The following is a 65,558-nucleotide window of genomic DNA, read 5'->3' on the forward strand; positions in this document are numbered from 1 at the left end:
CCCTTGCTATACTTAACTAGAAAATTAAATAGGAAAAAATAAGATATTTCTCAATATCTCAATAATAATATCTAAAAGTTTCTAGGACATACCCTAACACAGAAACACAAAAATTTACAGAGAATATTTTAAAACTTTTAAAAAATATAAAGGAGATTTTGACTAAATGAAGATATATCAAATCTATATTTGGTGTCGCCTCCTCTGAAATTTACCTGTATTAGAGACTTTGGTTTTTTGGGAAAATGCCATTAATGCAGGGGGCGTAAAGCGCCTTGCCAACTGTACCAGGCTTTTGTCCCTTGACCTGAGCCAAAGCAGTGATCTTGTTCACCTCAATGACAGTGAGTTTGATGCTATGCCCAGCCTCCAAAGGCTGAATCTAAACACGTGTCAACTTTCCTTTGTCAGCAACAGGACCTGGAGTGCCCTCCAGAACTTGAGAGCCCTAGACCTGAGCACAATAAGTTTAAAAGATTTCCAGATTTTGCATTTTCACCCTTGAGGTACCTACAATCTCTCTTTCTCTCTAGAAATCCCATCATAGTACTCAGTAATATGGCCTTCTATGGGCTGTATTCATTGAAGGAGCTCAACTTGGCTGGGTGCTGTATAGTAAAAATTGACAAATACTCCTTTCTTCAATTTCCAAATTTAGAGAGTTTAGACCTTGGATACAACAATATTCGGACACTGAAACACAGAACATTTCAGTTTCTGAAGAAGCTCCAAGTTCTCATTCTCTCCCAGAACCGCCTGAAAGACATAGAGGAGAATGCATTTTCTGACCTAAATTACTTCTATAAACTTGACTTGGCATACAATATCTTGTCAAGTTTTCAAGCAGGCCTTTTCTTGGGCCTGGAAAATCTAGAAGTTTTGAATCTCAGTTTTAATAAAATTAGTTATGAAACCAGTAGGACTTTGCCATTTCCTCCATTTATGAACCTCAAGTCTTTGAAACAACTCAACCTAGAAGGACAAATACATGGAATTCAGGTTGTTCCAACCAACTTCTTCCAAGGGCTGAATGGCCTGCAGGAGCTACTCCTAGGGAAAAATCCCATGGTATTCCTAGACCACCTTCAGTTTGACTCCCTGATTAATCTCACAAAGTTGGATATCTCAGGAACAAAATCTGGAGACTGAAGTCTCAGTTTAAATATTTTCTTATTCCAAAAGCTCAAAAGACTAAAAATGCTGCACCTGGAAAACAACAACTTAGAGTCATTGACTCCTGGCATGTTCTCTGGATTAGAAAGCCTTCAGGACTTCTCTTTAAGATTCAACAACATAAGAGTCATTAATCAAAGTCATCTGGAGAATCTGAAGTCTCTGAAGTACTTTGATCTCTATGGGAACAAACTTCAGTGCAGCTGTGACAATGCATGTTTCAAGAATTGGTCAATAAACACAGCAAATGTCCATATCCCCTACCTCTGGAGCTATACTTGTCAGCAGCCAAATATCCAGAGTTTGTTGATAGATTTTGATGATTCTATGTGTAATTTTGACCTAGGAAATGTTTGCTTCTTCTGCTCCTTCAGTCTGGTCCTCACAACCATGGTCTCCTCTTGGTTCATTGCCAAGATGACTCCATCTCTATGGTATGAGCTCTACATATTTTAAGCCTGGTACCTGGCCAAGTGGCAAAGGACAGAGAAGGAGTTCATCTATGATGCCTTTGTCTCTTTCACTGCCACTGATGAGCAGTGGGTATATGAAGAGCTTGTTCCAGCCCTAGAAGAAGGTGGCCAGCCCACTTTTAAGCTCTGTCTTCACCACTGGGACTTTGATCCAGGCATAGACATCTTTGAGAACATCCAGAATGACATCAACACCAGCCGGAAAACTTTGTGTGTGGTCAGTAACCACTACCTGCACAGTGAATGGTGCCAGCTTGAAGTACAGCTGGCCAGCATCAAGATGTTCTGTGAGCACGAGGATGTCATCATCTTGATCTTCCTGGAAGAGATCCCAAACTATAAGTTATCCAGCTACCACTGACTCAGGAAACTTGTGAATAGGCAGACATTTATCACCTGGCCAGACAGTGCCCAAGAGTGGCCACTCTTCTGGGCTCATATTAGAAATGCATTGGGCAACAAATCTGTGGAGAAAGACAACACATAGCTGATTGTGGCCCAGTGACTGAAAGTCTTTGTGACCTCAAATCCAATGTTGCCCAAGGTGTGTATCGACTAAGAGTGTGAGTGAATGTACCTGCTCTGCAGGGAGAAGGTTGCTTATGACCATTATTTGGTTAATGTCCATCAGGCAACTGGAAGAGTGAAGGGAGCTGCCTGAGGAAGCTTCAGGAACAGTGTTAGGGGATGTAATCCCGCTATTAGGGGATTAGATATCCAGAAAGTAGGGCCCTCATATGTGCTTGAGAACATTGCTCAGCTAGTTTATCCAAATCAGTTCCTGTCAAGATAGATTGAACTATACTCCTTCTAAGAACCTATAACAACATAAACACCACACACAGGGTTTAATAAAAGCAAAAAACCAAAAGTTAGGATTCTGGTGTATTCTCCTTTAGGGCATGAAATTCCAAAGGCCAGCTTCTGTTTAAGTCAGAGCCCAAGCATTAGGAGAGTCCTAGTTTGGATCCATTGATTTACTCAATGGGAAGTAGCCTTGATGATCTAGCAGTGCAATGATGACTGCAGGAGCTATCACCTAGCTGTGATAAAAAAGACTTCATAGAGCAGTTTCTGGCAGCTATTCATAGGGTTGTAGCCCCAATGGCTTCATGCTTCAAGCACCAGATACAGACCAGTGTCCTGTAGCAGGCAATATCTGTAGGGAGCAACACCCAGCCTAGGGGCCATGGCTCTGGTAGTAGGCAAAAGTGCTACAGATTCCTGTAGGAAGGAATTTCTTACAGCAAAAGTGCTATAAATTCCTGGAGCAAGAGGGGCCATAGGGATCTAGAGGAGATCAGCCTATAGTCGGATTAGTAGGGTACCAACACTGTCCTTTTCTGATTGTCTCTCCATGAGGACTTGGTCTTTGCCCTTTATCCCTAAGACTCTGAGAGGAGTTTGTTGAGGAAGAAAGACCCTGATGGGCAGAATCTTTAGCAGCTGAGGTAGTCAAATGTCTACCTCAGTGGGCCCTTGCCAGGTCTCTCTGTACTACACATGACTCCCCTGTGTGAAGAGAGGTCGGCATGTTTGGGACAGGACTTTTGTTAAATTGTTAGGGAAAAATCCAAGGGCATTTGTGTGGGAAATTGTGAGTCATCAGCTGGATGTTTGTGGGTTAAATATTACATTGTTGCAGGAAAGGTTTACAACTGCCTCATGGGAGATGAAAGAAATATGACATTACTTAATTTTCTTTAAATCAAATGATATCTGATTTTGAGGCCCTGTTCTGCTAGATTGTTAAAAATTCTATCTTAGTTATTATGGGCTCCTCACCCTCACCCACTAACCCCTCATGTTCTTGCATAAAGCAAAAAAAGAAAAAGTTGGTGGAGGACTTTTGTAGAAAGGAAGTGCTCAGGAGTGAAAAACAGCTCTTTTTTTTTTTGCATCCTGATAAAAATGGGGGGCAATTTCTCCAGTCTTTGGTCCACAATACCACTTGTATGCCCATCATCCAAGCTGGATCCCTGGAGTCTGAGGACTCTGCTGCCTCTGGGCTATGCTTGGCACTGCATTTTTTGCTGAAATTGGAGATAGCCATTCACCTCCCTGGAGATGAAATGTGTCTTGGATCCCACCACTCAAGGAAACAGCAAGTAGACCTCTGTTCTTTTCCTGGTCTTACGTAAACTTCACCTCTCTGGGTGCTTCAGTCACCATTCTGTGCCCTGTTCTCCTCCCATCACACACACACACACACACACACACACACACACACACACACACACAAACTGGCATGATTAAATAAACTAAGACAGGAAGACAACTTCCTGTCTTCAGACAACTTCAACAGGCATAGGAGTATGTTCCCTTTGGATGGGGGGAGCTATATTTCTCTTATTCTTCCTGATTCTTCCACAGCAGGAAAAATAAAACAAAAACATCTCTATACATTATTCTGCCATGAAATTAATAAGTGAAAATGACTAGCAGACTAAGATCATTGGGCAGCATGCCAATCAATGGCTGTATAGGATTCTTTGAAATTACAGTGTGTGATATGAGGGGCACAATACCATGAAGAGGGTGATGGCTGTAGCCTAGTAGGAAAGTACACATTGGTGCATGTGTGTGTAGTCCTTCTTGGAAGGAAAGGTGGATAATTAATAACTTGAACTCATTTCATTTTCGAAACGATGAGGCAATCATGCTGGAACAGAGACTAAATTTTATACACATATTCCAGGAAACCAGATGAACAGCAGTGTTCACCCATGTACTTGGGACCAGCTACATAATTGCAGGGCCTAATGTAAAATGAAAATGCGGGGCCACTTGTCCAAAAGTTATTCGGAATTTCAAGACAGTGATGGCAGAGCACTAAACCAAGTACAGGGACCTTCTGAGTGTGGAGCCCTGTGTGACTGCACTGGTCACATGCCCATGAAGCTGGTCCTGCTTGTGACTATCAGCCAGGTGAATAGGATTTTCTCCTCACAACTTAAATCTTCAAATAGGAAAACAGTGTGTATTTTCCCACAGAACATATTATTTAATCCAGTAAAGGGATGATTATTTCCTTGAACGAAACTGTCTCGCCAGTCTTTGAGGTCATCTTAAAAAAGAAATGGAATTGTCTTTTGTATTAAAAAAAATGCCATCACACCACCACAGATAAAATGGTGCCATTGTCATTCCTGTTGTTTTAGTCTTGGAAGGGATTGGGGCACTAACTCAAGGCATACCCATTATACAAAGGTTTGCATTATGTTTTTACATGTATCAAATATTTACTTAGCTGGGATACAGGGAAATTCATTTCCTAGACCAAATTACTAAAACTATAGGCACTTTAAAATGAAGCCATTGGAGCTGTAATTATATAAAAAAGATATTTGGAAATGATTATGTAGTTAATTTCTCTATCATCAATCAATCTGCAGTAACAAGTGGTTTAAATTGGAACAGAAAAAAATTTAGATGAGAAAAAGAGAAATGTTCCTGCCAGTAAAGCTAAAAATATATTAAGCTTAATTTGTTAGAAAGATCTGAATTTTTTTCCCTACAGATACTGAAAAAAGGGATAGAAATCTTTCTGTTTAGAATTATTTATATGGGCCTACCTGGATGATTTTGCAAAATTTATTTAATTAATTAATTTTATTTTTGGCTGTGTTGGGTCTTCGTTGCTGCCTGCGGGCTTTCTCTAGTTGCAGAGAGCCGGGGCTAGTGGGCTTCTCATTGCGGTGGCTTCTCTTGTTGCGGAGCATGGGCTCTAGGTGCACAGGCTTCAGTAGTTGTGGCGCACAGGCTTAGTTGCTCTGCGGCATGTGGGATCTTCCCGGACCAGGGCTCGAACTCATGCCTCCTGCATCGGCAGGTGGATTCTTAACCACTGTGCCACCAGGGAAGCCCCTACCTGGATGATTTTTAAGCTCATCTTCCAAACCAGAGTTTCAGTGCCAGCTCTGTATTTATGAGAAAGGGATGTCTCCACCTATTTAATATGTTTCCTTGCAACCACACATTTGCCTTTAATAATAGGATTAGTGATTGAGTTTAAGAGGTAGAGCCAAAATTATTCCTTGGCACACACAGTGTGGTCCAGAAATCAGAAGCATGAGCATCACCTGGGAGCTTGTCAGAAATGCATACTCTCAGGCCCAGCCCAGAGTCTGCATGTTAACTGAACCAGAATCTGGATGTTAACAAGATCTCCAGAGGATTCTTATACACATTATAGCTTGAAAGGCACTGGGTTAAGCAATTATTTACATTGAGAAATCTCTGGAAAGGTTCTCCTATCTTCAAATATTAACTCCACTTAGGTTACACAGTGATCAAAATGTAATCATTAAATATTCTTTGGATTTCTCTTCTTGTAATATTTCTCGAAAGAGTAACAGTAACAATACCATAATTTTACATGTGTGTTGTTAATTACCATTTCCAAAGCACTTTCATACCTGTGATCTCACTTGATAACTTTGTAATGGGTAGCCCATTAAACTAATGCACCCCTATCATTCTACCAGTAAATATGAAGGTAGGTCAATATTGTATTGCTTTTGCCTAAGACGATTAAAAAAATCAAAGAATACTTTGATGGTAATCATTTTGAAATATATAAATGTATCAAATCAACACATTGTACACCCTAAACTTATACAATATTATGTCAGTTATATATCAATAAAGCTGGGAAAAAACTGCAAGAATAATATATAGGTACAGTGAAATCCAACTAAATGAGTGCAAAATTGACATAAGAGTTTTGAGATAAAAGATAATATAGTGAGGATATATTTCTAAGCGTGAAAATATAGAAGGGTTCATAGAATCCCAGAAAGAATCTTCATCATTGGGTAGATTTAATTATTATGTCTAAAATAACATTCATTTTAATTGTCGAAGTGAAAAGAAGTGGCTCTGGAAGCTACATATGTGTTCATTTAAATCAGGTAACAACTTGAGTTAGAATTAGCCTAAGAAAATGCAGATATACAATGCAAAAATGAGAATAGAGGATCTATTAACTTGGGAACTATAAAAACAGGTTTGTAGATATATCTGGACACTGCTGTAAAGTTTTGTCTGCAGATTAAGAAGGTGACGTTGACCCAATAATGTCACTTACTATAATCATCTTTGATTTTATTATACTGTACCTCTAGGAGGAATTTAAGCCTGTAATAGGTGGCCTATTGCATCCTAAAACATTTAGGAGGAACTGAGATAAAGCTATTGTGGATTATGGTGGCTCTAAGTCCAGTCCTAACAATTTTGTAGTTTCCAAACAAAGTTCTCAATGGAATCTTTCTAAATTGAAAATCATTAAATAAAGTGACATAGACAGGGGTTCTAACTGGGGGGAACTGTTTCCCAAGATGAGAAATGTTAAGCATCTAGTGAAAAGCTAAAACTTTTAGGCTCACTGTCACAGGTGATAACATGGCTGCAAACACAGCTTAAGGTGTAGTCCCTGGCTTAATGGAGTTTGCGATCTAATTAGGAGATAACATATATTTGTGTAACAGATAATTAAAATGCTAGTCAAATGAGTGATACAGACAGTAAATGTTAAATTAGAGAAAGATGGCCAGAAGCCGAGTTGCACTAAGATATGGCAATTAATATCAGATGACCAAGGTTTGAGGCGTGACTCAACCACTTAAGAACTGTAACCCTGTTAGTTGACCGCTCTAAACTCCAGTATTTCTACTCTGTAAAATCAGGATAATTACAACAGCTTTCTCTAGGCTGTGTTAAAGACTAAGTGGTCTTGGGAGGATGCCTGGCCCATATGTTAGCTAAGAAATTCACCTTCCTCATGACTGAAGGACCTGGGGCAGAAAGAGCATTGGGTGTCTGAGGATGGGCTTACTGAAAAGGAGTAGCTAGAAACATAGAGGTCACCAGCTTTGTCCACTTCACCATTTGCTAAAGGTCATCCCTAAAGGGAGACCTGGGTTGTTTCGCTCAAAGGATACAGCTCAGATTTGATGGTATTTCAAGCTTTGTAGAGTACTAAAAGACAGATCTCATTTCATTGCTTACCATCCCCTGACATGCCCAACCTAATCTCTATAATCTAAAGTACATGTGGATGCCCAAGGCCCAAGCCAGCAGCTTTTTAGGATTAGAAAGAAGATTGGCATCAGTGAGTTGCAGTGATGAAAGGAAAGGGGACCGGAGAGAACGTGAAGTAGCAGAACCGGTTTCCTTGCTAGCCTCTGCACAGTACTGCCACCTGGTGGTTATTTAATAAACCACAATATCTCTTCCTCCCATAGTCTTGTCCTAAAGTACAGCCTTAGAGTTAACGGAGAGAACGTGGTGATGCACTGTATTCGTTTCTGGTGACTACTGTAACAAATTACTACAAAGATGGTGACAACAGAAGTTTATTCTCTCATAGTTCTGGAGGCTAGAAGTCCAAAGTCAAGGTGTGGGCGAGGCCATGATCCCTCTAGAAGTTCTAGGGGAGAATCTGTTCTTTGCCTTTTCCAGCTTCTGTTGGTTGCTGGCCGCTGTTCCTGAGCTTGTGGCTGCATCACTCGAATCTCTGCCTGCCTCTTCACATGGTCTTCTCCTGTTCTGTGTGCCTGATCTTCCTTTGCCTCGCTCTTAAAGGGACACTTGTAATGGCATTTAGGGCCCACTTGGAAAATCAAGGATTTTCTCTTCATTTTAAGATGCCTAATTCAATGGACATCTGCAAAGACTCTTTTCCAAATAGGGCAACATACACAAGTTCCAGGCATTTGATGTGAATATCTTTTGGGGACCATTTTTTGGCCTAACACATTTATTCTTTATTATCATTTATTATACATTGTTGGTAATGAATATATAAAATCGATTGGGACTTCCCTGGTGGCGCAGCAGTTAAGATTCCACCTGCCAATGCAGGGGACACAGGTTCAAGCCCTGGTCCGGGAAGATCCCACATGCCGCAGAGCAACTAAGCCCGTGTGCCACAACTACTGAGCCTGCGATCTAGGGCCCGCGAGCCACAACTACTAAGCCCGCGTGCCACAGCTACTGAAGCCCATGTGCCTAGAGCTCATGCTCTGCAACAAGAGAAGCCCCCGCTCGACACAACTAGAGAAAGCCCACGCGCAGCAAGGAAGACCCAACGTTTCTTTGGTTTAATAAAAACAAAATTATTAAAAAAAAATAAAGATTGATCTGCTGGCCAGGGCAGGCCAAGAGGATAGGATGCAGGATATAAAGTTTTGAATTTGGGTGTGGGGATGAGATAAGGAGGGAAAAATCTAGAGTGTCAACTTTTCTAGGGAAGGCCAGCTTGGGTGGGACAGCTCAGTGAGAGACCCTGGGTGGCTGGGAAGCAGCACAGAGGACTCTGGGCACATGGTGTGGAGGAGAGAGTATAGAAAGGGCAAGAAAGGGGTGGTGAGCTAATATTTAACTTTTGTTTGTTTTTAATAAACTGAATGTGAGTGGTCCTAACCCTTAAAATCCTCTATATGTATAAGGAAATGGGCACTCTCAAACACTGCTGGTGAGACTGGTGGAGTTGGTAAAATCCTTTTGGAGAACAATTCTACATATGTATCATGTACCTTCATCCAGTAATTCTAAGAAGTCTAGAACTCTATTTTAAGGAAATGATCAGAATACAGGAAGATTTATGCACAAAGACATTCCTTATGTCCTTTTTTTATGGTGCTCTTGAGTGTTTGTAAACAACTCAAATGTCTACCTTTAGAAAGTAATAGTTGAGTGAATTATGGTTCATCTATATGATGAAATATTTTATAGTCATAAAAGTATGTTTCTGAAAAGTGTACCATAACATGAAAAATGCTTTTATGTGAGATGTTAAGCAAAATAAGTAGGAATTATGAATACATACTTTACACAAATATTAATGCTAAATTGACTCAATATTTAAAAATATATGTATATGTCACCTCTTTATATGTATATATACATATTGAACTCTCAGAAATTGTGCATAAATATTTAGGTGACATAACCACCTCTTAAAAAGCACAAACAGGGACTTCCCTGGTGGTACAGTGGTTGAGAATCCACCTGCCAATGCAGGGGACATGGGTTTAAGCCCTGGTCCAGGAAGATCCCACATGACGTGGAGCAACTAAGTCTGTGTGCCATGACCACTGAGCCTGCGCTCTAGAGCCCGCGAGCCACTACTGAAGCCAGCACGCCTAGAGCCCATGCTCCGCAACGAGAAGCCACCGCAGTGAGAAGCATGCACAATGCAACGAAGAGTAGCCCCCACTTGCTGCAACTAGAGAAAGCCCGCGTGCAGTAACAAAGACCCGATGCAGCCAAAAGTAAATAAATAAAATAAATTTATTTATAAAAAAGCACAAACATCATATCGTTTATTTTTGTATTCATCTAGCTCAGTAAAATCTTGCCTCCTGAAACTAAATATTTTCCCTCTATGTTTATTTCAACTTTTGTTCTCAAGCAGTTAGGCTTAAAAATTTGTAGATATATACAGTGTGTCTGTGATACATGCTGAATTACTACAGGAACTGCAGCTATAAATTGAACAAATATGGGTGAATGGGCTTGGTCCTAAAGGATGTAAGGGACTTTGACAGAACCAAATAGAGTGCCAGCACTGCCACTGGTCTTGGAGCTCATGGTACTTGGATTTTAGCACTGATACAGAAGAGACTTCTTAACAGAACTTTTTTGTTCATCAGTCTAAAGTATTTAAAGTCAATTCATGGTGGAAATCTAATTAAAGGTCAATATAGAAAAATGTTCTTATACTGATATTTTAAAATATGGAGATACCTCAGAATAAGCAATAGTGATAGAGTTAACCAAGTACTTCCTGACATTAAACAAATACAAATATATATATATATTTTTTCCTTAATAAAGAAACTTATTAAGCTGCCCTCTCAGCACAGCCAGCAGCACATCCATCTCCTATCTGAAGAAATTTATTGATATGAGAAAATGTTTACATAATAAGAGGGGTAAAAAATTGTATGTGCCAGATAACCTTAACCATACAAAAATAAATAGAAAAAAAGACTGGAAAAAATATACCACAATGTTAAGAGGGGTTATCCATAGCTACTGAGTCTTTTTAAAAGTTTTTTCTTATATTTCTAATCATTCTACGATGACATGTACTAATTTTAAAACCCAAAAGAAATTCTTTCAGAAGTGAAAGAATGGCCGATAGCAGGAAATGCTGCAGAGGGGCTAAGCATAGTGTGAATTGAAAAGGAGTCACAGAATTTGGGAACCAGAGGTGGTGTTTCAATAAGTGGGGTATCAGACCCCAGGTATTGGGCTTGGATTACTGAGGCAGGCTTGGGTTGAACTGTAGCCCTGCTACTTCACATTTCGGTGACACTGGACACGTAAGTTCTCTAGGCGTCAGTTCCTTTGCTGCAAGCCCTGCTACTCCAGTGGGAAATGCTACCAGGCGTTCTAGTGGAGTTATCCATCTACTCGGCACCACGGTCACAGGGACAGAGTAGTATGTCCAGAATAGTGTGACCATCAGGGCAGCTTGCAATATGTAGAAAGCAACACTTATAACCCATTTTATCTTAGGCAACTGAACTGTCCGTGCTTTCAAGTGAGTTTTGAGCTTATCAGTCATCTTGTTGATCTTTCTCTCCAGCCTGGCGTATCTGGCAAACTCGTCCATCACGTTGACGGTGGAGAGCTCCTGCTTCATACCCTGAATCTCTGCTCGCATCTGAGACTCCTGCTCCACGTCCTTCTGCAGCACCCTGGACGTGAAGGAGGAGAAGGACGGGAGGAGGATCCTGAGTACATTGCACCCAAACACGAAGCTGAGCACCAGCAGCCAAGCCCAGCGGTCAGCCTCTGCCGCGCTCATCTCGGAGGCTCACGGCGGCGCCAGCTCGGCTAAAACAGCTCCACCTGGGACCAAGCTGATGGCCGCGCGTGCGCAGTGAGCCCAGCGCCCCGCAGAGGCGCGCCGCCGTGCCTGCGCACTGCCTATTAATACTTAATAGTAATAATTATTACTTACATAATACTTAGATTTAGAACTCCCATACCCATTCCTGTCCCCATCTACCCCACTCTTTCCATTCTCATAGCTAACCATTTTATTAGTTTCTGATATATCCTTTCAGTGTTTCTTTATACAGATACAAGCAAAAATAAATATATATTTTCATTTCTCCCCTTTCTTATACAAAAGGTAGCATAGTACTATACACTATTTTGCATCTGGCTTTCTTCACCTAAGTACATCCTGAAAATACAGAGCTTTCTCATTCTTTCTTACAACTTCGTATAGTATAACATTCAATTATATACTATAGTTTTAAAAATCTAATCCCTTATTGGTAGACACAAGTTTTTTTCCTGTCTTTTGCTATTACAAACAATGAGAAAATGTACATACATTATCCATAAAGTGCAGCTATGTCCTTATCGTGAATAAATTTGCAGAAATGAAACTGTTGGCTCAAAGGGTAAATTCATTAAATCTTCATTCTACTTAGAGTTTTAACCTGCTGTATGGTGTGAGGAAGAGATGGAACTTTATCTTTTTCTATAGTATAGATACCTGGTTGTGTCAACACTATTCATGTAAAAAATAAAGTCCGTCTTTACCCCACTGATTTGATTTTGTACTAATTTTCTGTATGTATTTGGTTCTATGATGGACTTTCTCTTTTGTCCCATTGGTCTGTCTACTCATGTTCCAGTGACTCGGTGTGTACTTTTAAAATTTTGCAAGTTTAGCTCAGCATGGTTTTATTAAGGAGGGTGCAGGTACTATAAGAAAAAGACCCAAGATTGTACACAAGTAGTTTAACAAGATAGAAGTTGGTTTCTCTTTTAGGTTAACAGAGTAGAGGTAAGTGGTCCAGGGCTGGTAAGGAAGCTCTGCCATGTCTGGGTCCAAGGTGGCTGCTTCATCTTTTGGCAGCTCTTAGCCAGCAGATGGGGAAAAGGGCCAAAGGAAAGCATGAACTTTCCCTTTCAGTGTCACAATGTGGAAATGGCTCACAATGATTTCCAGAACTTGGTCACTTGGCCACTCCAAGCCACAAGGGAGATGGGGAAATGTAGTCTCTTGCTGGATAGCCATCTACCTGGCTACAACTTAGGAGTTCTATTAGATAATAGGGGGAAATGGTCTTTACTACAATGGTGGCCTGATGCAAAGGACTCCAATGTTGAAGGTACTGGTGTTAGGGGAAGCACTGAAAGAAACTGGCCAGCACCACACTAATCATTTGCATGAGTTATTTTATGACAGGAGGTCCTGATAAGGAACACGGAACTAACAAGCCACCACCAACCGGAAGAATTCAGGAAAGGTCAAAAGGAGACGCCAGTCCATATGTCCTACCAACCTCCCAGAATCCTCCTTGCTGGAATCCATCTTGGCTGAGTGATGCGCGCACTACCAGGAAGGACCCTGAGTCAGAACAATTGGCCAGAGACAATCCAGAAACTAATCCCATTACCATAAAACCTGAGACTGTGAGCCACATGGCAGAGCAGTCCTCCTGGGTTCCCTTACCCTGCAGCTCTCCGCCCGGGCGCCCCTACCCAATAAAGTCTCTTGCACTGTCAGCACGTGCCGCCTTGGACAATTCATTTCCAAGTGTTAGACAAGAGTTCACTCTTGGGCCCTGGAAGGGGTCCCCCTCCCTGCAACAGTGAGGCACTGTAACCTGAAGAATGGCATAAACTCTTCTCTCCAGGGGACTAATGCAAAGGTGTCTAGGGTTCATATAGGCTTTACCTTCCTGCCCTCACAATTTTGGTGTTTTTTCCCCTCAGAATCATATTTATTGTTTGTTAGAGCTTCTCTCTCTCTCTCTCTCTCTCTCTCTGTATGTGTTCTCATATGTGTGTGGGTTTTTTTTTTCCTTTTACTTGTTCTTTTCTCATTGCTTTACTCACATGTCCTTGGAGATATCAATCTTTTTCTGAGGCAACTCTTGGGGCTTGTTAATGAATTAATTGGCAAAAAGAGGCCTCCCAGAGAACAAAAACAAGAACCTGTTTATACCTCTGAACTTCCTGCATCCCTTTCCTTGTTATCCCACTTGAATGTGATAAAGAATGGATAGCTTAAGCGGCCCAAATAAGTGACCTTTTACATTTGCAGAAGATGAAGTTTGCATATGAAATGAGATCTGGGTTATAGAGACTGCTAACCTAAAGGATAGGGATAAAGCCAAAAAGAAAAGATCCTAAAGCCTTAGGGAGACCATATTAACTAAACTGGAATACTTTAGAGAGTGAAAGGAGGCACTAAAGCAATTCAGTATATATGAAATATTTACCTACTGATCAACAAGTTAGCTTTATTATATTGGTAGGCTATAAAACAGTTCTGTTAAAAACTAATTTCAAAAATAAAATTCTTTCTAAAAATAAAAACAACATATATCACTGTACATTAAAGCAAAAAACACATATTGATTATCTGAACATTAAAAAATAACACAAGCAGAATTTTTTTGGTATATATTCACATACCTTAATCAGTTTCTTAGCCACACCTGTCTCTAAGAGCACGTTACCAATATTTTTCTGAAAACGTATTTTTTTCCAATATGGTCATAATGTTTTAAATCTTTTCATAAAATTGCCCGCAATTTCTTTCACAGTTGCATTTTATGGTTAATAAATTTGAAATTGCAAACATCTTCAATTGATTCTCATCACAATGTTTTTAACTGAGAAAACACCCTCTACAGGAGAAGAAGAAAATTCTACTAAATGGAAAACATTCTCAATACTAATATTTTTATTAGAAAGTATATATACTTCAGCTCAAATATATTCATAGGTTCTGTCTTTTTGCCTCCATTCAGAGTACCTCTCCTTGACTAATATTTTTATAAGACAAAATGTTGTCCATTAAGTTATCTCTACTTTTTTTTTTTTTTTTTTTTTGCGGTACACGGGCGTCTCACTGCTGTGGCCTCTCCCGTTGTGGAGCACAGGCTCCGGACGCACAGGCCCAGCGGCCATGGCTCACGGGCCCAGCCGCTCCATGGCATGTGGGACCTTCCCAGACCGGGGCATGAGCCCGTGTCCCCTGCATCAGCAGGCGGACTCTCAACCACTGCGCCACCAGGGAAGCCCTATCTCTACTTTTAATTCCTTTGACTGTTTTGACAAATTTAGATACTGAAAAATTTTAGGATGTGTCAACTTCATTCCATTCTGGAGCAGAATGTCAAGTTACCTAATTAAAAATAGAATCCCCATCAAAAGATTTTCTCTACAACTTGAGATATCTCTAAGAACAGTTTGATATAATTTCAAAATCAAATGTTGTACACCATGAAGGCTTCTCATTCTCCAGTCTTCCTTGACTCTTTCTACAAGTGTATGTATTAGCTCTTGGTGTCATAGGTTGGTATATTAGTTTTCTATTGCTGTGTAACAAATTCAACAGTTTAAAGCAACACCCATTTATTATCTCACAGTTTCTGTAAGTCAGGAGCCTGGGCTCATCTTGGCTGGGTAATCTGCTCAAAGTCTCACCAGACTACAATCTAGGTGTTGGCCAGGGTGACAGTCTCATCAGAGGTTCAGCTAAGGAAAGATCCACTTTTCTCAGAATGTTGGCAGACTTCATCTCCTTACAGTTGTAGGACTGAGGTTCTTGTTTTCTTGCTAGCTATTTACCAACGGCTGCTCTCAGCTCCTAGAGGCCACCCATTGTTCCTTTCCATGTGGCCCTCTCCATAGTCCCTTTCACAATATGACAGTTTACTTCAAAGCCAGCAAGGGAGTCTCTCTAGTGCATGCCAGCAAGAGGGAGTCTTATATCTACATTGTAATCTAATCATAGGAGTGACATGCCATCATCTTCATCATATTCCATCAGTTAGAAGCAAGTTGCAGGCCCCACTCACTCAAGGGGAGAGGGTAATACAAAGATGTGAATACCAGAAGGTGAAGATCATGGGAGTCATCTTTGAATTTTTCCCAAGGTTCCCTGGGAAACAGACTCTGAGTTTGAGATTTGTGTGTAGGTGGATTATTGGGGGCTGCTTTTGGGAACAACACCTGTAAAGGAGTAAGGAAATCAGGATTGGATAGAGAGGGAGAAGCTGCAAAGAGGTCGCAACCAATCTCACAGACTGAGATGGTCCTTCAGAAATGTCCTGAAATGAAGAAAAGAAACTAGGCCTTTGTCACCTTCATTGAGCAATCACTGCATGTAGGCTGCCCCTGAGAAGGGGGCATGACCTTAGGCAAGGCAGCTCCCTTCAACACAGGACAATTTCTGAGGAGGTACTCAGTGTGAGCAGTCGGCAACCAATATTCCCAGCAGCTAGAAATGAGTGCCTTAGTTCTGAAGAGGGGGTTCTGAGTGAAATGTCACATCGCCATTACACTTGGTTAACCATAAAATCTCCTTAATTAGTACATATATTTCCCAACTACTATGAATAAAATTTAGTTGAATTTATAACAACAAAAGTGTTCTAAGGGCTTGGAACTGTATTGGCAGGTGAGTCAATGAGGGAGGGGCTACTCAGAAAAAAGTGGTGGTTTTGATATATAATGTCAAGGGTGGGTGAAGGGGATAGAATTTGGTGGATGAGAGCTCTTTCATGCCTTTAAATAGAATGCAAAATATCATGTGGGGCCAGGCTAACACATTAAATCCCCAAAGCCAAACATATATTTCAGTAAAATATAATAGAATAAGAGCAAAAGCAGGTTGAACTTTATTTTTTTTCGACAATTTAATTCCACTGCTGCTTTCGAATTTTTTTTTTTTTTAAACATCTTTATTGGGGTATAATTGCTTTACAATGGTGTGTTAGTTTCTGCTTTATAACAAAGTGAATCAGCTATACATATACATATGTTCCCATATGTCTTCCCTCTTGCGTCTCCCTCCCTCCCACTCTCCCCATCCCACCCTTCCAGGCTGTCACAAAGCACCGAGCTAATATCCCTGTGCCTTGCGGCTGCTTCCCCCCAGCTATCTACCTTACTACGTTTGTTAGTGTGTATATGTCCATGACTCTCTCTCGCCCTGTCGAAACTCACCCTTCCCCCTCCCCATATCCTCAAGTCCGTTCTCCAGTAGGTCTGCGTCTTTATTCCTATCTTACCCCTAGGTTCTTCATGACATTTTTTTCCCTTAAATTCCATATATATGTGTTAGCATACGGTATTTGTCTTTTTCTTTCTGACTTACTTCACTCTGTATGACAGACTCTAGGTCTATCCATCTCATTACAAATAGCTCAATTTCATTTCTTTTTAAGGCTGAGTAATATTCCATTGTGTATATGTGCCACATCTTCTTTACCCATTCATCCAATGATGGGCGCTTAGGTTGTTTCCATCTCCGGGCTATTGTAAATAGAGCTGCAATGAACATTTTGGTACATGACTCTTTTTGAATTTTGGTTTTCTCAGGGTATATGCCCAGTAGTGGGATTGCTGGGTCATATGGTAATTCTATTTGTAGTTTTTTAAGGAACCTCCATACTGTTCTCCACAGTGGCTGAACCAATTCACATTCCCACCAGCAGTGCAAGAGTGTCCCCTTTTCTCCACACCCTCTCCAGCATTTATTGTTTCTAGATTTTTTGATGATGGCCATTCTGACTGGTGTGAGATGATATCTCATTGTAGTTTTGATTTGCATTTCTCTAATGATTAATGATGTTGAGCATTCTTTCATGTGTTTGTTGGCATTCTGTATATCTTCTTTGGAGAAATGTCTATTTAGGTCTTCTGCCCATTTTTGGATGGGGTTGTTTGTTTTTTTGTTATTGAGCTGCATGAGCTGCTTGTAAATTTTGGAGATTAAGCCTTTGTCAGTTGCTTCATTTGCAAATGTTTTCTCCCATTCTGAGGGTTGTCTTTTGGTCTTGGTTATGGTTTCCTTTGCTGTGCAAAAGCTTGGAAGTTTCATTAGGTCCCATTTGTTTATTTTTGTTTTTATTTCCATTACTCTAGGAGGTGGGTCAGAAAGGATCTTGCTGTGATTTATGTCATAGAGTGTTCTTCCTATGTTTTCTTCTAAGAGTTTGATAGTTTCTGGCCTTACATTTAGGTCTTTAATCCATTTTGAGCTTATTTTTGTGTATGGTGTTAGGGAGTGATCTAATCTCATACTTTTACATGTACCTGTCCAGTTTTCCCAGCACCATTTATTGAAGAGGCTGTCCTTTCTCCACTGTACATTCCTGCCTCCTTTATCAAAGATAAGGTGTCCATATGTGCGTGGGTTTATCTCTGGGCTTTCTATCCTGTTCCACTGATCTATCTTTCTGTTTTTGTGCCAGTACCATACTGTCTTGATTACTGTTGCTTTGTAATATAGTCTGAAGTCAGGGAGCCTTATTCCTCCAGCTCCTTTATTCGTTCTCAAGATTGCTTTGGCTATTCGGGGTCTTTTGTGTTTCCATACAAATTGCGAAATTTTTTGTTCTATTTCTGTGAAAAATGCCAGTGGTAGTTTGATAGGGATTGCATTGAATCTGTAGATTGCTTTGGGTAGTAGAGTCATTTTCACAATGTTGATTCTTCCCATCCAAGAACATGGTATATCTCTCCATCTATTTGTATCATGTTTAATTTCTTTCATCAGTGTCTTATAATTTTCTGCATACAGGTCTTTCGTATCCTTAGGTAGGTTTATTCCTAGATATTTTATTCTTTTTGTTGCAATGGTAAATGGGAGTGTTTTCCTGATTTCACTTTCAGATTTTTCATCATTAGTATATAGGAATGCCAGAGATTTCTGTGCATTAATTTTGTATCCTGCTACTTTACCAAATTCATTGATTAGCTCTAGTAGTTTTCTGGTAGCATCTTTAGGATTCTCTATGTATAGTATCATGTCATCTGCAAACAGTGACAGCTTTACTTCTTCTTTTCCGATTTGGATTCCTTTTATTTCCTTTTCTTCTCTGATTGCTGTGGCTAAAACTTCCAATACTATGTTGAATAAGAGTGGTGAGAGTGGGCAAACTTGTCTTGTTCCTGATCTTAGTGAAAATGCTTTCAGTTTTTCACCATTGAGGATGATGTTTGCTGTGGGCTTGTCATATATGGCCTTTATTATGTTGAGGAAAGTTCCCTCTATGCCTACTTTCTGGAGGGTTTTTATCATAAATGGGTGTTGAATTTTGTCGAAAGCTTTCTCTGCATCTATTGAGATGATCATATGGTTTTTCTCCTTCAATTTGTTAAAATGGTTTATCACATTGATAGATTTGCGTATATTGAAGAATCCTTGCATTCCTGGAATAAACCCCACTTGATCATGGTGTATGATCCTTTTAATGTGCTGTTGGATTCTGTTTGCTAGTATTTTGTTGAGGATTTTTGCATCTATGTTCATCAGTGATATTGGCCTATAGTTTTCTTTCTTTGTGACATCCTTGTCTGGTTTTGGTATCAAGGTGATGGTGGCTTCGTAGAAGGAATTTGGGAGTGTTCCTCCCTCTGCTATATTTTGGAAGAGTTTGAGAAGGATAGGTGTTAGCTCTTCTCTAAACGTTTGATAGAATTCACCTGTGAAGCCATCTGGTCCTGGGCTTTTGTTTGTTGGAAGGTTTTTAATCACAGTTTCAATTTCAGTGCTTGTGATTGGTCTGTTCATATTTTCTATTTCTTCCTGATTCAGTCTTGGCAGGTTGTGCATTTCTAAGAATTTGTCCATTTCTTCCAGATTGTCCATTTTATTGGCATAGAGTTGCTTGTAGTAATCTCTCATGATTTTTTGTATTTCTGCAGTGTCAGTTGTTACTTCTCCTTTTTCATTTCTAATTCTATTGATTTGAGTCTTCTCCCTTTTTTTCTTGATGAGTCTGGCTAGTGGTTTATCTATTTTGTTTATCTTCTCAAAGAACCAGCTTTTAGTTTTATTGATCTTTGCTATCGTTTCCTTCATTTCTTTTTCATTTATTTCTGATCTGATTTTTATGATTTCTTTCCTTCTGCTAGCTTTGGGGCTTTTTTGTTCTTCTTTCTCTAATTGCTTGAGGTGCAAGGTTAGGTTGTTTATTCGAGATGTTTCCTGCTTCTTAAGGTGGGCTTGTATTGCTATAAACTTCCCCCTTAGAACTGCTTTTGCTGCATCCCATAGGTTTTGGGTCGTTGTGTCCCTATTGTCATTTGTTTCTAGGTATTTTTTTATTTCCTCTTTGATTTCTTCAGTGATCACTTAATTATTAAGCAGTGTATTGTTTAGCCTCCATGTGTTTGTATTTTTTACAGATCTTTTCCTGTAATTGATATCTAGTCTCATGGCGTTGTGGTCGGAAAAGATACTTGATACAATGTCAGTTTTCTTAAATTTACCAAGGCTTGATTTGTGACCCAAGATATGATCTATCCTGGAGAATGTTCCATGAGCACTTGAGAAATATGTATATTCTGTTGTTTTGGGATGGAGTGTCCTATAAATATCAATTAAGTCCATCTTGTTTAATGTATCATTTAAAGCTTGTGTTTCCTTATTTATTTTCATTTTGGATGATCTGTCCATGGGTGAAAGTGGGGTGTTAAAGTCCCCTACTATGAATGTGTTACTGTTGATCTCCCCTTTTATGGTTGTTAGTATTTGCCTTATGTATTGAGGTGCTCCTATGTTGGGTGCATAAATATTTACAATTGTTATATCTTCTTCTTGGATCGATCCCTTGATCATTATATAGTGTCGTTCTTTGTCCCTTTTAATAGTCCTTATTTTAAAGTCTATTTTGTCTGATATGAGAATTGCTACTCCAGCTTTCTTTTGGTTTCCATTTGCATGGAATATCTTTTTCCATCCCCTTACTTTTAGTCTGTATGTTTCTCTAGGTCTGAAGTGGGTCTCCTGTAGACAGCATATATAAGGGTCTTGTTTTTGTATCCATTCAGCCAATCTGTGTCTTTTGGTAGGAGCATTTAGTCCATTTACATTTAAGGTAATTATTGATATGTATGTTCCTATTCCCATTTTATATATTGTTTTTGGTTCGCTACTATAGGTCGTTTCCTTCTCTTGTGTTTCGTGTCTAGAGAATTTCCTTTAGCATTTGTTGTAAAGCTGGTTTGGTGGTGCTGAACTCTCTCAGCTTTTGCTTGTCTGTAAAGGTTTTAATTTCTCTATCAAATGTGAATGAGATCCTTGCTGGGTAGAGTAGTCTTGGTTGCAGGCTTTTCTCCTTCATCACTTTCAGTATGTCCTGCCACTCCCTTCTGGCTTGTAGGGTTTCTGCTGAGAGATCAGCTGTTAACCTTATGGGGATTCCCTTGTGTGTTATTTGTTGTTTTTCCCTTGCTGCTTTTAATATGCTTTCTTTGTATTTAATTTTTGACAGTTTGATTAATATGTGTCTTGGCGTGTTTCTCCTTGTATTTATCCTGTATGGGACTCTCTGTGCTTCCTGGACTTGATTAACTATTTCCTTTCCCATATTAGGGAAGTTTTCAACTATAATCTCTTCAAATATTTTCTCAGTCCCTTTCTTTCTTTCTTCTTCTTCTGGAACCCCTATAATTCGAATGTTGGTGCGTTTCATGTTGTTCCAGAGGTCTCTGAGACTGTCCTCAGTTCTTTTCATTCTTTTTTCTTTATTCTGCTCTGCAGTAGTTATTTCCACTACTTTATCTTCCAGGTCACTTATCCGTTCTTCTGCCTCAGTTATTCTGCTATTGATCCTATCTAGAGTGGTTTTAATTTCATTTATTGCATTGTTCATCATTGCTTGTTTCGTCTTTAGTTCTTGTAGGTCCTTGTTAACTGTTTCTTGCATTTTGTCCATTCTACTTCCAAGATTTCGGATCATCCTTACTATCATTATTCTGAATTCTTTTTCAGGTAGATTGCCTATTTCCTCTTCATTTGTTAGGTCTGGTGGGTTTTTATCTTGCTCCTTCATCTGCTGTGTGTTTTTCTGTCTTCTCATTTTGCTTATCTTACTGTGTTTGGGGTCTCCTTTTTGCAGGCTCCACTTTCGTAGTTCCCGTTGTTTTTGATGTCTGTCTCCAGTGGCTAAGGTTGTTTCAGTGGGTTGTGTAGGCTTCCTGGTGGAGGGGACTAGTGCCTGTGTTGTGCTGGATGAGGCTGGATCTTGTCTCTCTAGTGGGCAGGTTCACGTCTGGTGGTGTGTTTTGGGGTGTCTGTGGCCTTATTATGATTTTAGGCAGCCTCTCTGCTAATGGGTGGGGTTGTGTTCCTGTTTTGCTAGTTGTTTGGCATAGGTTGTCCAGCACTGTGGCTTGCTGGTCGTTGCGTGAAGCTGGGTGCTGGTGTTAAGATGGAGGTCTCTGGGATATTTCCACCATTTAATATTATGTGGAGCTGGGAGGTCTCTTGTTGACCAGTGTCCTGAAGTTGGCTCTCCTACCTCAGAGGCAGAGCCCTGACTCCTGGCTGGAGCACCAACAGCCTTTCATCCACACAGCTCAGAATAAAAGGGAGAAAAAGTAGACAGAATTAGTAGAAGTATGAGGAAAGAAAGAAGGAAAGGAGGAAAGGAAGGAAGGAAGAAAGAAGCAAAGAAGGAAAGAAAGGAGGGAGGGAGGGAGGGAGGGAGGAAGGAAGGAAGTAGGGAAAGAAGGAAAAAAGACAGAAAGAAAGATGATACAGTAAAAATAAAATAAAGTATAATATAGTTATTGAATTAAAAAATATTTAGAAAAAAAAAAAGGGACGGATAGAACCTTAGGACAAATGTTGGAAGCAAAGCTATACAGAGAAAATCTTACACAGAAGCATACACATACACGTTCACAAAAAGAGGTAAAGGGGGAAAAATCATAAATCCTGCTCCCTGAGACCACCTCCTCAATTTGGGGTGATTCGTTGTCTAAAGGAGGGAAGGAAGGAAGGAAAGAAAGAAAGAACGAAGGTAAAGTATAATAAAGTTATTACAATTAAACTTAATTATTAAGAAAAAGAATTTTTAAAAATAATCATGGACGGATAGAGCCCTAGGACAAATGGTGGAAGCAAGAGTATACAGACAAGATCTCACACAGAAGCATACACGTACACATTCACAAAAAGAGGAAAAGGGAAAAAAATCATAGATCTCGCTCCTAAAGTCCACCTCTTCAATTTGGGATCATTCCTTGTCTATTCAGGTATTCCACAGATGCAGGGTATATCAAGTTGATTGTGGAGCTTTAATCCGCTGCTTCTGTGGCTGCTGGGAGAGATTTCCCTTTCTCTTCTTTGTTCTCACAGCTCACAGGAGCTCAGCTTTGGATTTGGCCCTGCCTCTGCGTGTAGGTCGCTGGGGGGCGTCTGTTTTTTCGCTCAGACAGGACGGGGTTAAAGGAGCCGCGGATTCGTGGCCCCCGGCTCACTCAGGCCGGGGGTTGGGGGATGGGGGAAGGAGGGGCACTGCGTGCAGGGCGGGCCTGCAGCGGCAGAGGCAGCGTGACGTTGCGGCAGAGGCCGGCGTGACGTTGCACCAGCCTGAGGCCCGCCGTGCGTTGTCCCGGGGAAGTTGTCCCTGGATCCCGGGAACCTGGCAGTGGCGGGCTGCACAGGCTCCGCGGAAGAGGGGTGTGGAGAGTGACCTGTGCTCGCACACAGGCCCCTTGGTGGCGGCAGCAGCAGCCTTAGCGTCTCCCGCCCGTCTCTGGGGTCCGCGCTTTTAGCCGCGGCTCACGCCCGTCTCTGGGGTTTGCGCTTTCAGCCGCGGCTCGCGCCCGTCTCTGGGGTTCGCGCTTTTAGCCGCGACTCGCGCCCGTCTCTGGGGTTCGCGCTTTTAGCCGCGGCTCGCGCCCTTCTCTGGAGATCCTTTAAGCAGCGCTCTTAAACCCCTCTCGTCGCGCACCAGGAAACAAAGAGGGAAGAAAAAGTCTCTTGCCTCTTCGGCAGGTGCAGGCTTTTCCCCTAACTCCCTCCCGGCTGGTCGTGGTGCACTAACCCCTTCAGGCTATGTTCAAGCCGCCAACCCCAGTCCTCTCCCTGAGCTCCGTCCAAAACCAAAACCCGAGCCTCAGCTCGCAGCCCCGCCCGCCCCGGCGGGTGAGCAGACAAGCCTCTCGGGTTGGTGAGTGCTGGTCGGCACCGATCGTCTGTGCAGGAATCTCCCCGCTTTGCCCTCTGCACCCGTCGCTGTGCACTACTCCGCGGTCCCAAAACTCCCCCCTCCGCCTCCTGCAGTCTCCGCCTGCGGAGGGGCTTCCTAGTGTGTGGAAACTTTTCCTCCTTCACAGCTCCCTCCCCCTGGTGCAGGTGCCGTCCTTATTCTTTTGTCTCTGTTTTTTCTTTTTTTTCTTTTGCCCTACGCAGGTACGTGGGGAGTTTCTTGCCTTTTGGGAGGTCTGAGGTCTTCTGCCAGCCTTCAGTAGGAGTTCTGTAGGAGTTGTTCCACGTGTGGATGTATTTCTGGTGTATCCGTGGGGAGGAAGGCGATCTCTGCGTCTTACTCTTCCGCCATCTTCAAGGTCCCCCTCAAATTTTTTTTTAATGAATTAATTTATTTTTGGCTGCATTGGGTCTTCATTGCTGCATGCGGGCTTTCTCTAGTTGTGGCGAGTGGGGGCTACTCTTCGTTGCAGTGCACAGGCTTCTCATTGCGGTGGCTCCTCTTGTTGTGGAGCGGGGGCTCTAGGTGCGCGGGCTCAGTAGTTGTGGCTCACGGGCTCTAGAGCACAGGCTCAGTAGTTGTAGTGCACGGGCTTAGTTCCTCCACGGCATGTGGGATCTTCCCAGACCAGGGATCGAACCCGTGTCCCCTGCATTGGTGGGCGGATTCTTAACCGCTGTGCCACCAGGGAAGCCCCTGAATTTTTAAAATATTTATTTATTTATTTTGACTGCACATGGGCTTAGTTGTGGCATGCAGGATCTTTAGTTATGGCATGCAGACTTCTTTAGTTGTGGCATGCGAACTCTTAGTTGCAGCATACATGCGGGATCTAGTTCTCCGACCAGGGATTGAACCCGGGCCCCCTGCATTGGGAGTGCAGAGTCTTACCCACAGGACAACCAGGAAAGTCCCAGGATGAACTTTAATAGGGGGAAAAAATCTAAAGTCCTCTCTAAGTTTAGAAATTACTTGTAAAATGATGCAAAGGGTTGCCATGTCCTAAAAGCAGTTCATGTGAAAAATATCTGAGAGGTTTAATTTACCACAGCTTTAGCTCTATGGCATGACTGAGAAAAATGATAATGCAACCTTAAGTTGAGTTAATAGAAGTCTACGTTATTGTAAATAACAGTTCTAGTGTACCCTGTGCTAACCAGACCTCATCTGTGCCCAGTTGAAGGCAAAGTATTTTATAACACACATGTAGAAAAGTGCATGAATCACAACTATACAGCTCAATGAATTTTCACAAGGTTAACATACCCATATAACTGGTAGAGTGACCAACTTTTCCAACTTCCCTAGGGGTGTCCCGGTTTTAGCACTGGAAGACTTGCATCTTGGGAAACTCCTCTGTTCTGGACAAACTAGATGGTCGGTTACCCTAACCCATCCAGATTAAGACATAGAACATTATCAGCACCCTAGAAGCCCTCATATGGATCATCAGTCACTACCTACTCCTCTTCCCCAAAGGAAACCACTATCGTGACTTCTAACACCATAGATTATTTTGAGGTGCTCTATTTTAATATGAGTACTACAAACTAAAGAGCAGAGGTTAAAACCTCATAGCTCATGGGCTGAATCTAGCTGGTAGATGTTCTGTTTGAGTTATGCAATATTGGCCTGTAGAGCTTTTTCTTTTTTTCCATTTATTTTATTTGGGGGCCAGTGCTATGAGTTTTAATACAGGTATAGATTCATGCAACCCCTATCACACTCAGAATACAGAATAGTTCAATTGCCACAAAAATCTTCCTCACGCATCTCCTTTCTAGTCACATATTCCACCGGCTCCTAGTCCTTGGCAACCAATGATCTGATCTCCATGCCTCTAGCTTTGCCTTTTCCAGACTGTCATACATTTGGAATCTTATACACCATGAAGCTCATGAGTGTGCCTTATTTCATTCAGCATGATACCCTTGAGGTTCATGCAAGTTGTTGCTTGTATTAATAGTTCATTCCTTTGTATTGCTGAGCAGTATTTCATTGTATGAACATACTTCAGTTTGCTTATCCATTCAAGGACTTCTGCATTGTTTTCAATTCTGAGCAATTATGAATTGTGCTGCTGTAAATATGTATGTACAGGTTTTTGTGTGAACATAAATCTTCATTTCTCTAGGGTGAATACCTGGGTGGGGGAATTGCTGGGTCATATGCTAGGTATAGGTTTAATTTTATAGGAAACTGCCAAGCTGTTTTCCAGAGTGGCTGTACCATTTTGCACTTCTATCAGCAATGTAAGAGAGTTCCAGTGCAGAGTTCTGCATCCTTGTTAACACTTGGTATTATTATTTTTATATTTATTTCAGCCATCTTAATTGATATAAAGTTGCATCTCATTGTGAGTTTCTTTTTTAAATGTTAATTTAATTTAATTTATTTATTTTTGGCCGCGTTGGGTCTTGGTTGCTGTGCACGGACTTTCTTCTAGTTGCGGCGAGCGGGGGCTGCTCTTCATTGCGGTGCACGGGCTTCTCATTGCGGTGGCTTGTCTTGTGGAGCACGGGCTCTAGGCACACGGGCTTCAGTAGTTGTAGTGTGCGGGCTCAGTAGTTGTGGCATGTGGGCTCTAGAGTGCAGGCTTAGTAGTTGTGGCACATGGGCTTAGTTGCTCCATGGCATGTGGGATCTTCCCGACCAGGGCTCGAACCCGTGTCTGCTGTATTGGCAGGTGGATTCTTAACCACTGCGCTACCAGGGAAGCCCCTCATAGTGGTTTTTTAAATTTTTATTTATTATTTATTTTTTTAAACATCTTTATTGGAGTATAATTGCTTTACAATGGTGTGTTAGTTTCTGCTTTATAACAAAGTGAATCAGTTATACATATACATCCTCATAGTGGTTTTAATTTGCATTTCCCTAATATCAAATGGTATTAAACATTTTATCATGTGCTTATTTGTCACCTGTCTATTCTCTTTAGGGAAGTGTCTAAGTCCTGTGACCATTTTTTAAAAATTGAGTTTGTTTCCTTACCATTGAGTTTTGAGAGTTCTTTATATATCATGAATACAAGGTAACAGTGACTGCAACAAATGGCTTCTCATAGCTCTTAGGATAAAAATCACATCTTTATCATGGTTGTAAGTCCACAGGATCTGGTCTCTCCTTACCTTGCCTCACCAGTATAATTTTAGAACTCTCTTCCTTCCACTCTATTTTCCAGCAACACTGGACTTTTTATATTGTCTCAGGCGCTTTCCCATTTTAGGAACTTTTCATCTCTGATGCTGCTTCAGATCTGTAGTAGATAAAGTTTTCTGATATTTTTGAGCTTCCATGTTCTCATCTGTAAAATAGAGATAATAAGAGTACCTACTTCAAAGCTTTTGTGAGTCGTAAATGAGTCATGTATGTTCAGTCCTTAGCACAGTGTCTGGCATACAGCAAGCGCTCAATAATTGGGAAGTATTATTAAATTCAGTGTGTCAGATTGTATGCTTGTTTTGCTTTCTTTGCTGACAACCTTGGTTGCTAGTCTATCTTATCCAAAAGGAATTGCTTCCCACTACCACAGTAACCCAGGTGGAGTGAAATAAGCGCTAAATATATGCAGAGCTGATCACCGGGAGGCCAGAAGGCCCATCCGGGCCTCAAATGCAGACTCAGTTGGAAGTAACTCCATGGAGATTTCCCAAATATACACTGACAGGATTAAAAGACACCAATGCTTAGCTCATAACTTTGAACTTGTGTCTCAATACCAATGCACTATGAATTAATATTTCCTACATCTTACCTGGACCTTGAGTGCCATGTGGGAAATTTTTGTTTCTGACTCAAATTACTTCATTCCAGCCAACTCTGTAAGCATGTTGGACCCGAGTGCCTAGTTCTGAGCAATGGTTGTCTGTACTATACTATAGTTAAGTAAGTGTATGGACTCTACATCTTAACTGCCTAGGTTTGAATCCACCATTTACAAGATCTGAAACCCTAAGCAAGTCATTAAACCTCTTTGTAGATGAGTTAATTCATCTGTAAAATGAGGATTGCGAGTTTTGTGAGCAATGTGAGTTAATATATGAAAAATGCTCTAAGCGTTTGCCATTAGCTTCATGTCGTAACCAAACAATTACATTGTACTTATTACAAAAAAGGTGAGGGGGGGGGACAGGGGGAACCAGGGCCTTTCCCAACTTCTGAGAGGTCTCAATTCTTAAAGGCCCCTTAGCAGTCTTACGGAGAATTCCATTTGGGGGAGCCAGGAAAACAGAAATTTTCCAAAAGGAGCTGCCATTTGCATCTATCCTGATATGGCTGCGGGCAATTCCATGGGGTGCGTGCGGGATGGCGCTTTTCCCCAGGCTGTCGTGGGTTTGCGTGGCGCTGCAGCTGCTCTGGGCGCGGCCGCAGGGACCGAGACTGCGGCCTTGGGCCTCAGACTCTCCACGTCTACCCCTCGGCGCCAACCTCTCCCTTTTCCTCCACCTGCCGGCCCGGCGGCACCGCCGCCCGCCTCTGGTCACGAAGGTTCTCAGCGGCTCGCTGCGTGCCGGACGTGACAGATGGCAGCAGCACGTCCCACCACCGCCCTCGCAGACTGACAGCGCCTTGGAGCAATAGCAGCGCGCAGGCGCCTTCGGGCCGCGTCCTATAGCTGCCCGAGTGGCCGGCGAGCTGGGTGCGGCGGCCGGAAAGGGGCGGGGAGAGGTGGGAGGCGGGGCGATCGAGCCCGCTAGGCGCTCGGCATTTTCCACGCGTTCCGAACGCGAGTCGGTTGCAGTCTCTGCCGTTGTCGCTGCACAGTGTCTTCCCCAGGTCTCTCGCTGCCGCTGAATTGCCAAGATGTCGCTCTCTAACAAGCTGACTCTGGACAAGACGGACGTGAAGGGGAAGCGGGTCATCATGAGGTAATCCTCGGGACTAGGCCGGGGCCGACTTGCTTTCTCTCTTGCCCAAAGTGAACTTTAGTTCTCGTCTCGGCCCCATGGGTCCTAGCCCTGCAGGACTGGGCTGCCCACCACTGTGGCTGAAGCTTTGCCCGGATTTAACGGTTTCTAACCTCATTTTCCCCAACCCAAAAAGTGAGCCGAAGTTGCCCTTTGCAGGGTTGGATCCACCCAGGAAGGGCTCAGATTGCAGGGATCCATTTTGCTCTCTTCTCTTATTTCTGAAAGGCAGTTCTATCACCTCCAGTTCCCAGTTAGCGAGGTGGGATGTGATGCTTAGCCTGCAGATGCCTAGACCCCCAGGGAAGGGACCTTGAAAGGCCATTTGGTTAGTTTCCCTTCCCCCACCACCGTAGACCGTCCCAGACAAATCAGAAACGGCCCTGCACAAAAGGACATCTTTCCCAGAGAATGTTGATTTCGTTGTTCAGGAGTAGAACCCACTAAAGCGTTGGGGGTGGGAGGGAGAGGTGGGGTGGGCGCACCGAAGGAGGCCCTGCAGGGCTTATGTAACAGGCTGCTGCCACTCTACGTGTCTTTGGACTACAGGCCATGGGTTTTGCACCAGGTTTGTGCCACATACTGGGTAATGCTAGAGCAGGGTGTGGCTGCTCATTCTTGCTGTTCTCTAACCTCACCCCCACAGGTGGCTAGAGAAGCAGGATATTAGAAGTGGGGAAGGCTCCCCATGCGCTTTGGGGTCTTTTACTCCAAACATGTGGATTCCTGGTCACTTACCAACATGGCTTTTCCCTTGTTTGCCATAGTTAACTAGTATAATGTGTGGAGCTTTTACATTTATCCTTTTCGTAACATGTACATTCGTGCATGCCAGGAGCTAAGTGCAGGAATTCAGTTAGGTATGTAAGTGATGGACTTGACCTTGACAGGATCCAAGGGTGGCGCTTTTGTGGGGGCCATAAGGGCTTGAACTGATAGCGTTGTGTAGTCTTGTCCTTTTAGGGAAGTGGTTGATTGATGGGCAGGCATGTGCATGATGTGATCCAGCCCCTTTCCCAATTTGGGCTGGTTCAAGAGAGGGCAACTTTTGGATATTAATGGATGCAGAAAGCAGTAGGGGATCTCCCTTTACCTAAGGCTTAAACGAAGGTAGGCACCGTGAATTAGTGAACTGTATGGACACCCTAAAAGTTCATGTAGCTCTCCCCTTCCCTCTTATTTCATTATGGCCACTATTAGTTTGCAATTGGCCTTCTCTGCCCTGCTATGGAAATAATTAGAAGAACTCAATGCCTTATGGCCATGAAGAACACCTGGTGTCCCCCTTTTGCTAAATCACCTAGTCCTTTGCAATCTGGACAAAGTAGGAATCATAGCCATCCTAGTATTAGATAAGGGCCCTATCTACCCCTCAGATGCTCTTAAGGAAGGTGGATAGACCCTATGAAAAACAGGACAAGTGGACATTGGCATGCAACTAGATCTTAGATTTTAGTGATTTCCTCCCGTCTCCACTGTGCTCAAGGCTGACCTTTCCAGATGCAGGCACCAGCTGAAAGACAAGAGATGGGGCATCATCTTGGCTACCTTCCTACAATTGCAGTCTTGGGCTTTATCTCCTCTCTTCCCAGGGAAACTGGCTTGAGGAATTATCTGGGCTGGCTGGGAGTGAGACTAGAGGAGGTGCTTATCTTTTCTCCCTATGGACCTAATATGAAATATGTTTCTGCCCAAGGGCTCAAAGTTTCATTTAACACAGATTAACCCTGAGCCTTGAAATGATTGACTAGTCCTGTTTTGCTGATGGAAAATGACCTGTCCAAGGTCACTGAACTAGCAAGTTGGTGGTAGAGCCAGGACTAGAATTTGGGTCTCCTTGGTTACCAACCAGATTCTCTAAATTCTTGGACATAGTGAATAGGGACAGGTTAAAATAGACCTTTGTCCGCTGAAGGTTGCAGTCAATAATTTTTCCCTGTAATCTGGATAGAACTTATTTGGCCTGAGAACAGGAAGTTGCTTTTTTCTCAGATTATTAATGTAGCTCTAGAACAGAGGCAGCCATGCCTCATCAGCTCAAATTTCTTTTTGTCTCAGTTGCCTTTATGTGGTGCTTGCTGGCAGTGCTCCGGAAGTGGGGCCTCTGGAGTAGTGGCTGCTTCACTTGCCTCCTCTCTTTATCTTGCAAAAGGGAACTGTGATGTTTGTAGAGTTTTCGGGCCCCTGCTTTGAATGCCAAGGGAAATTGACTGATTTGTTGAGGGAACTTCAGATAGCCAGAAATCTCTGGCTAATTACCAGGTTCTACCTCAGTTTTTTAGGACTCCATTTGACTTTATAGCCCTTTGAGTAAATTTCCTGTTTAATTTTGCAATGTCATTTCCTTTTTTCTTCTCATAGGTTGCCAGTCTTATTCCTTTGCCGACTTGTGAAGCGCTTCCCTTTTGCTTGCTCTCCCCCACCTCTCTCCCTCCCCCTATTTTTTTAAACCTCACTGTTTTTTCCCTAACCTGTTGTAACTTGTTAAGCAACAGCCTTGGTGTAGTGGAAGAAGAAACAGGGAGGAAGAACTGAGAGCAGGGGAGGAAAAAAAAGTCTCTAAGGGAGCCGTAATACCCCAATTTTCTAGTCAGGGGCAGTAAAGCGAGGGTGGGAATGGTTCCTCTGAGAGCTTTTAATGGAACTGGGCCTGGACTCCTGCGATTTCAGGTGATAGAGTCTTGATATCTTTATTACAACTAAATTAATATTTTTAAGATTCATTTTGAAATAATTATGTACATTTACAGGAGGTTGCAAAGATAGTATAGAGAGGTCCTGTGTTCACCCAGTTTCCCTCATTGGATACATCTTACATAATTATAGTACAATATCAAGAGTAGGAAGGAAGTTGACATTGGAATAAAGTATATAATTCTTTGCTGTTTTATCACATGTGTAGATTTGTGTAACTCCCACCACAATCAAGATACAAAACTAGTTTTGTTTGAGCACTGCCAAGATCTCCCTCATGCTACTCCTTTAGAGTCGTGGCCCCTCTCCTTGCATTCCTAAACCCCTGGTAACTACTAATCTCTCCTCCATTTGTAAAATTTTGTTATTTCAAAAATGTTATATAAGTGGAATCACAGTATATAACCCTTTGGGATGGCATTTTTTCACCCAGCATAATGCCCTCGAGATTTATCCATGTTGTTGCATGTATCAATAGTTCATTCCTTGTATCGCTGAGTAGTAGTCTGTCGTATGGATGGTCCACAGTTTGAAGGACATCTGGGTTGTTTCCAGTTTGGGGTTATTTCAAATAAAGCTTCTGTGAATATTGAACATTTGTGCACTAGTCTTGGTATGGACATATGCTGTCATTTCTTTTGGGTAAACATCTAGGAGTGGAATTGCTGGGTCATATGCTTAGACTTTTGAGGAATTCCCAGACTGTTTTCCAAAGCAGCCACATCATTTTACATTCCTACTGGCAGTATATGAGTGCTCAATGGCTCTGCATCCTCACTAGCGTTTGATGTCATTTTTTAAATTTCAGCCATTATGATTGGTGTGTAGTGATATCTGACTTTGTGCCTGAGGCTAAGCTCGGGATTGTTTAAGGGAAGTGGAAAAGGAAGGGGTGCAGATTTTACACAGAACAAGTGGAATGTGTAGGTCAGAGCAGTTTCAGTGGTGGAGTCCTTAGACAGGAGAAGCTAAAAGCAGACCTGTTGTTGAGAGTCTAGGGATGATGAGGGAAGATATTCCACAAACAATGAGAAGAGAGTACAAGTCCAATTCTCATCAGTAAGCTATGCCATGGCAGCGTGGATAGATGAGAGAGATTCTTGAATGTTTCCAAAGAACTTCTCTGTCAGGGCTTGGGGGTAGGGAGCAGCACTGCAAGGGTGGCTTATGCTCAGCCCCTTGCCATTAGCCCTTTTGTTTATGTATTTATTTGGCTGTGCCCGGTCTTAGTTGCGGCATGCGAACTCTTAGTTGCAGCATGTGGGATCTAGTTCCCTGACCAGGGATGAACCCTAGCCCCCTGCATTGGGAGTGCGGAGTCTTAGCCACTGGACCACCAGGGAAGTCCCGTAGCCCTTTTGAATGTGGGCCTTCTGGGAGGCTGCAGGGGGTGGGAGAAAATGACTCTTGGTAATGGGATACTCTGTCCTCTTTGGAATGCACTTTAAGGCTGGCAGGGGCCTCGTTCAGGATATTTAAAGAAGATGCTTAGAATCAGAATCGAGTAGCCTGAAATTAAGTAGACTGTATTTCTTTCTTTAGAGGCATACTGCCTTTATTTTTTTAAGATTTTAATTAAAATGTTTGAATATAGAATTAGTCCTTCAACTCACCTTTGGAAAAGCTGTTCTTCAGTGAACTAGACTACAGACCTAGGGGACATAGGAAATTGGTGGTCTTCTTAGTAGATCTAGGATTTTGTAATTGTCTGCCAAGCCTCAGCCTTAGAGAGGAAGGCCTAGTGATGGAGCTTTGTGGTCAAACATGGCAGCAGTCTTTTTGACTAGGTCATACCTTCACAGTAGTCCCTTAGTGCGTGTTGCTAGCTGTTTTTAGTAATGGTTGATCTGCCTTTTAGATCACAGAATCACGTTTTGGAGAAGCCTTAGCATGTATAATAATAGCTACCACTTTTTTTTTTTTTTTTTTTTTTTGCGGTACGCGGGCCTCTCACTGCTGTGGCCTCTTCCGTTGCAGAGCACAGGCTCTGGACGCGCAGGCTCAGCGGCCATGGTTCATGGGCCCAGCCGCTCCGTGGCATGTGGGATCCTCCCGGACCGGGGCACGAACCCATGTCCCCCTCATCGGCAGGCAGACTCTCAACCACTGTGCCACCAGAGAAGCCCAATAGCTACCACTTTTATGGCACTTACTGTGTATCAGTTACTCTCCAAAGCACTTTCCAAATCGGTAACTCATTTAATTCTCACAATAACTGTGAAGTAGATAGTAGTATCATCCCCATTCTAGAGATGAGAAAAAAAATCACTTAAAAAGGATCTTGGCAGGCAAAACTTAGACCTTACAGATAGCTATCACACATCGTTGTTTTCAGTCAGATTGAAGTAGCCCGAGGTTCTAAGGAGTTAGCAAGAAGGGGGAAGGAATGATCAGTTCTTAAAAATGGTAAAGCAGCAATCTGTTGGGTAAGAAAGGAGACTGCAGTAAATTGCTACCCACACCCCCAACTCCCCCCCACCCCCCACCCCCCGGCCGTGTGCTGTGCCATGTGGCTTGTGGGATCCCGACCAGGGACTGAACCTGGCCCCCAGCAGTCCTAACCAGTGGATCCTAACCACTGGATTGCCAGGGAATTTCCTGCTTGTGTTATCTGGATCACTTCTTTTCTAATTGCCAGTTTGTCAGGTGGGCAGGGTCACATGTTCCATCCTCTCCTCTAAGGCTTTTATTTTCTTTAATTAAAAAAAAATTATTGAAGTATAGTTGATTTACAATGTTGTGTTAGTTTCAGGTGTACAGCAAAGTGTCCTCTCAGGCTTTTAGAAAGAGGCTGTCTTTTTGTTATTGTCTGTGTTTTGCTTGAAGGATACTGTTTGAACTTGGTCTTGGATACTGGGTTTCTTTCTAGTCCCGAGGTCCCAGCCTTTCTCCCAAAAGAATGATATTCTCTTGACATGTTTTATTGTTCCAATTAATTTTTTTCTTTTGAATAATGTTTGCTTCCTTAGAACCCAGAAATACTATCAAAGGAATCAAAATCCAGACGTGTTCCCTATAACCCTTCACTCCTCCAGCTGCCACTGTTATTAGATACTATCATGCTGGGCCCACATAGAAATCTTTTTAGATGGTACTGGCTTTAGCTTCCCTGGTCTTCAGGGCTAGTTCCTGTGATTTAAGTTGTTTTTTATTTTTTAAAATTTCTCTTTTAAAAAGTATGAGATATGTACCTAAAAGGGCACAAATCATAAGCTTCAAAGAGCGATCACTAAAGGAGCACATTTGTCACCCAGGTCAAGAAAGAGAACATTACCAGAACCCCTGAAGCTCCCTCTGGTGTCCTATCCCAGTCACTACTCCTACCCTCGTCCCCATGGCTAATCACCATCTTCTGATACTGCTGATTATTTTTAAGGTGACTTTTGAACTTCAACTTATTTAACTGGTTCACTAAAAGTCCCTCTCCTAATCTTTGGGGGAATGGAAAATTGATCATGGCTCTGAACCCAACACTTTGTTTCTTTTTCAGAGTGGACTTCAATGTTCCTATGAAGAACAACCAGATAACAAACAACCAGAGGTAATGTCCCTGCTAATCCTTGAGCTAGGTTTACGATGTACCTGGGTCTGAGTATATGGGATGAAATGGTTTCACTTCCTTATTGTAGAACTATGATAACTTAAGCCATGTGATCTTGGCTTTCAACAACCCACCATCTGGTTTGCCTTCTTATGAGAATTTAGAAATTGAAAAAAATCATTTTAAGAAAGCGATTTTTTTCTCCTCCCATTTTTTTTAAATTTGAAGAATTTGGTGTTATGCATTTTTAAAGAATATAAAGGTTTACGGTTACTTGGCTTCCCTTGCAAAATGAAGAACTGTGCATGTAGTTTTACAAGCCTCTATTCTAGCTGGCCCTGATAAAATCAGTTTTTGAGAATTTTGATTTAAGGGAAAAGACTACAGAAGTAATATTTTCAGTCAGTTTAGGCTGCTCCAAATGTCTTGGCTCCTAGATTCAGAAGCAGAAATTTTAAGTGATAGTACTGCTCTTGCTTTTGACTAGATTGTAAAAGAAGGTTTTATTTTAAATTTTAAATGAAAGGTTTGAGCTGGAAAGGTACGTTCCAATGGTATAGACCAGCAGTGTCTAATAAAAATATAATATGAGCCACATGTAATTTAAGATTTTCTAGTGGCCACATTAAAAAAGTAAAAAGAAACAGGTGAACGTAATAATACATTTTATTTAATCCAGTAAGCCCCAAATAATCATTTCAGTATGTAATCAATTAAAAATTAATCAAAGGAACATTTAACTTTTTTGGTATTATTTGAGATCCAGCACATACCAATCTGGACTAGCCACATTTCTAGTATTCAGGAGATACCTGTGGCTAATGGCTACCATATTGTACAGTGCAAGTATAGACTCAGAACACTTTCAGATATTGGCCCCAGAATAGAGCTTGGCATTTTGCCAAGCACATCCCTGCTGCACCATAGTGGAAGGTCTTTGTACAAGGCACCTCTGACCCTTCTTGACTTTCATTATTTTCTGTAGCACACATAAAAGATTGGAAATATGCCTATCAAGGTATTTTATAAGTAAAAAACAGAGAAACAGGTCTGAGTAGATCTTTTCATTTTCAGAACTCCATGGAGTTGATTAACAAAATGAAGCATTAGAAATAATAGGACTTGGCCAGTAATGGATAGCCCTGAAGATTAATTTGATTTCATTGGGCAAACGTTGTACCTGATGAAGGTTTCTTCTTTATTTGGTATAAATGAGTTTTTATATCTGCCAAGTAGCATAAGATATTTTAGAAACATAACTTGGCTTTTTATTATTCCATTCTCTGCTGAAATGTCACCTTATCAGAGAGACTTTCCCTGGCCACCCTCTCTAAAATCCTCTTCACCACTATTCTCCAGTCATTCTTGTCCCCCTACCTTGCTTTATTTTCTCCATAGTTCTTACCACTTCTATGAGAACAGAGACTATTTTATTTACTATTGTATTCTCAGAATCTGATATAGTAGCTGCCACCAAAGAAGCATTCAATAAATATTTTTTGAATAAATAAATGATTTTCTTTGTTATCGATTTTAATTTCTTAAAGACTGCCAAGAATGGAAAGTTAGTATTGAGTTTGTAACAAAAATTTGAAGTGTTTAAAGGAGGTTTAATAAATGTTAGGTTAAACTATAATTTAGTAAATGCAATGCATTATGTAAACCACATTCTATATAATGTATTTATTTTTACCTACATAAAAAAGTGACTTAGGATCTGTAACGGGTGCAGAAAAGTTACATGTTTTTCAGTTTTCCCCAAATTTCTTGTAATGGTTTCAAGATTTGGGAATTTTATATTTCTTCCACAGTCAAACACTTAGGATGTTTCAGGGGTCCCTAAGACCACCCACATATTTGGTGATTCACTGGAAGGACTCACAGGACTCAGCATATAGTTCTCACTGCTAAAGTTTATTACAGTGAAAGGATGCATGACAGTATCAGCAAGGGGAAAAGACACAGGCAGAATTTGGAGAAATCCATGCATGGGCTTCCATGCTTTCTCCCTCTTATGATGGGACACACCAAGCGTGCTCCTTTCTCCAGTAGTGAAAAATGCAATAATTGTGTGCAATGTTTCTGTCCAGAGAAGCCCTTTAGAGACTCAGCTCCCAAGATTTTTACTGGCAGCTGATCACATAGGCACCCTCTGCCCAGCAACTACCAAAATTCCTCCTAGAGGGGAGCAAGTGTTGAGCGTAAATCACCTTGTTTGTACAGACAGTCTAGGAACTGTGAGCAGCCCTTGTCAGAGAACTGAGGGACCACTTCAAAAGCCAAGTTCCCAGATAGCAGCCAAGGGCCAACCTTGCCAGCAGGTCCTTCTGAAGATAACAGCTTCAGTCCTGCTATATTAACTCTTTTCTGCACAAGGGGCAAAACATGATGAGACTGTATAATCCTAGGGGGAGGGTTGACATCCTAATTAACTTCTTCCTCTGCACATGGACCTGAGGACCATCGCTGAGTTGTTGACAGTAGATTTGAAGGAATTTGGAGAAGAAAGGGGGCTTTATGTTTTATGAGGCCATGAATAGAATAGTTACCACTAATTCTTAGGAGTAACCTTACTCTACCTGTTGTCTCTTTTTGGTTGCAGGATCAAGGCTGCCGTTCCAAGCATCAAATTCTGCTTGGACAATGGAGCCAAGTCAGTTGTTCTTATGAGCCACCTGGGCCGGCCTGATGGTGTCCCCATGCCTGACAAGTACTCCTTGCAGCCAGTTGCTGTAGAACTCAAATCTCTGCTGGGCAAGTACGTTTCAGGCTCTGGTGCTGGTGGACTGTGACAGATGTTGTCAAGCATGTTGTTATTGGTTCTTAACTTTCTGACTGCTCAAGTGTTTTCCATGTTGTGCTCTCCCCAGGGATGTTTTGTTCTTGAAGGACTGCGTGGGCCCAGAAGTGGAGAAAGCTTGTGCTGACCCAGCTGCTGGGTCTGTCATCCTGCTGGAGAACCTTCGCTTTCATGTGGAGGAAGAAGGGAAGGGAAAAGATGCTTCTGGGAACAAGGTAGGACCTGTGATTTTGACATTAGTGAGGGTGAGGAAGGCTGAGTGTATAAGAGACTGTGATTGAAGAGTAGAGGAAACTCATGTTTATTTTGACAGCTTTTTATTGAAGTACAGCATAAGATTAAAAATGCACAAATGCACAGCTTGATGAATTATCACAAAGTAAGCACACCTGTGTAACCACCACCTAGGTCAGAGAATAGGATATTGTCAGCATCCCAGAAGCCCTCCTCATGATGCTCAAGTGGTTTTGAAATACATTGGAAAAATACGTGAACACCATTTGGGTGTACGAGGATTTGGTGAACATGCTGCTTCTAATTGTCCCTTTGTTACACACCTGGCCTGTGATACATGAAGATTGTTTTTTCTAATAGTATGTGATAATATCCTATCAAAGTGGGAGGCTGTGATTGCCAAGTGCTGAGAGCAGACATTCACAGGTGGTTGTTGGCTGGGGGCATGGGGGTGAGTATCCATGATACACCAGGTGTTCCTCCAGGAGAGCCAGTTTTAGATTTTTTGTTTGTCAAGGCTGGAACTGTTTTTCTAAGCAACAGGCCCTGGTGTGTTATGGAAAGACAATCTGTATTTTTATTTAGAAGGGGAATTAACTTAAAGCTTGAGCTTGATACTTTTAACACACTAAATTAAATTTGATATCATTGGGATTTTCTTATAAAAGAATCATGTGAGCAGAAAAAGTACTTTCCTAAGTCAAGTGGAAAGGGACTATTTGGGACATTTGATTGTAGTTGGGTAAATGATGGTCATGATGATACTGCCTTGGGTTTAAGACATTTTTCTTAAGAAGTGTAAAGCATATTTCTTTGAATTTCTTCTTAAGGAAGTACAGATATCATCATATTTTCAAAAAAAACCTAGGTCTCAGAAAGGCAGTCATTTGATTAAAGTTAGAGGTAGTGGTACTGTTGCTGGGCCTTATATAGAGCTCAGTCCATTAGATCAGCAAACTTTCTGTAAAGGGCCAGACAATAAATATTTTAGGCTTTGTGGACCATACGGTCAGCCACAACCTTATACGGTCTCTGTTGGAACTATTCAGCTCTGACATTGTTGTGCAAAAGCAACCATAGGGAAAAAACCAAAAAATTTTTTAAAAAGGCAACCATAGATAACCCACAAAATAGATTACTGTGAACGACAACCAGAATTCAAATATTAAATGATAAAGCTGGCTCTTTGAGGATGATTTAGAATTTGCCTATTGGTAGAAGGGAAGCTGAAAGCACCCTTTAAGTACTTTCTACTCTTAAGGTCTTTAGTATCTTGTGGAACAAGATGCTCTGAGGCTAGCATCTCAAGCTCCTGTTGTACTTCTGACATTTCTTAAGGTCATTGCAGTGCCTGCTTTCAAGCAGTGCCTGCTTTCTTTTCTTAGCACTGCAGGCTCTGGTCTTGCCTTATCTTGCCTTTGGCATGGTCTTGCTAGAGTAGTATGAGTCAAATGCTGACCTAAAATTTGGTGCCCTTTTAGACTGAAACTCAACCAGCTATACGCTTGGGCTTAGAAATGGCAGGAGGCAACTGGCAAATTGAGGCAAAACCTTTTATTCAGGAAGTGATGAACCAACTATGCTAGTCTATGTCTTTTTTAGTTAGTTTACATTTAGTGTCCAATGGCTTTTCATGCTTGAAATTTCAGGAGCCAGCCATAAGTTCAAAGTGGATAAAAACAAAGCGAGGGCATGAAATTTTTCCTTTATCCAGTGTGCCTGCATTGGTTTTTTAGGAGCATTCTCTTCCTTCTAGTTATTGGCAGATCAAAAATGAGAAATGGGTTCTTATTACTATTAATTTCTATAGTACCTTTTCCATGAAGAGCTTTCAGTTTGTCTCATTTTTCCTCAAACAATTCTTCTTAAATAGAGGGGTTATCTTCCCTTTTTAATAGATGGGAAGATTTCAGGGGCAGAGAACAACTTGACAAAGGTTACACAGTAAATTAGCGTCAGACCTGGTCCTAGAACCCAGGTCTCCTGCCATTTGGGCAGTGTTTTCATTACTACACACATCATCTTGCAGTCACCAGTGGCAGATTATATTCCATTGTAAAGAGATTATGGGGGCTCTACAGTCTTCAGTTTTAGCATTAGTGCCCCTGCATTCTTTGGTTCATTAGAGGAAAGCACCTGTTATCTGTGGCAGCCTCCTTCTTCTCAGTACATGGGAGAATGGGAGTGGACAGTGACTGAAACAAACATCTGTTTTGTGCTCTTCCCTGCCATGTCCCTCTTATCTGGCTTCCTGTGCATCTTCACTTTAATTCCTACTGGAGACTCTGTTCATCCTGCTGCCCTGCTTTCTTTCCCCTATGGGAGCATGGTGGGTATTATCCCTGGATAGTGAGCTGACATTCAAAGCCCTATGTTTTACTTCTAGTTTTTGTTCCTCTTTCTTTTTTGTAGAAGTGTATTGTTTTATCAGATCCCTAACTTCCAGGGAAGGCTATATGAATTACCTCCTTTTGCTATTATATAAAATGTTTCTGAGGTCCTTTTCTGTTGTCATGTTTCCATCTGCCTTCTCTGTTCCAGCCTGCCCTTGTTGCTTTGATGAGGAATATGTATGAGGGCCTTTTTCCCTTTGCAGAAAGGTCTTGGTAGCCAGCAGCTTGACTCAAGTATAATCCTAAATTTTACAAGGAGAATATGTTAGAATGAGGAAATGAGTCAAGATAAGGAGAGAGAAGGATAATTTGAGTCTTGTCCTAGGAGCTGGAAAGAGGCCAGTGGGATGTGATTAGGGGTTAAGCTGTGGTTCAGGAATCTTAGGCTTGCAATTTGAGGGAAGGTGGAGGAGAGCAGAAACATGCAGAAATGACCCAAAGACCTGGAATATTAGGAAGAAAGAACAGATCCTGTTGCTAGTTTTAAAAACTGCTATCCTACCAACTCAGGGTCTTTAGAGGTGTTGAAGAGGACTCTTGGTATGAAATGCTTTTACAGTTGTCTTTGGAGCCATCAACATTTCCTGTGTTGTTGTTTTTCCTTTTTTTTTTTTTTTTTGTTTTTCTCTGCAGGTTAAAGCTGAGCCAGCCAAAATAGAAGCCTTTCGAGCTTCGCTTTCTAAGCTAGGGGATGTCTATGTCAATGATGCTTTTGGCACTGCTCACCGAGCCCACAGGTACTAAAAGTTTTTTGCTCATTGTCAAACTGGGAGCATTATTTCTCTGTTTACTTGAGCAGCCCAAGCTCTGGTTTGCTTTTGGATATTTCTGTATTATATTATGATCTTTTTGGCTTCTATCTCTAATTGGAGCTACAAATTACACTGAGGTTCTTGTTGAGTATCTCCGATCTAAAGAGGAAATAAAAGCAAATGTTGAGAATTGTGGAGCTTTTTGTTGAGCTTCAGGAAGATGTTCCTCTGTCTCACTTTGGGATATTTTGTGGAGAGCTCTCCCTTTGTGAATGCTGTGGGAGTGGAATCTTAGGCTGTCAGTAGGAAGCAAACTGAGGAATCCTTTCCTGTTGTCATCACCTGGCTGATTATTTATTGTGATTAAACCCTTGGCCTGAAGACTATTAATTGGGTATCTTAAATTCTACCTTAGGTCATTGCTTTTCACTTGTTCCCCTTGACCCTGCATTATTAGTCAAAAATCTTATCTTGTACCTAAGTGTTTTGTTGCAGTTTGGGCATGACAACCGTGGTGGCCTGGCATCTCAAAAGTGAAAGTATTTTCAGTGATAAGGAGATGGCCTCTAGAATTGGGAGAATTGCTAGGGATTGACCTAACATTTGAATGTCTCGTTCATTTCTAGCTCCATGGTGGGAGTAAATCTGCCAGAGAAGGCTGGAGGATTTTTGATGAAGAAGGAGCTGAACTACTTTGCCAAGGCCTTGGAGAGCCCAGAGCGACCCTTCCTGGCCATCCTGGGCGGGTATGGAGAACTCTTCAAGATCATGCTTTAAGTAGTGTTTTTGCCTGGTAGTAGGCCATAACTTGGGTGGTTTATTGTCAGATAGCACAATCAAACTGGGTGACTGAGGAGAATTTAATAAAGGGACTGTCTAAAAAGGTGTGGGTAGGGTTTAGGGAAACCCAGAAGGGACAGTACAGTAAACTGGGGCAACAGTCATCACCATCCCTAGGCCTGAAGGGAAAAAGGAAAGGGATGGTTACCAAAATCCAGAGACAGTGGTTGCGTGGAGAGGTCTCTCTGATAGAAACCGTAGCCTTTGGTCAAGGGATGTAGGGATAGTCATCTAGCAGGGAAGGAGCCAGGGAAATAGATACTCTGATCTCCTTTTAATGTCCTGCTGATGTACCCCCTCCTACCCACAATGGGCTGCAACCTAGCTGGATGTCAGAGGGCAAGGGAACTCCTTGATGCAGTCCACTCAGGTCAGCCTCCTGGGACAGAGAACAGGGCTGGAAAGGATAGAAAATGGCTCTGGAGGGAAGAATCGGAAAGATCCACCATTGCTCATCTAACGATTTTTGAAGCACTTCAGCCTCTCAGATATGAAAACCTCCTCATATGTGTTTAATATATCATTTGGAACTCATTTCTCCAGCTCACATACCTTTTTATATTTTCTCCTGTGGGGAAAGGTACCCTGTGAATAGTGATATTCTACTGGCTTAGTTAAAAATACGAATTTCAGAAGTGCAACTCAGGAGGCTAGGAGGATACATTTTAGGTGACAGAGACCTGGGACTGCTTGGATAAGATCTTGTCACTTGGCATGGCTATCTAGATGGCAGCCTCTTTATGGCTAGATGCTCCTGACCCTCTTACGAGCGGGGCTTTTTTTTTTTTCCACGGGAATGAACACACTCAGCATTTCCCTATGAATGCTGACTCGAGTTGGGTGTCAATTTCAGATAGCGTAGTTGCTCTCCAGGTTCATGAGCCCAGTTTCAGGGTCCTAAAAATAGTTAAGGTGGGTATAGGTTGTTATCTGTGTCCTGGAATCATTGCCCCTCTTGTGCACTGGTTTATAAAGGTCAGACTCTGATCTTTGCTTCTCTGGAGATTAGGAGTTGGGCTTTGTTCTCCAACCTTCCGTAGATCTGGAATATGGAAGTGAGTGCCACCTAGGGGTTATGATTAGGTTTTGGACTCTGCCTAAAATAGCTATTTTGGGGAAGTTGACGTGGAGGGTTTTTTTTGCCACCTTTCTTGCAATGTAGTCTCCTTAGAACATTAACAATTTAGGGGAAGATTTTACATTTTATTAAAAAACGTTGTGTTGGGAATTCCCTGGTGGTCCAGTGGTTAGGACTCAGTGCTTTCACTGCCGAGGGCCCTGGTTCAATCCCTGGTTGGGGAACTAAGAACCCACAAGCCGCACGGTGCAGAGAAAACCCCATTATTATGGAAACGCTCAAACATTACAGAAGTTGAAAGAATAGTATAATAAACCCCCAGGTACCTCTCACCCTGCTGTAATAATTATTGGCATTTTTGCCAATCCTGTTTCATCTGTCCTCTAATCCTTTTTTTTGTCAGGAGTATTTGAAAGCAAGCCTTAGGCATCATATAATTTCATTTCTCATACTTCTGTATGCATCTCATAACTGATGAGATTTCTTTTAAATAACCACCGTGTGTTATACCTAACAAAATTTAACAATTTTATTACTGTCATCTAATACCCAGTCTGTATTCAGAAATTCTCCATCATTTCAGAAATGCCTTTTTACAGTCAGTTTGTTTGAATAAGGATCCAGATGAAGTCCATGCATTGAATTTGCTTGTTAGGTATATTTTATTCTATAATAGTTCCCTCTTCATTATTATTTTCATTCCATTGATTTGTTGAAGAAGCAGGGCATTTGATCTGTAGAACATCCCACATTCTTTAGAAGACGTTGAGTCTCGTTTCTCCCTCTTTCTCTGTCTCTCTCTTTCTTTCTGTGTGTGTCTGTTTCTATATAAAACAGTTAATCCATTCTTACCCTTGGTGGTGACCAGTCTTTACAAGTGAGATATCTATAGTCTCTTTCCATCCATTCTCCCACATCGCTATTGTTTTGAACCTCCATTTCACAAATCCTAGCATAGGGCCTCTCACAGAGTAGGTATCATCTTGTTTATTGAATGAAGAGGTAGATAGGCCCAAGGTGATTGGTTCATTTAGGTGGGATTTAGATATATAAGAATATCTGTGGAAGGCAAGCTATTACTTATGTGAAGGATTTTAAAGGTTGTGCTTCAAGTGAATGTTTTTCTTTTGTTTAGATATTTTTTTCTCTCGGAGGTGAAAGGTACATCTGTGTTTATTATCTTATTTCCCTCTACTAGAATATAAGCTCCAAAGGGGTAGGGATCTTCTCTTTTGCCCAGTGATGTTTCTCAGAGACCTAGAACCTTGTCACAGAGTAAGTGCTCAATCAGTGTGTTGAATCAAATGGTCCAATAGAATAACGAATGCCATAAAGCAAATGTTCCAGCAGCTGAGCATGGACCTAAGAGTGTGAATATCTATTTTTGCTCAGTATATATTCATTTCGTATATAATCTGGTTCCTGCTCTAGGATTAGGACAGTTCTCAGGGAGCTCAGGGATTCCACAATTAGCAATCTTTCTCAGGTACAATTAGCAATCTTGACCCTTTGATTTTTGGGGGGAGAGAAGGGGCAAAATAGATCTATTTGGAACTTGTGATTTCTTTAGATGATTGTAAGTCTTCTAAGCCCTTCTTCGCCAAGAGCTACACCTTAAAAGGATTTATTAGTAATGGATTGGCTTTTCGGGTTGGAGAAACGTAGGGCAAAGTTAGCCAATACTTCTGTCACTCTGTGGGACATTTCTCTGTTCCTGTCTCTTAATATCAAAACTCAGGCTTTATGTAATATCAGTTCCTTAGTCCATTGTTTGTTCTTTGGGTGATGATTCTTGCTTTCCCTTCCAGAGCTAAAGTTGCAGACAAGATCCAGCTGATCAGTAATATGCTAGACAAAGTCAATGAAATGATTATTGGTGGTGGAATGGCCTTTACCTTCCTTAAGGTGCTCAACAACATGGAGGTAGGAAACCAATGCCAAGTGGATGTGAAATAGCTCTCCATGAGAAATAGCCGGTTATGTAAATTTAAAAAGGAAATTAGCTTCTGACATGAGCCCTAAAAACTCCCATTTTTATTTATTTTGCAAGTTGTTTTTCTTTCGTCTTTGAATTATTCCTTTGTATTGTGTTGTATTTTGTTCCTGTCTGCTTTGTGAGGTAATCACATTCTTAGTATAGAGGCTGATCTTCATCATCTTGACTTTCCTGTGTAGATTGGCACTTCTCTGTTTGACGAAGAGGGATCCAAGATCGTCAAAGACCTGATATCCAAAGCTGAGAAGAATGGCGTGAAGATTACCTTGCCTGTTGACTTTGTCACTGCTGATAAGTTTGATGAGAATGCCAAGACTGGCCAAGCCACTGTGGCCTCTGGCATACCTGCTGGCTGGATGGTGAGTCACTTGGGTGGTTTGTAGTATGAGTGAACAAATACATTTTGGTATCATTCACTCAACCAACCAATGGGAATTTTAAAAGAAGGGCTACAAATGTTGAGTGAGACCCTCCTTTGGGGAAAATCCATGGGGAAAAGCAGTGGTATCAGATTGCTGCTAAGACTTTTCATTAGTAATGTGGGGGCAAAACTGTTTTTTCTTTCTTCATCTATTTAATGTTTATTAAGTACTTGACTGTGTGCTGGGGATGATGCTATGTACTTTCATGGTTTGGGCTGTTCTGGATTATGTTGCTGCCTAGAAACCTGTATAAGAAATTTTTCTTATATGAAAACATTAAGATAGTACAAGTATAATTATTGCAAGCAGGGAAAAATTTATGTGTGTATTAAAGACTTATTTAGCTGATTGTAATGTTCTCCATATTTTATCATTCTAATAGCTGTACAAAATTGTTAATGGTGACATACTAGTTTGCTTATCACTTTCCTTTTTTTTTAGAATTATTTAAGCTTTCATATTTCTTTTTTCTTTTAAGATTTATTTTTTAAATTTATTTTTGGCTGCATCGGGCGGCACGTGGGCTTCTCTCTAGTTGTGGTGCTTGGGCTCCAGGGTTTGTGGGCTCTGTAGTTGTGGCACGTGGGTTCCAGAGCGTGTGGTCTCTGTAGTTTGCGGCACGCAGGCTGTAGTTGAGGCGTGCGAGCTCAGTAGTTGTGGCACATGGGCTTAGTTGCCCCGTGGCATGTGGATCTTAGTTCCCTGACCAGGGATTGAACCCGCATCCCCTGTATTGTAAGGCGGATTCTTTACCACTGGACCACCAGGGAAGTCCCATCACTTTCCTTTTGATAGGCATGTGGGTTTTATTTAGTTCAGTGTTTCTCAAAGTGTAGTCTCAAGAACAGCAGCATCGGACTTGTCTGCTGGCACAGTGGTTAAGAATCCGCCTGCCAGTGTAGGGGACATGGGTTCGATCCCTGGTCCGGGAAGATTCCACATGCTGTGGAGCAACTAACCCTGTGCACCACAACTACTGAGCCTGCGTTCTAGAGCCTGGGAGCCACAACTACTGAGCCCGCCAGCCTAGAGCCCGTGCTCCACAGCAAGAGAAGCCACTGCAATGAGAAAAGCCTGCGCACCGCAACGAAAAGTAGCCCCCACTGGTGGCAACTAGAGAAAGCCCACGTGCAGCAACGAAGAACCAAAGCAGCCAAAAATAAATTAAAAAGAGAACAGCAGCATCAGCATCATTTTGAAACTCATTAAAAAATGCAGATTCTTGCCCCCTGCCCCCCGACCTGCTGAAGCAGAAACTGGGGGTAAGGCCCAGAAATTTGTGCTCGAACAAGCCATCCTGGTGATTCTGATGCACAACAAGATTTGAGAACCACTGATCTAGTTTAGTGTTTTTCAACCTCGGCACTATTGACATCTCGGGTAGTTTTAGTTGTGGAGGGCTGTTGTTGCCTTATAGGATGTTTAAGGCACCTTTGGCCACTAGATGCCAGAAGCAACCTCCTACCATCTCCAAATCATGACAATCAAAAATGTCTTGAGACATTGCCATATGTTCCCTAGGGAGGGACGGAATTGACCCTAGTTGAAAACCACTTATCTAGTTACACACAATCATAAAATAGTGTGGCTAAGAATGTTTTTATCAAATAACTTTTGGTTTTCCCTTAGACTTGATCTTCCATAAAGGATATGAACAGGTTTATAATTTTAAAGAATGAGAGGTATCTTTTGGTTCTAGAAGACACTCTGGTGTTCAGCCTTGAGTTCTGGTCTTGGTGGAGGTATGGTATTTGCTCCTCTAAGTAGCTTTTATTGGTAGCTCATCCTCTCTTTTAACTCTGCCCCTTAGGGCTTGGACTGTGGTCCTGAGAGCAGCAAGAAGTATGCTGAGGCTGTTGCTCGGGCTAAGCAGATTGTGTGGAATGGACCTGTGGGTGTATTTGAATGGGAATCTTTTGCCCGAGGAACTAAAGCCCTCATGGATGAGGTGGTGAAAGCCACTTCCAGGGGCTGCATCACCATCATAGGTAAGGAGTCCTGTACAAAGCTATTGCCAATGTGAGCTGGCAGAATTCTGATCAGAGGAATGTAGAGGAGAAATGGTTAACTTTTCCTAGGTTCCTTGGTGCCAGGTGAATCTTGAGAGCTAAATGGGTATATAATTCATGGAGGAACCTCTAAATGAGATGGACTTGGGGGGTTATCGGCTACCTTTTGGGCTCGAGAGCACATTGCCTTATAGTTTTGGTGCCAATCTTTTTTCTTTTCTCTCCTTTCCCCTTTTTACTTGGCTTTCATTCAACAGGTGGTGGAGACACTGCTACTTGCTGTGCCAAATGGAACACAGAGGATAAAGTCAGCCATGTAAGCACCGGAGGTGGTGCCAGTTTAGAGCTCCTGGAAGGTGAGGTTCTTTAATGTTTTCTGACTTATTTGGGGGAAGGATGGGGTTTATGCAGTGAGAGGTGAATAGAATGGAGTGGAGACGGTAGATAGTGTCATTAGCAGTCATTAGCTGGGCAGTACAAATGGAGGAGTTTCAAATAAAGCTCCTGGCTTCCATTTGAGGTGGGGAGGGCTACATGGGAAGACTTATTCTCAAAGAGGTTATGCTCTAGTAGACCTGGGACCCAAAATGTAAAAGTTACCTAACTCCTGGCCATATACCCTAGAGAAGAGCTGATATGTTATTGGGCGGATAGAAGGGGACAGATCTGGCTTAGTGGATCCTATAGTAATGCTGACTGTGTGTGTGTGTGTTCTCTCAAAAACAGGTAAAGTCCTTCCTGGGGTGGAGGCTCTCAGCAGTGTTTAGTACTTTCCTGCCTTTTGGTTCCTGTGCATAGCCCCTAAGTCAACTTAGTGCTTTCTGCATCTCCACTTGGCATTAGCTAATATCTTCCTCTATGTCAGGATTCGGCTAGTGGCCAAGAGATGTAGCACCAGGAACCCTTAAACAGTTGTATGGCATCTCAGCTCACCTTTACTGCACCCTGGCTTTGCCTACATTCTTCAAGATCCCATTTGAATTTCTTAGAGACTAAACCGTTGTTCATTCTAGAGTGCATATATTTGTATTATGCCTGTTAAAAGAAAGTGAGCTGTGTTAGCTTAGTTCTTTTTATGAAGTAGCTTATTCTGATTAGCTTTGTCATAGTTTCACCACTCAGCATGGAAACAAAATGAAATTCCAGTTGTCGGTAAGGAGGGAGATGAAGTTGGTGATCTATTAAATAAATAATAAAAATATCCATTGAAACTGGGATTTTTTTCCTGTCATATTTTGTTAGGGTGAGAACAGAATCTTGAGGAAGGGATCAGATATCTACGTCCATGTTTCTAAGTAACATGCTTAAACTGTTAACTTCTTGATTTCATACATGGGAAGATTTAGCTCTTTTATAGCCTTTGTTCCATATGTATGTCCCCTTCTTAATTCTCCCAGTATAGTTTTGTCATAATTTTAGATTTGATCAATAGAGTCTACATTGTGATTATAAATATTATTCACAGCTGAGCTATGTCATATGCCATGATTATATTTACTTATGTATCTTTTAATTTTCTTTGGAGTTAAAAATAGTTTTAAAAATTAGTTTCTTTTTTTCTATGTATCTATCACTGATTCATTCCCAACATATTCAAACATATGGGACAGTAGGTTCATTTGTATTAGAGATGTCCCTCCTGCAGTACTCTATGTTCCTGTTCCAGTTTGTACTGGCTGCCCCCTATGTTGGCTGTACAGCTGTTGCCCTGGGGTTTCCTGTTTCCAGAGGAAATCCCTGTGGGGTAACTCTTGGGGATTCCTTTAACCTCCTGTGTTGAACCTTCCCTTTCCTGGATCTGTTTTCCCCTTCTTTCTTGGTTTACTTCTCCTTTTTGTGAAATACAAGACTCCACTAGCTTTCTGAGAAATTGAGGGCGTAGGAGGCAAAATTTTTTGTATGTCTGAAGATATCTTTATTCAACTCTTATATTTGCCTGTTTGGTTATATGTAGAATTTCAGCCTAACTATCAGTTTCTCAGACTTAAAGCCTTTGATTCACTGTCATTGCTGAAAATCTAATGACATCCTACACTTGATCTTAGCCAAAAGGCCAAAGCGATTTCAACGACATTCTTATTCTTTTATTGTCCTTGTAATTTTCCCTCCTTTCTCTTTCCTGTCATTTTAATGGGAGTTTCAGGAATGAGCAGAGGTAAATGGTGCAATTTCAAAAGGCTGTGTGTAACTGGAATTTTTCTGCTGGGCATTTTACATACTAGAGTATGTATTTCACCTTTATGGATAAAGAAATAGTTAAACTATTGGACAGGATCACAGAGCCCGTAACAGCAGGGATTCAAATCCAGGTCTGTCTGACTCCAAAGGCTGGTGCTTTTTCAGTGTGCCTCACTCCCTGAAATGATTCTTCTAGACTAGGGCTTTTTTGCTTAACTCTGGAGAGAACAGCAAAAGAAAATTTTGGTGGCTGCTTTAAACAAAACAAATTTTGAAGGCTTGAATTTTTTCTAAAAATTCATTTGTATTTTAATACTGTCACCATAGTTGTAGTTAATTTTTGAAAACACCATATTTCTGCACATCTCTAATGGCATGCTCTACCCTGGTTTGAGAAGCAGGAATTCTAGTACAATCTTTTTTGTAGGTGAGGCCCAGAGATGCTACACATTGATCCAGAGAATTAATGTCATAGCCGGACCAGAACTTTAGCATACTGATGACTTTCTTCCCCTACTGATTACCTTTCCCTCAACATTTTATTATTTCAAATGTACAGAGGAATTGAAAGAATTGTAAACACCCATAAACCTAACACTTAGACTCTACAACTGCCATTCGTCCATCCGTCAACCCCTGATTGTACCTTATAAGTAATTTCTACCAGACTCTGCTTCCAGGATCTTTTCCCCATTTATTTCGGTCATTAATCCAGAAAATGAATGGGGAAACGCAAACAGCCAAATATTTTGAGTACCTGCTGTATGCTCAGGACATAATAGAGGCAGTATAAGATGATAGCAGTTATCTTCTGAAGGAATTTACAACCTAGTCAAGGAAGATAGTATATAACAAACAATTTATGCATATATAAACTAGAATTGTACAAGTATGTGCTTCCTGATTTAATACAGTTATGAATTACTGATAAAACTGCAAAGGTTTAGGCTTAAGTGTAGCAAATTCACTTTTAACCCCCAGACAACATATGTATGCCTGTATATAGAAAAAAAATTATAATCATCATAAATGAGTTCAATCTCTTCTTTAGTTCAGTGTTTCCTGCTTCCTTTCTTTTCCTTTTTATGTCCAAAACTTCCCTCTAGTACATGATACAAAAGTCAAAAAGGAGTACAATGAGAAGACTCCTTCCTACCTTAGTCCCCTAGCTACCAGTTTCCCTTCTTAGAAGCAACCAATCACTGTAAGACTGGTTTACTTCAATCTCGAGCTACTTAATGCATATAAAAAGGGTATGCATGTGCATGTGTGTGTTGGTGTATGGTGGCATAATTACACACACTGCTTTGTACCTGTCGTTCTGATGTTTTTTTTCCTTACCTCCTGAGTTACTTCTCTTCACTCTGGACCCCTTAGGCCACATCTTCCATTCTCCCTGCATAGTGGCTGTATTCCTATATTCTTACTCAGATCAAAGACACTTGTTTCCTACTTGTAGAAGGAAGAACTTGGGACGACAGTGTCCTCACCTCATTTCCTATCAGTACATCTTTTTAAAAAATTCCACCTAGAAGCCAGAGGACAAGAGCTGCCTTAAGTCATTCTTTTTTTAAAAAAATTAATTAATTTTTGGCTGCGTTGGGTCTTCGTTGCTGCATGTAGGCTTTCTCTAGTTGCAGTGAGCGGGGGCTACTCCTCGTTGCAGTGCATGGGCTTCTCATTGCGGTGGCTTCTCTTGTTGTGGAGCACAGGCTCTAGGTGCATGGGCTTCAGTAGTTGTGGCATGTGGGCCCTAGAGCACATGGGCTTCAGTAGTTGCAGCACGTGGGCTCAGTAGTTGCAGCACGTGGGCTCAGTAGTTGTGGTGCGCAGGCTCAGTAGTTGTGGCTCGCAGGCTGTAGAACACAGGCTCAGCAGTTATGGCTCATGGGCTTAGTTGCTCCGCGGCATGTGGGATCTTCCCGCACCAGGGCTCGAACCCATGTCCCCTGCATTGATAGGCAGATTCTTAGCCACTACACCACCAGGGAAGTCCCTTAAATCATTCTTGATGCTAGAATGGGTGGATGTAATTAGGAAAGGGAGATCTGCAAGATAAAGCAGTCTTCATCGGAAAGGGCAAACCACCCACTGGCTGGCTAAGAGAATGAACACTCAGATTGCAACCTCAATTATATGTATAAATTCCCACTAAAGACAGAGCATGTTATGTTAACAGATTTAAACCCATATCCTTTCATATTTATTTTGCTTCATTATGATGAGTCACATGCTGATTCCAAATAAAAGCAAGCAATTCCCTGATTTATAATCATCCATTAAGCAAATCTTGCTTTTTGGACCTCAGAATTACTGGGCCTTGTTCATCCTCTTTGCATCCCTTAAATCAAAAGTGAGAAATACAGTAAGTTCAATTGTTTATTAATAATCTTGGAACAAATACGTTAACAATTCCTTAGAATTATATAGCATTTTTACAATTTTGAAAGCACTTTCACATATACCAATTAAACCCTCACAACATCCCTGTGAGGTAGGCAGGGTTGGTGTTATTTTCCTATTACTAGTGAGGAGAACAAGGCTCATGGGTGAAGTAAGGTCACACAGTTGGTTAGCGATGGAGCCAGGACTAGAACCTAGGCTTTCTGACATGCCTCCCTGAGAACATTCAAGTAATGGCATCCTATGCTATATAATGAACATTTCTCTCCTATGATGATCAGGTCTATTTTTATAAGTCTGGTATCACCTTTTCCTAATATCCAAAAACACTGAATCACAGTTTTGATGAGATATTTCTTCCCTGTTACTGGACTATTTCTCTTTGATGTATCAAGCACCATCCTAAGATGAAACTTACTTGTGTTTTAAGTTTTGAGGATCCTTGGCTATAAGTTCTAAATTATGATATAAAAATTTGTTTTAGAAATTCTGCAAAAGTATTCCTATGTTGAATATGTCAAACTTACTTAAACAAAAACAACACAAGCCTGTTTATATTTTTGAAAGCTTTGCAGTCTTTCTCAATAGGATGTTTAGATGTGTATAAATGGAATAGGGAAAGGTGTTTAGCAATATTACTGGGAAGCCTATGCAGAATGCACCTAAACGCAAGTCACATCACACTAATTTGTTTGTGTTGGCCTTCTAGAGGAAGGAAAACCATTAGAAAACTTTCAGGTTTGATCCCATCTTATGTGTGACATCCTCAGCAATAAGCTGGAAAATTCTGAATTATACCAATAGGGGGGTTCAAGCAGTAGTGATCAAAGCATATATATGTATGGTAGAAAGGAAGAAAACACTTGCTCTTCAGTGGTTTTGCCTAGGTCCAGTGTAAGTATACTTATCACGGCAGATTTTAAGCTATAGCATCTTTCATGTTAAATTTCAAATTGTGAAATATGGTGGAGTTATCAACTTGGAATATGACTGAAACTGAATGTAACTGACCCCAAACTACCTGTCAAAAGCAGAGTAATGCTCAATGGGCATAAAAGGTAAGGGATAAAACCCAACTGCTCTGGTATGGAGAGAAAAACAGCAAATGCAAACCTTCTGGTTAAAGTGAACCATAGACCATCAGGCATGTAAAGCAGGTTTTAAAAATATGAAAATGACACTGAGCTGTATTATCAGGAATTATATTCCTAAAGTTCCAGTTTTGGCCTTTTAAATTTAAGAGCAATAGGGAGAAACGTAAGCCTGTGGGGAGGAGGTGGTGCAGAAAATGAATGGGATCTAGAAACGGGGCTGAGGTGGGAGGTTAGGGAACATCAAGAAACAGCTTAAATATATTCAAAATGGATTTAGAATCCCTCTAAATCCAACCTCTCCAACAATATTTGCTAAATTGAGAGATCTGGTCAAAAAAGTGGGTGACAATAAAAGTGACTATTTTATCTTACAAAAGAAGTATTTAAATATAGATTAGAAATTATGCTGTTAAAGATTAGTCCACTGATCAGGCTGTAGAAAGTGAAACTTAAGTGTTGCTGTCAGATACATTGCAGAAAACTGCTTCCAAAAATAGAATTACCATAGCAGGACTCAACATTAATGAAACCATTAATAAACAAGCACTTAACTTTTTATACTTGAAGCCTAATGAAAAAACATTGGTACCCTTAAGAAATAAATATAACACTTTAAGGTGAAAGATATTGCAGCTACATTTAAGTTTTCGATCAAGAATGTTCTAGTTTGGTATACTGGGCTCAAAACCAACTACACGTTTGAAATGCATAGAGACTACACTATATTCCTTACATAGTATCATTGTCATCATCTTCATGTTTTCTCTTCAATGGGTTTGATTCATTGGCCGTGTTCTGTGATGAAACCATGTTGGTGGTAATAAGAATATTTTTGGGCCCAATCATTGAAGGATTAAGCAGAACATTTTGAACTGCAGTTGTTGCGGGAACTGTAAACAGAGGAGAAAACACCCCCAAACTATGAACTACACAGAATCAGAAACATATGGTAAAAAGTATTCAACAAAGCTGAAATGTAATTCTAATAATAATTTCTTTTTTTAAGGTTTTTAAAATAACATTTATTTCTTAAAAGTTAACATGTGCATAATAGGAAACCAAAAAACACAAGAAGCAAAAAACAAAGTCATCCATAATCACAAGCAGTTTACCGTCTGATGTGTCCTTCTAGGTTTCGTTTGTGTATCTACATAACTAAGCATCCATTTTATGTAATTAAGATCATACAGTTATGTATATGCTTTTTCACACATCATGAATATTTACCATTTCAAAGTCCCAAAGCTGTGAGTATTTTGACAGCCAAGAATACACTATACCAACTCAATCTGGAAGGAAAAAACATAATCCTGCCTTTTTTGGCGACAAAAATTTCATAAATCACAAAAATGGCAACAGGCCTCTAGATAAAGTTATGATTAAAATACTACATTCCCTTAGTATTCAATTAAAAATGAGACATAAAGCAAGAGTACACAAAGTATAATGCTTCTGAGAATAAAAAGTATTCAACAAAGCTGAATGTAATTTTAATAACAATTTCAATAGCATGAAGTAAAACTATCAGAAGAAACATAATTATACTGCATTAAGAGTTAAATTACATTTTTTAATGATTTAAAGTACGTAAATTAGTATCTAATATAAGGTTAAAGAAGTTCTGTTAGTTTTTTTTGGTTTTTTTTGTTTTTTTTTTTGTGGTACACGGGCCTCTCACTATTGTGGCCTCTCCTGTTGTGGAGCACAGGCTCCGGACGCGCAGGCTCAGCGGCTATGGCTCACGGGCCTAGCCGCTCCGTGGCATGTGGGATCTTCCCAGACCGGGGCACGAACCTGTGTCCCCTGCATCGGCAGGCGGACTCTCAACCACTGCGCCACCAGGGAAGCCCTGTTTTTAATTTACTTAAAATTTCAGTTAGTTCTCAGTCATGGGAAGCAGTGCACTGGATTCATCATGGAACATACTAAAGGCACATGTTCAAGGTCAGGAATCATGCTTCCTTACAGACCAATATTATGGTGTACGGTTAGGTTTCAGAAGATGTGAAATCTAAACATATTCATGAATAAACTACGTTAGAATTCTACTTATATTATTCTAACTTTCTACATATACTTCCGTGAAGTGAATAAAAGTACAGTTTTCATTGGATATGTACTAAGTTGTATTATTTTCTTGAGCTTTAACCCTAAGTGATTTTGCCTGAGATTTGTAGACCATAACTTATTTTAGTTCATAGGGTTCTTTGAGACTCTGATGATCATGTTGAAATCTCTCCCTTCCCCCCAAAATGTTACATATATGTAAAATTTCATACAATTTTAGTGTGTTTATAGACCCCCTCTGAAGAACCCAGATTTGCAGCATTACGGCCGCCTTCCTGTTACAATATTAAAACAATTTAATTATTGCTATAGGAATACAAACTGTTCTGTTATCACGAACCATTCACAAATTTTAAAATTCAGAAAAATATTTTAAAAGAACCACTTTCAATCCCCCATGCCCTGCCCATCATGTTACCTGGTTTGACAGGTGTGGACTGAGAAGGTGGAATCTGCACCGTAAATCTTTGGCTTGTCACTGACACTGAAGGTGCAACTTTATTTGGGACAGACACTGTTTGTGGGGTTGCTGTAGTTGTAATTAACAGACCATGTTAGTTAGGTGACTTATTATACAGGTTCAATTTCTGCTCTCCTTTAGCTTACCAGAAACTACCTTCAAAGCACAGGGAATTAATGAAAGATCTGCTTGAGTTTGAATCCAGGCTTTATCACCTACTAGCTGAGTGACCTTGGGCAAGTTATTTAATCTTTTTGTGCTTTTCTCATCTATCAAATGGGGATAACAATACCTGTTTCATAGGATTCTTGTGAGAATTAAAATAATCCAAGTAAAACTCTTCACATAGCATCTGGCACTGAATTTTAGCTACATGAAGTCATGAAGTTGAACATTTAAATAAACAGCATTAAAGACCCAAGTTTTCTATTAATTATCTTATGTGGCACTTTTAATCTCTGTCACTTGCTGGGAATTAGGAGGTGTCTACTATGCCCATGAAGCTAAATCAACATGCATCTAACAGAAGCCTAACATATCTCCATCTTTAGGTAAGTTTTCCATGTATTAAGGAGTGGTCCAAAGAATTTGGTGAAGCTTAATGAAGCAATATAAGTATTTTATTTTGTCAAGAAAATTCACAGTAGGTGGATGTTTTCTTGTCCATTACCATAAGGAAACTGTTAACATTTATCTAAGTATGGAGTTTAGGTTTTAAAATTGAACAGAGTATACGCTTAGGTCTTATGCTTTATGAAACACATTTAAATTTTTTTTAAAGTTTAAAACTTGCATCTTTAATAGTAGTTTTTAGCAGCTCCCTCACTCTAGACTTAAAAATCTCTAAAACATGTACAATAAATGTCTAACTAGGAATAAAAATCACAACTGGTAACTAAAATTGGTTAACTTGCCAACACATGTAACTGATTAGCACAGCCTAGAGTTTTTAAAAAGTTGGTATTCACTTAAGAGATATGAACCCACAGATAAAGAGTATATGATAAAAAAGTTACACAAATTATATAGGCAAACTCCTGTCTACAAAGGTCACATGCATATAATTAGAAGTGTACAAATTAATACTATACCAGTCTGGTTTTAAAATGCTGAAATGTGAATTCACACCCTGAAAATATGAAGAGGTTGTCTACACATCTCAAAAATCAAATGCTGCTTACACTAGAGCTATATGACATCTATAGTACTCAAGTTATAAGAGCTAAGAAATCAATACTGGTCAAAGAGAAGGGTTTTTTTTTTCTGAAAAGACTTTGACTATGAAAAAAATACAGCAGGAACATAGGACAAAAAAATCAGGAAATCTAAATCCATTATTCATGTGTTCCTTATTATCTAAGCAACAATGACATTGTGGTTTCTAAATGCCATTCTCCACTAAGAGGAACCAGGGCTCTTTAGAGAAATGGCTGATTCTAGGACTGGGGTAAGGAAAATATAAGATGAGCTTGGAACATCTTGTGCCAGGAAGCAAGAAATGCTCAAAGAATGATAGAGACCTGTCACAAAGGACACAGGAAACAGTCTGAAGGGGTGCTCACTGACCAATACAGGATAATCAGTACTACTTTTGAAAAGGTTATATTAAAAATGATTTTCTTTGATAGTCTTAAGCTTTTTGTATACTTTAAACTTACTTCTTTTGATTGCATCTCTTGCCAATTTACTCAGAAATTTAATTTCTGATAATAAGTAGGCTACTGCTGTGAGTGAGTTTGGCAACTTTATTTGTATAAAACCCAGAAAGAACACTGCTTAAACTTCTGTTTTTGTTACCATAGTTAATACCGGCAACAATGTTGGGTAATGCCCAATTCTATACTCATTTGGGATCAGATATTCCTTGTTGCTTTCTCATTTTGAAATCTGATAAAATATGTTTATAGCATTACTAGAGGACGAGTAAATGTATTAATGGCAACACATATCGGAATTTCTGACTCACCTTTTTACTTGGATTACAGTTCAAAATCAAGTGCTGAGGCACTTCTTTACCAGCCAGAAAAGCCATTTCCCTCTCGCACTTACCTATAGTAGGAGTGGTAGGTCTGCTACTGACAGCACCAACACTTAACCGTGGAACTAGTCTTCCTTGGTTAGGTCCCTAGGGGATTTAAAAAACAAATTAGTTTTAACGTTGTTCACACGTGACACCTGAACTTAGCAGGAAATGAAATTAGGATTGCTGATATGAATTATTAATAAATAATTGATGGCAAGAATGTCCTGTTTCTGTTCAGTGTTCTAATGCAACATTTAAACTAGGGTTTTCACAAATATCTATATATATACACACACATATAATACAAACAATACATATCTATATAAACATGGATAAGAATATATATATAAAATATATAATTCTATATAGTTTTAAAGTTTGAGGTAGAGTGTTATTTGGGGATAACAGCTAACTTCCTTATGATTTTTTAATCTTAACTAGTCAATATCTTAACCCAGTAAGAAACTTCCTTATAGTGGAATTTCAGAGGTACAGAGGTAGCCCAATGTGGGGAGAACTTTCTCAGTGGTGGGAGAGCCTTAGGTCATATTTCAGAAAGCAAGTCCAATGCCTGATGGTATATCATTTACTCTGTTATGGTATAGTGTAAAGATTGGGAGTTATGAGACCTGGGAATCAGTCTTAACTTTGCTACTAACTTCATAGATGAGTTCGGGCTCACTTCCCTGATGAGTTAGATGAACAATAAAGTTCCTTTTAGCCCTAAAAATCTTGGATCATATATTCTATATTTTAACATAGTAGCTAATTGCAGACATAGTATTTTCAAGGAACTAAATTTTAAAAAATCCTAGTAAATTATCTTAGCCTTTAATTTACTGCACTATTTACCCCTAACACATCTTACCCTTTTTAAAAGCTAAGATGACTAAAAATTCTTACCTTTTTAATTAAGGACTTTAGCCTATAGTTTGGAGCTGTTAAGCAGTATCTGTCAGGTGGCAGTCTGGGTCCTGCATATGGCTTAATCAGTGGTAAAGGGGTTTGATTTTTCTGCCTTGCAATATCCAGTAAAAACTAAAAAAAAAATCCTTATTAGAACTACAATTAAAAATTATAAGTAAAATGAACTTCAAATAAAATTTTGCTCACATCTCTCGGGGGAGGAGAGGTAAAAGACTGGTCAGCCCGACACTGGATTGCCAGTCTCACATCATCTGCATCAACATTAGGTTTCTTAGCATGGCTTGAATAAATTTTTGCATCATCCAGAATTGAAGTCACATATCCTTTAAGAACAAAACATTATTTAAAACATATGAAAATAGATTAATATTTATGGCCAGTTTTCTTAAAAAGTTTCACTAATTTCCAGAAAGTTTATGAATTTTGGTTCTAATATCTAATTGTCCTATCTATATGATCAATTTTAAACAGATATCACAATATACTGTTCCCTAGCCTGAGCTCCTTTTTACTGCTTTCTGAATTCTATAACATTAAATTTTTTTTCTTCACATATTTTTAAGACTTTATTTCTGTAGAGTAGTTTTAGGTTCACAGCAAAATTGAGGGGAATATACAGAGATTTCCTATATACTCCCTGATGCCATACATGCATAGCATCCTCTATTATCAATGTTCCCTGCAAAGTGGTGCGTTTGTTACAATTGATAGTCCTACACGGACCCATCATAATCCCCGATAGTCCGTAGTTTATATTATGGTTCACTCTTGGAACTCTACATTTTGTGGGTTTGGACAAGTGTATAATGACATGTTATGACATTAACCGTTAAAGTATTTTGGTTGAAAATGTTCTTACAATGAACGATTTTTAAAATTCACAAGTTAGGCGATTTTGGTGTTTTGTTAACTTACGGAAAGCAAATTCCAACATTTGATTTATAACCCTTGGTTCGTACTCCGTAATTCCCATATCCTTCAGGATCTGTGCCATCACCTGTGGATTCAAATAAAAACGCCAGATGCATAATCTAGGTATAGAAATCAAGACTGGACCGAAGGTAGTAATTATATTTATGATACAAGGTTCCCCCTTCTCTGGGTTCCAAACTTGTACTTATCCTTTTCCTCCCAAGCGAGTGTCAGGTTCACACCAAATCTCGTCTTGATCTCTTTGCTGAAAACTTTTTTTTTTTGGCGGGGGTGGGGGTGGGGGCGGGGGCAAAGAGAAGAAAAAGGCCCGGGTTGGCTTTCCCAGTCGAGGTAGGGGTGGTTACAGCTGGTTGTCATTTTCAGATGTGGCGACTGCGGTAGCTTTGCATCAGAACACTGGAGGCGCGAGCCAGGATTCGCAGACGGGGCGGGACGACTAGGCGGCCCGGGCCCGAGGCCCAGGAGACAAAGCCGGGAGGCCGGCCTGCGCATCCGGCGGGCCGCCAGCCTCCCTCCGGCTGGGCCGCCGGGGTGGCGGGAGAGAGCCCTGGGGTCCAGGGCACTCGAATCTCCAGCTCCTGGCGGCCCTGGCATGGCTGAAGTCGACCCGCGAGCCCATCATCAGGTCCTCCCCCCAGGCCCGCCTCTCAGGTCCCCGGCTGCGGTCGTGCCCAGCTTCGCACCCCGCCTCGCATCCTTCGCACTCACCAAGGCATCTCTCGGAGCGTTCTTGGGAGGCGCCATCTTGCCCGACTCCATGTTATCCTGCTGCTAGTCATCCGGGGAGAGAGGACTGCTCGCGGATTCCTCGCTCAGGCTCCACCCCTCCGGGCGCGGAGGGCGGGATTACCGCGCCGGTCCTTTTGCTCCGCTGGCTACCGCTTCCCAGCCGCCCGCCCGCCCCGCGGAGGCAGAGGGAGGCCGGGCTAGCAGGGAGCCCACGGCGCTGAAGCCTTCTCCGAAGAGCCCTCGGCTAACGCTTGGAAAACTGATAAGTTCGCCTTCTCAGAGCTGTTCCCCGGAAAAGTACACGAAAAGGGGCACCCTTGTCTTTTCTGGGGCCCCTCCTCACGTCCCCTGCAGCCACCCTGGCCCCTTCCCTCTCCCTGAATGTCTGCAGAGTCCCTGCATCCACCTGCCTTTGTGGTAGTGCTGCCTGGTCAAATGCAGAAAGCCCAGTTAAATTTGAATGTCAGATCAATAATCACGTTTTTAGCATAAGTTTATCCCAAATATTACACGGACTATACTTACACTATGAAATGATTTATTGTTAATCTGATATTCAAATTTAACTGGGTGCTCTTTAGTTTTTGTTTTTGTTTTTTTTTGCGGTGTGCGGGCCTTTCACTGTTGTGGCCTCTCCCGTTGCGGAGCACAGGCTCCGGACGCGCAGGCTCAGCGGCCATGGCTCACGGGCCCAACCGCTCCGCGGCGTGTGGGATCCTCCCGGACCGGGGCACGAACCCGTTTCCCCTGCATCGGCAGGCGGACTCTCAACCACTGCGCCACCAGGGAAGCCCTATGTGCTCTCTTTTTTTTTTCAAAATTCCAATGACATTTAAAATTTTTATTATTTATTTTTTTAACATCTTTATTGGGGTATAATTGCTTTACAATGGTGTGTTAGTTTCTGCTTTATAACAAAGTGAATCAGTTATACATATACATATGTTCCCATATCCCCTCCCTCTTGTGTCTCCCTCTCACCCTCCCTATCCCACCCCTCCAGGCGGTCACAAAGCACCGAGCTGATCTCCCTGTGCTATGGGGCTGCTTCCCACTAGCTATCTACCTTACGTTTGGTAGTGTATATATGTCCATGCCTCTCTCTCGCTTTGTCACAGCTCCCCCTCCCCCCTCCCCATATCCTCAAGTCCGTTCTCTAGTAGGTCTGTGTCTTTATTCCTGTCTTACCCCTAGCTTCTTCATGACATTTTTTCCCCTTAAATTCCATATATATGTGTTAGCATACGGTATTTGTCTTTCTCTTTCTGACTTACTTCACTCTGTATGACAGACTCTAGGTCTATCCACCTCATTGTGCTCTCTATTTTTATTTGCTAAATCTGGCAACTCTACCCTATGGTCTGCTCTCCACCCAGCAGGCATTTGGTCAGCTCTCCTACACTCAAAGCCCTGTCATAATTGCTCATTTCATACTGATGCAAAGCTAAAGCCTTTGACAGCCTGAAAGATTCGCCCCTGGAGCCCCAAATGCCTTCTTCCCACTCTCCACAGAACAGCCTGAGGGTCTTTCAAAAAACATGCATCAGTTAACTGTCTCTGGCTTTAAGTGTCCCAAAGAGAACTCTTTCTTCCTCCTCAACATCCACCAACGCCCTCCATTTCTGAGAAATGCACTCTGACCCACCCAGGCGGGAAGAGCCGTCAGCCATGTTATGCTCTTTCCCGAACAAGCCACACTTAAGTCTAGCAGCAAGTCCTGTCAGGGTGACCTCCCAAAGTCACAAAACCTCTGTCCATGGCTCCGCATCTCCATCCAGTGCTACCATGCTAATGGTCCAAGCTAACAGCCCTAATTACCAAGGCTACAGCAAGAGGACCCCGAAATTGTGCTCCCCCACATTTTTACACAACCGGAGAGATCTCTTAGTCATAAACTAAATAATTGCATTCCTATCCTTAAAACCCTCTAATGGCTTCCCTCACACACACACACACACAAATTCAAACTGATTTCTGGGGCTTGGCAGGCCCTTCAGTTTTGGCCACCGTCTTACCTCATCGGGCCTGTCTGAATCCGTCCACCACACAGCCATATTGAACTCTGAACAGGTCTCCCCACGACCCACGTGTTGTTAACACTGTGGTTCCCGGAGGAACACTGATCCTCATGCTACACAAGCGCCTTTCCCAGCTCAGTGCGGGGAACGTCTATGTAAGACTAATAATGTTTTTCGAATAGGTAGCATATACGCAGGGTACAAATATTTTAAAATATATTTAAAAACTAAGAAAAAGCCTCTCTGGCTTGTTCCAGCCACTCATTTCTCTTTCGCAGAAGGCATCACTGTTTACCAGTTTCTTGTCTATTTAATTTGCAAATATTACCTCCTTTATATCTTTTTCCCCTACCCAAATGGTACTGTACCGTTGGGGTGACCAACCTTTAGAGAGCCAATCGGGACACAGCTGTACTAGATGAAAAGACCCATAAGATGTAATAAATAGTTGTATACATGTGTTATTGCTGTAATATAAAAATATGAAAATAGATGTTCATTTAAAATTGTTTTTCTGTAGTATTTACTTTTCTTTTACATACATGCTATTTAAATAAAACAATAGGACTACTTAACAGTGGCAATTAGTAGTAATTAATAGGACTAATTAATTTTAACCATATTTTTCATATTTCTGTCCTGTCACAGCAATTTATTTCAACTCTTGGTTGTTTAAATTTTTTAGGTCATATTATTGTATATTTTCAATATACATAAATGTAAGACTAAAAAAGAAGAATGTAAACACAATAAAACAAATTAAACAGCTATTATCTATTGGCTATATTTAATAAAAAAATTACAATGAAATGTTCCTTTTGGCACCAGAGTATAGTAGGATATTTTTACTCTTTGTTTCTTTTCTAATAATACTTCTCTGAACTTCCTGCAGACTGTAGGACATCCTTCTTTTATGTAGTGGTAAAACTGAATATGATCAAACGTAATATTCATTTTGATATGCATCTCTGCTCTTATCAAGCCTACATTAGACTGATTCCTGGTGTCAGTCCAGTGTGATGACATCAAGCTAAATATCCTTTCAAAAAAAGTGTTTGAGTATGGAGTACTCCTAAATATTACTTACTAGAAATAGCAGGTTTTTAGACTTGTAGAAATTAGTTCTCAGTTCTCCAAAAAATGCCCATCCACTTAGTACTAGAGGCTTGTCTTGGTAAACCAGCTATTTGCCAGTCAATTAGGCCCTTTGCATCTACACATTCACCATATAGTCTGTCAATGTCTAAAATATCCATCCTTTTTTAACATTCTGAAGCATGTTAGATGTCATCATAAATTAAATCTTTCTTTCTCAGGGAAAAAAGGTTTTCAAGCACAAAGGTAATTTGAACTCATGAAATTGAAGTTGGATTCCAAATAAGTTAAAATTTTAGTAAAGAAATGAGAGAGTCCTGTTTAACTCAGGTGTCTTTCTGGTAACATTCCTTTTTCTTTTCTTTTTTTTTTTTTGATGGAGACTTTAGGGTTTTCAATATATAGTGTGTCATCATGTCATCTGCAAATAGTGACAGTTTTACTTCTTCCCTTCTAATTTGGATGCATTTTATTTCTTTTTCTTGTTTGGTTACTGTGGTTAGGACTTCCAGAACTATGTTAAATAGAAATGGTGAGAGGGGGCATCCTTGTCTTGTTCCTGATTTTAGAGGAAAGGCTTTCAATTTTTCACCATTTAGTATGATGTAAGCTGTATGTGTGTCATAAATGGCCTTTATTATGTTGAGATATGTTCCCTCTACACCAACTTTGTTGAGAGTTTTTTATCATGAATGGATGTTGAATTTTGTCAAATGCTTTTTCTGCATCTGTTTAGATGATTATGTGATCTTTATCCTTTATTTTGTTAATGTGGTGTATCACATTGATTGATTTGTGGATATTGCACCATCCTTGCATCCCTGGAATAAATCCCATTTGATCATGGTATATGATTATTTTAATATATTGTGGAATTTGTTTTGCTACTATTCTGTTCAGAATTTTTGCATCTATGTTCATCAGGGATATTGACCTGTAATTTTCTTTTTATGTAGTGTCATTGTCTGGTTTTGGTATCAGAGTAATGGTAGCCTAGTAGAGGAAACTTGGAAGTGGTTCCTCCTCTTCAATTTCTGGAATCGTTTGAGAGGAATAGGTATTAACTCTTCTTTATATATTTGGTAGAATTCCTATGAAGCTGTCTGGTACTGGAGTTTTGCTTGTAGGGAGTTTTTTTTTTTTTTTTTGGTTTTTTTTTGCGGTATGCAGGCCTCTCACTGTTGTGGCCTCTCCCTTTGCGGAGCACAGGCTCCAGACACGCAGGCTCAGCAGCCAGGGCTCACGGGCCTAGCTGCTCTGTGGCATGTGGGATCTTCCCGGACCAGGGCACAAACCAGTGTCCCCTGCATCGGCAGGCGGACTCTCAACCACTGCACCACCAGGGAAGCCCCTAGTAGGGAGTTTTTGATTACTGATTCATTTTCAATACTAGTAATTAATCTGTTCAGATTATCCATTTCTTTACTCAGTCTCGGAAGATTGTATGTTTCTAGGTAGTCATCCATTTCTTTAGATTGTCCAATTTGTTGGCATAAAACTATTTATAGTATTTGCAAATGAGCCTGGCTAATGACTTATCAATTTTGTTTATCTTTTCAAAAAAACAGGCTCTTGGTTTCATTGATCTTTTCTACTTTTTGGTCTCTGTTTTATTCATCTCCTCTCTGATCTTTATAATTTCCTTCCTTCTGCTGACTGTGGGCTCTGTTCTTCTTTTTCTAATTCCTTTAGATGGTAGGTAGGTAGTTTATTTGAGATTTGTCTTATTTATTGAGGTAGGACTGCATTGATATAAGCTTCCTCTTAGAACTGCTTTGCTGCATCCCATAGATTTTGGAAGGTTGTGTTTTTATTTCCATTGGTCTCAAGGTATTTTCTGATTTTCTCATTTCTTCAGTGACCAATTGTTTTTTTGCTAGCATGTAGTTTACTCTTCACATGTTTGTTTTTCCCACATTTCCTCCTGTAATTGATTCGTAGTTTCATACGACTGTAGTTGGAAAAGTTGCTTGATATAATTTCTATCCTCTTAAATATGTTAAGAATTGTTTTATAGCCTAGCGTATGGTCTATCCTGCTGAACATTCCATGTGCACTTGAAAAGAACGTGTATTCTGCTGTTTTTGGATGGAATGTCCAGTAGATATCTATTAAGTTCAAATGGACTACTGTGTCATTTAAGGCCACTGTTTCTTTACTGATTTTCTTTCTGGATGGTCTGTCCATTGATGTAAATAGAATGTTAATGTCCTCTACTATTATTGAATTGTTGTCAATTTCTCCCTTTACGTCTGTTAAAATTTATATTTTAGCTTAATATTTAGGAGCTCCTATATTAGGTGTACATATATTTA

The 65,558-nt window shown here is 40.9% G+C and overlaps 3 protein-coding genes and 1 pseudogene across 4 annotated transcripts; 2 read left to right on the forward strand and 2 right to left on the reverse strand.

Annotated features, from left to right (window-relative positions):
• Positions 1–166: 166 nt before the first annotated feature.
• On the forward strand, positions 167–2,151 carry LOC136142156 (toll-like receptor 13). The gene is given in 2 exon segments (XM_065900198.1): positions 167–455; positions 458–2,151. Coding segments are annotated over 2 exon segments (1,983 nt in total).
• An 8,763-nt stretch (positions 2,152–10,914) lies between these two features.
• LOC136142157 (guided entry of tail-anchored proteins factor 1 pseudogene) lies at positions 10,915–11,536 on the reverse strand (annotated as a pseudogene). Its single transcript, XR_010657822.1, has one exon. The product of XR_010657822.1 is annotated as a guided entry of tail-anchored proteins factor 1 pseudogene (transcript).
• Positions 11,537–28,320: 16,784 nt separating this feature from the next.
• PGK1 (phosphoglycerate kinase 1) lies at positions 28,321–48,533 on the forward strand. Its single transcript, XM_065900811.1, has 11 exons — positions 28,321–28,518; positions 34,742–34,792; positions 37,395–37,550; positions 37,663–37,807; positions 40,853–40,956; positions 41,598–41,717; positions 44,698–44,812; positions 45,065–45,244; positions 47,118–47,295; positions 47,574–47,672; positions 48,043–48,533. Exons 1-11 carry the CDS (start codon positions 28,454–28,456, stop codon positions 48,081–48,083), a joined length of 1,254 nt encoding a protein of 417 aa, XP_065756883.1. The 5' UTR covers positions 28,321–28,453; the 3' UTR covers positions 48,084–48,533.
• Positions 48,534–53,720: 5,187 nt separating this feature from the next.
• On the reverse strand, positions 53,721–60,160 carry TAF9B (TATA-box binding protein associated factor 9b). Its single transcript, XM_065901181.1, has 7 exons — positions 60,110–60,160; positions 59,384–59,465; positions 58,655–58,791; positions 58,445–58,579; positions 57,568–57,643; positions 55,477–55,587; positions 53,721–53,881 (listed from the first exon to the last, which is right to left on the reverse strand). The coding sequence occupies exons 1-7, from the start codon at positions 60,158–60,160 to the stop codon at positions 53,721–53,723; spliced, it is 753 nt and encodes a 250-aa protein (XP_065757253.1).
• Between the last annotated feature and the right edge of the window lie 5,398 nt (positions 60,161–65,558).

Source organism: Phocoena phocoena, chromosome X (assembly GCF_963924675.1).
Source record: "Phocoena phocoena chromosome X, mPhoPho1.1, whole genome shotgun sequence".
In the NCBI taxonomy this organism is placed as follows: domain Eukaryota; kingdom Metazoa; phylum Chordata; class Mammalia; order Artiodactyla; family Phocoenidae; genus Phocoena; species Phocoena phocoena.

Coding starts and splice junctions, on each gene's coding strand:
- TAF9B (XM_065901181.1), bottom strand. CDS start 60,160: ATGGAGTCGGGCAAGATGGCGCCTCCCAAGAACGCTCCGAGAGATGCC. Junction 55,588..57,567: donor ACCTACCACTCCTACTATAG/GTAAGTGCGAGA, acceptor TTACAACTACAG/CAACCCCACAAACAGTGTCT. Junction 53,882..55,476: donor GTCCACACCTGTCAAACCAG/GTAACATGATGG, acceptor CTCTGTTTACAG/TTCCCGCAACAACTGCAGTT.
- PGK1 (XM_065900811.1), top strand. CDS start 28,454: ATGTCGCTCTCTAACAAGCTGACTCTGGACAAGACGGACGTGAAGGGG. Junction 40,957..41,597: donor ACTGCTCACCGAGCCCACAG/GTACTAAAAGTT, acceptor GTTCATTTCTAG/CTCCATGGTGGGAGTAAATC. Junction 44,813..45,064: donor AGGTGCTCAACAACATGGAG/GTAGGAAACCAA, acceptor TTTCCTGTGTAG/ATTGGCACTTCTCTGTTTGA.